This window comes from Citrus clementina, unplaced genomic scaffold (assembly GCF_000493195.1).
Source record: "Citrus clementina cultivar Clemenules unplaced genomic scaffold, Citrus_clementina_v1.0 scaffold_3, whole genome shotgun sequence".
In the NCBI taxonomy this organism is placed as follows: Eukaryota; Viridiplantae; Streptophyta; class Magnoliopsida; order Sapindales; family Rutaceae; genus Citrus; species Citrus x clementina.
In genome coordinates this window covers 23,175,874-23,247,962 of record NW_006262339.1, presented here as the reverse complement: position 1 = coordinate 23,247,962, position 72,089 = coordinate 23,175,874, and the positions used below count along the sequence as shown (strand labels likewise).

The window sequence follows — 72,089 nt, the reverse complement described above, 5'->3', positions numbered from 1 at the left end:
TCAATTAAATAAAAAGATTTAATAATTGCATGATGAATCTTCAGTCATAACTTTTCGTTTTCTAGCATCTTACTGATTAGTAGTATAAGACAATTATAAATTCTCTTGTTAAAATCTAGTCTTTTTACTAAAAAATGTTACTTAAAAATAGAAATTGTCAACTTCAATGCACAAGATATTTGAGCAATTCTGTGTATAATACATTGCTGCTATGAATTAATTTCAACAAATAGTGGACATTTAAACGAGAGAATAACTCTTGATATACTTAGTTCATGAAGTTTTGATCATTGTATCAAGTTTATTCTAGCTAGTTTTAGAATGGATCAATTTCAATGGAAGTCTAGGTTTGCATACGTCGATTATGCACTAATGTTTCTTTATGAGCTTCTTGGTTTGCAAGGCATGTGGCCTCATAGCGTGGATATAGTAAATGTTTGTTTTCCATTGTAGGTGCAAGTAATTAAGTTGATAAATTTTGTTGCTAAAATATAAAATTTATTTTTCCCGCTAAAATATGATATTTTGACATATCAAAGAGTTTTAGCTGCGAATAGAGTTCATCGTTAAAACTACTTTTTGCAATGAAATATATTTTCGTCATTAAAATATGCTCTTTTGGCATATCAAAGAGTTTTAGCAATGAAATTTATTTGTTGTTTTAGCGAGGAAGTTTATTTTCGTCATTAAAATATGCTCTTTTGGCATATCAAAGAGTTTTTATCTATGAAATTTATTTGTAGTTTTAGCGAGGAAGTTTATTTTCGTCACTAAAACATGCTCTTTTGGCATATCAAAGAGTTTTAACAATGTATATTTATTTTCATCTACAAAACTTACTTTTTTGCAGATTAAGAGTTTTCGCGATGAATAGATTTCGTTGCTAAAACGATTTTTAGTGAAAAAAATTTATTTTTATCACCAAAACATGCTCTTCTAACATATCAAAGAGTTTTCATGGAAAAAATTTATTTGTCGCTAAAACTATTTTTAGCGATGAAACATATTTATTCACTAAAATTATTTTTAGCGATGAAACTTAAAACCATTAATCACATATATCGAATTTTGATTGCAAAAAGTTTGGGCACTAACTTTTTTTGCCTTCTTTGTTAATTTCATCTCAGATGAAACGTATTCTCATATTTATGTGTTTTGTTCTCTTGTGGTACACCTGATTTTTATTCAAATCTGCTACCCTTTGGCTATGAAAAAACACACAAACATTGCTCAGATGACCACTAGCTCCCTAATCATTCCTTTGATCAAGTTTGACTCTTTAATTACTTCTGTTAAAATAACATACTCAAATTTGGTTGTAAATAAAGCGACCACATATTGCAAAGTAGACTTCTAACTTACTTACTAGGGTTCACCCTAAATAGACACACTATCATTAACCTTCTTCCATCTCAGTCATTTATGGTCTAAATCAACATATCCCTCAATATGTTGGTTATAAAATCCTCTTCTTTTCTGCATAGCACACCTCTGTTTGAGGTTTTCCTGAGGTTTACCGCAACTACCCCACTAGTATACCACGACTACCCATCACATTTGAATCCTTATAGAAACTGGAGTTTATAACCACAATCTTACAAATAGCCACATTCAAACTCATAATCTTTGAAAATCTTTGGATGAGTACATTTGGAGTGGCTTCTAATGGTAGGAGTGGAATTAAAAGAAGCATCGTCGCATAAATAATATTTTGTGTCAGCCATCGCATTTTTTACTTTTTTTTTTCTATTTTTTTGTTTTTGTTCGAATTAGAAAAAAAAAACACTTATGTGGCGTTTGTTTTTTAACTTAATGACTTAAAGTGACTTAACTTAATTAATTAAGTTAATTAGAGATGTTTGTTTTTATAACTTAATGAGACTTTTTAGATAATTTTGACTTAATAAAATAAGCCAATATTTTTTTGGCTTTTTACTTAATGGAGAAATTTGAATTAAGTCAATTACTTATTAATGTAAAAAATATCTCTGCTTTATAATTTATTTTTTATGTCTATCCCAAAACTCACCCATAGACATTTACCCCACATAAAAATATCTCTGTTTTTTCTTTCTTATATTTATGGTATTTTATATATTAAAATTCTAAAATAATTATGTATTCACTTGAATATAGTTTTACTTATAAATGTTAAAATATTGTGGTATTTAATATATTATTTATTTGATATTCAAATTTAATAAGGATACAAATGTAAAAGTACATATTTTCAGTTTTTTAAGTTGAAAAAAACAAACAGCTTAATACTTGTTTTTTGAGATTCAGACAAAAAAACAAACATATTATTTAGATTCAGACATTCAGATTTATTCATAATTCAAACTAATTCAGGTCTATTCAGATTTCAGACAAAAAAACAAACGCCTTAGATTCAAGATTAGGTAGTGATTGGTTTCTGAGAAAATTAAGGAAATATTAAAGGAAAACAATAAAGGGTAGAGAATATTTTAAACATAGTGAAGTAAGCAAGGGAGTTATCAAAATCTAGTTTCAACTTCTCTTTTATGCATAACTAGCAATTAAGCCTATTGGTGCAGGTCAGCTTAGTGTATAGTGTATAATGAATTAACCAGCATTGGCAGGAAAGTTTTGCTTAAAAAGAAATACTTGCCAAGTCATTGATCCACGTGAAATCAATCCTCACCATGCAATCTTAGCTTTGATCAACGGCAGAAAATATTAGGTAATTAAAGCTAATTTCTTGTCAATATATCATAAAAATGTAAGACATCTAAGCTACTGTGAAGTTGTGTATCAAGCAAGATGCACCCGGTTTTTTTAAATGAAATAAATATGGAAAAGGAAAATATTAAAATTAAAATAAAGCTAATTTTAATCTTTAGCTTCATAACAAGTTTTACGAGTTATTTTTGTGTGCTTTAATCAAGCGAATATTAGCAATTTTATAATTCGATTACATATTTTCAATCTTATGAATATCATCGGACAAACAGAAAATATTTGATTATATGATTCTCCTTCCAATAAGAAATCCCTTATTTTAGTGTATTACTGAGAACAAGCTAAAAAAAGAATTTTAAAGGTAAAAAAATAGAAAACATGTAAAGTATAAGGCAATACATATAAACTTGCATGCGTGGATCAAAGTTCATTTAAATACATACAGGAATCCGTCACTATCAATTTAGATAGTGATTTCTTTTGTAAGGGTTTTAGTAATTAAATTTGTATAAATATTCAGTTCTAATTAAAAATAATTATCAATCGCAAATCCATATAATCAATTTCATACCATGAAAATAAATATATAATTATTTAAAATCAGCACGACCCTCTATTTTTCATAGCCCCAAAAGTTCATCTCTCCACGCAATGAAAGCTGATTAATTTGGTGTTGAGCATTTGGATCCTCAAACGTCACCCCTTTTGATGAATCCTCTGTCACAAGCCGATCAAGCATCGTCCAATCATTCAGCCCTTGACCGTCTCTTCCTCCGGTGGTTGCAGCAACCATTTGGTGAGTTGCCGTTGGTTCACATGTTCCAACCTCTAACCCCGGCTCACAAGCTTGTTGGTGATGATACCTAAGGTTTTCACTTCCACTCTCGCAATCCCTGCTAGTGTTTGACATGAGTTGCTTCACCATCGCCGCTGGTGAGTCCGCGGTGGACGGGATAGTTGAATAGTTTGGAACAAGGGCTTGTGGTTGGAAGAGACAATATTGAGGTGTTGGTAGCATTTGAGATGTTGAATAATGTAGGGCCAGCTCAGGGTGTTGGCCGCGAAGAAGATATTGGTTTTCTCTTTGCATGAAAGCACTTGTGTGAGACTGGTGATTGTTGCTTGAAGTGTTGTTGAATTGTTGATGATGATGGTGACCGGATGATGATGAGTTGATGTTTGAGCTTTGTTCATTTCCAATCTTGAATAGATTCTTCTTCTTGAAAACCCTACATATCACCCACCCATCTTCCTACAAAAGATAAAATGTGAAAATTAAAACAACATCTTCTGAATTAATTTTTAAAGTAATTCCATCGAAGGAAAATGTACAGAGAGATATGCTGAAAATCGTAAATGAATGTTATCTTCTGAGGTGAATGGAAGATATAGGTTGAAAATAGAATTAATAAGGATTCAATAAAAATGATTATTTTTCTCATTCAAATTAAGATTTTCTCTTAATATGAAAAGTTTTTTTCAATATGTGTGTGCTCAGTGCTTTTAGTCCTGTGAATTAACAATGAACTTAAAATAGTGGTGAAAAGCTTTATATAAGCAACCATGAAGATGAGGCTATACGATATCCTTGATAATCGGTCAACAATAAATATCAAATTATTATCAATTGCAATACAGATTTTATACCCTAATTAATTATAAGCCTAATGTTACTCATTCATGAATACGGGCAATTAAGAAGTTCATATCAGAGAATTATTCTTCAAAGAGAGATATGAAGAGTATAGGTCAAATGGAACACAGGGATGCACGAAATCAAAGCATTAATTCGTTTTGACTTTTGATCTACACACAAACAGAATAGTTAAAATCCTCTGACTTGAAGTTGTCATAACAATCACAACATCATCAAAATTAATGGAGACACAAAATGATGAAAAGAAAAGTGGGAACTCACGTTTGATTGGGCATCATCACCATCTTCAAGCCGATACTCGTGCATAATCCAGTCAGACTTTTGGCCGTGGGGTGCTCTTCCTCTGTAGAACACTAGGGTTTTTCTCATACCAATTTTCTTGTAGCTGTTCCGAATGCACTTGTCTCTCCCTGTTGCCTTCCAAAACCCTGCATTTGTTGCCCTGTTCGTTCTCGACCCCGTTGGGTACTTCCTGTCCTTGTGACTGAAAAAGTACCACTCGTTTTGCGGCGTTGACCCAATCCTGCATCTCTCTGCATGCACGTATTGAATATCGTGTCACGTCAATACTGAGATAAAAACTTTATATTAATTATTGTGACACTTAAACTCTTCCCTCAAATAAGGGATGGAAATTAAATTTTGATCGTTGCATTAAGTTAATTGCTGGTTGACTGAGCCGATTCTGATCCCATGATGGAGACGGATCTGTGAAAAGTGGTCAATGATCTCTAGAGTTTATACCTTTTTATTTATTTATTTCGAATAGAAATAATTTACGAATCTTCATCAGTTTAGCGTGCCCTATATATTTCGCTCGTTAAAAAGTTTTATAAATCTGAATTGTCAGGAATATTGAACGACTGGTCAATTCAACTATCATTTGGCACTGCAAATTGCGTTTTATTATTTAGAAATTATAAGCAAATTTCATGTGATGAAGGCTGAGAAATATGAGTAATATTATAATCTAATAATCTGTATATTTTAATCTTAATGTCCATGATGCTTTCAGCTATACTCATAGATGAAATTCAATTTGGCAAAGAGTTTTTCAATATAAATGAGACTCTTAAACAGACAATTGGATAATAAATTACTATAAAAAGACAATTGGATTCTAGATTAAGCATAAAATCACATCGAATCAAAACTAAGAAACTAATAATGGTAAAAAAATGTTGAAGAAATTGGAATTGTGATTGGTTAATTATTATTATGCCATGGCCAAAAGAAAAATTTTCATGATCATTTTAAAGTAGCATTAAAAGTTATATAGTACCTGTTGAGTTGTGTCCCACATTGGCTAGTAAAGGGGAGATGCTTGAGTTTATAAAGTGGTAGGTCACTCCACCTAAAAGGCTAGTCTTTTGGATTGGATACCTAGAAATCTTATGCTAAGTCCCCTAACAAGTGGTATCAGAGCTAGACTCTAGTAGCCGGAATGTGGTGGTGGAACAACTCAAGTGTGTCAGATGAAAGGACCGGAGTCCGGCGGTGGCTTTATCCGAGGGGAGGATTGTTGAGTTGTGTCCCACATTGGCTAGTAAAGGGGAGATGCTTGGGTTTATAAGGTGGTAGGTCACTCCATCTAAAAGGCTAGTCTTTTAGGTTGGATACCTAGAAATCTTATACTAAGTCCCCCAATAGTACCAAATTCTCAAAAACTATGAATTTACGTAGGGTTATTAAAATACAGAGAGAGAGAGTTGGATTTACATGGGCATTCAAAAGAATTTTTTGTCTTAATCTTTTTAGTTAAAAACAAATCTTATTATTTAAGTTTGGCTTTACTAAAAGAAACATGTATACAGTAGTCCATGTTAATTGATATCAAGCACAATAATTAGCATTAAAAAGCGTTGGAAATTTTCCAATGGAATTCAAATGAAAATTAAACAACTAAATAAAACTGATATCAGGCAAACTTAATTAAAATTTATGTACCTTGCAACTCCCAAGGTTCCATCTTGTTCAAATCCACCTCTCTAATGACTTCCATATCAAACTTTTGAAACGAAACCTTCTTCCTCAAGTAGTAATGAAGCAGCTCCTCGTCTGTTGGATGAAACCGGAACCCCGGAGGTACACCGCCGCCAGAAGAAGCCATAGCCGCCGTGCCAACCAGTACTATACTAAATGTTCAACACTTAGTAGTAATAATAATAACAATACTAATAATTCGAAGAATTGAGCGATGGACAGTAAGAAAAATGATGCAAAGCTAGTGATGATAAAATTTTGGACGTGGGAAATTAAGTTATAAATATGAAGAGGGAAAGATGGTGGTGAGTGGATGTCAACGGTGTATATGGTGATGTGAGAAAGTTGAGAGCCGGTGACTACGGCGGAGGGAATGCTTAAAGCTAGCTATCGTAAAATGCAAGTTTAAGCTTGCATCATATTCTTTTTCTCTACATGCTGCTTTGGAGCGTGAGAATTAAAACTCTCCATTCAAAGAAGGTTCCAGAGTAGTACTAACAATATTATTATGGTACAAATTAATATAACATTCTCTAGTGATGTTTCCCGAGCTGAGAAGCTAGCTATGTGGATTATGTATATTACATGCATAAGATGAATAAAATCGTTTTTGTAAAGTGACACATGTTACATAATTATAAAAGACGACTTAGGATGTATAGTTTCTTAAGTCTCCGAATTTGAATTTGAACTTATCTAATAATTGGAAAATTTTTAATACGTGTGGATAATAGTTCACTTGATGTAAAATTTCTTGGGGTAGTACAAAAAGTTTAATGTTTGAACATTGCTCACATGAGTGGCGAGTGAATCGAGTGACCATCAAGAAAATATATCATTTTGTCTGTCTCTGTCATGTGTGTTATGATCAGACTATAATTGGAAAAAAAAAAAGAAATATGTGAGTATTTTTATTTGATCAAGATTTACTTATTTATATGTTCTGATATAATGAATAGCAGCAGTGTTAGTTATCTCAAATTTATCAAAAAATATATCTCTAATGAATTACCTTGTAAAGTGACTTTCACAAAGTGAATGGTGATTTTGTAGAATCATTCATTTATTTTAATTTAACTATTTCTAATCATTTAGCATAATTTTTTTTAGATCACTAACATTACTCAATTAATAATATCTTTTTTATTTTATTTGTTATTTAACATACACACACTAAGAAAGATCGTGCTCATGACATAAGTTCTAAGAAAACTGCTCTTCATCACTTGAGCTAAGCCTTAGCCTCACTCAATCATTAATATCTAACCGATCACAAATGAGTTTTTTTTTTCCTTTTCCGTTTACATGCAAATAATTTGTATACAGCGTGCACGCGCTTCACGCACTTGGGCTAGCACCTTGACACTATTGTTAATTATAGTTCAACGTAAGTATTTAAAGAGATAAATGATCCCGATAAAATAAGAAATAATATTAATTATGGTGGATATTTGATTGTTCCCAAAGCAAGAGCTTGGAAAAACAGCTACAACTTCTTGGGATTTTCACTTTTTATTGGGCGGCCTTAATTTTATAACCTTGTATAATCTTAATTATTCTATTAAATTCATATTATTTTCATTAATTTATGATGTTATTGAGTTGGAAATTAATATAATAAACAACAATAGTTGGAGACGCAGTCGCAATTGCTAGGGTTTGCACATGCGGCTACGACTTTGAGAGCTTGCAGATTAATTTTCTTGATTCAATTGCACGCTTTCTTCCTGTTCAAAATTCTTAAGTTGTTGTTAATATTAATTAAATTATCCCTTAACTACATTTAAAATACGAGTGAGTTTGATTTGATTGATGAATTAAGCTCTTTCTTTTGGTATTGATGATGATGAGGATTGAATAATAAAGATCGAGCCTTAATTAGAATCTAGAATTAATTGTACACATAGGAACCACATGGCATGATTTGTACGATGGAGATTTCATGGAAAATTCATCTTTATTCTAGTTCATGAACTAGTCGTACTCACTGACTTTGGTATCATTTCCCTATTATTGTTTTTGAAAAAAAAAAAAAGGGTTTTGTGACAGTTAATCATAGGAGTTTGGGGGAGCTAAAACTAATTAATTCAAAGTTTAGCTAGAAAATAAGTAGTTACATTAAATTTATTAGTGTTTTCTTTTTTTATTATTAAAAAAGTTGGAGCCAGCAAAGTTCAAATTAATTTTCTCCAATCTTACTCAAGATTTAAATTCAATTGACTAACTAAATAAAAGTTACTTAAAAAACATCCTTCAAATTCCTTGTAGTGTCTCAATCTTATATATTTAACTAATCCTATTCTCAATTGATTATTGTTGGATTATCTTCTTATAACATGATTGATCGAGGCAAGCCTTTTTTTTCCCATCAATTTTCATATTTTACTTTATTTCTCTTATTTTAGAAAAAAGAAAATTCACTTTTAGTCACATATAGTGTAATATACACAAACTCATAAGTTGTTACACGTGACAATTCAATTATTTCACATACTACAACATTTTATTTTTGTGTGACGATTCAAGGTTTATTGTATATTACTGATAATGTAACATACAATGACCTTTGTGTTATACTTTTACATTGGCAATTATCCCACATATGTCAAATATAAATGGCGTGTTTTGATAATTAAGAGGATTATAAGTTAAGACTCATAACTTTGACTTCATTCAGTGGTCAAAATCGGTTTTATGGAAATTTACTTACGGATTTATTCATTTATTTCTGCAAGACAACTGTGATTTAACATTAATTGCCTGGATAACTTCCTGAAGTTATCTAATTATTTCGTCTAATTAATCAAAGAGTAATTGTTTAAAGACAATTAGTGCTAGCCGTTTGTTCAAGTGTGAACTCCGTGTGGTATCTGGTATGCGCGCACACCAACATGAGTAATTGTTATACAAATGATTAATAAAGCATGCATATTTCTGAAAACCTTTTATTTATTCAATCAATGAACGGAGCTCTTTTAAATTTGAAGACTTAACAAGGAATTTAAATTTTCATACTCATTTTCTCAATAAAACTATCACTTGATTGTTTATGGAAAATTATTTTTGGACAAATTGTACAATACATTTTTGGTCATGAAATTCGAAGCATTTAATTTAAATAAAAGGGGAATGATACGTAGGTTTATATTTTTTTCGGTTTTACCATTTATGTCCTTATTTAAAAATTTAAGTTGAAAAATCCCTTTCTTTTTCTATATTATCCATCAAAATATCATACACATATATATATATATATAAAGCTGAGACTACAAGAGGTGATGTGGCATCACTATTTCTCATCTTCTTATATTTTCTACTATCTAATATATTAGTTGAGATTAAAAAATAATTACATTACAAAATATTAAAAATAGAAAATAATTATTAGATTACAAAAGATTACATGTTTCTTCCTCTTTATATTTAAATTCAACAATATAACCATTAATAATTAATTATAGGTCTTGAGACATTCATTTATTTTATTATGCCAATAATTAAACTTTAGTAGCTTAAAATACATCAATTAATTAATATAGGAAAGAATGTTCCTTCATCTTCACTCAACAATGCCATTAGAGTCTAATTTTAGAGCAAAACTATGTTGCAACAGTGGTACGGTACCACTGTTGCAATCAGCCATTGGATATAAGTTGTACAGTTGTATTAATTAGATCCAATATCTGAAAGCAACAGTGGTACCGTACTACTGTTGCAACATAGTTGGACCCCTAATTTTAATGCCATAATCTCATATTTAATTATGTAACATTTTGTTTAATGTCTTTTGGCTTCTTCAAATTCTATAAACATTAAGTATTTAAGATTTGTGACTTAAACATAAGATTTGTGGCATCATTATTTCTCATCTTTTTATATTCTCTATTATCTAATATATTAGTTGAGATTAAAAAATAATTACATTAGAAAATATTAAAAATAGAAAATGATTATTAGATTACAAAGATTACATGTTTCTTCCTCTTTCTATTTAAATTCAACAATATGTAACCATTAATAATAATTAATTTTAAGTTTTGAAACATTCATTTATTTTATTAAGCCAACAACTAAACTTTAGTGGCTTAAAATACATCAACTAATTAATATAGGAAAGAAGATTCCTTCATCTTCCCTTACCAATACCACTTGGGCCTAATTTTAATGCCATAATCTCATATTTAATTATGCAACATTTTGTTTAGTGTCTTTTAGCTTCTTCAAACTCTATAAATATTAAGTAATTAAGATTTGTTATGTTTGGGTTTTTTTTATCATTTAACTAACTTTTTTTTTTACTTATTTGAATTTTCAGGATTGTGTGTTTCATAGAGTACTTTTCTCTTCATGAGTTGAACAATGATAAAGATATTGGATGATAAGGGTTAGACTTTGTAGAATGTAGGAGTCTGTTAATACCAAGAAGAATGGAGAATTAATTAGTGTGAAAATAATTTTTATTGATAAAAATGTTGTATAAAAAATTCATTCTCCCATTGTTTTCTCTGGTTTTTTTTATGTATGCTATATATTTCACTGTCCATTCATTACCTCCATCAAATGTATTCTTTTGATAAACATATGCTGAACTAATTGTTGGTAACAAGCATTCACATTCTTTTGTTGCATGTTTTTCTTGTTCTTTTTCTCCTCCTCCTTTCCTCTCTCTTCAATAGTTTGGAGTTTCTTTTAATGCAAAGGAAAAAAAATTGCACTTTTTTTACATTCTTTTCATAAATTTGGCATTCTTATGTAACTCTTGATACATTTGTGAAATTTCTAAAGCTCTGAAGCAATAAATTAATAATATTTATTAAAAAAACTAATGAGATAAGTTTTAAAACTTCGATTTTCATTGAATGTGATGAATCATAATAAAAAAATGATACAATGTTTAATTCACAAAAAAAGTTACATAATTTATGTTCTGAAAATAGAAACCATATGTCAAACAAGTTTCACATAAGTAAATTTATATGATCAAGTTTTAAACGACATGTCATATATAGTTTTGCTCTAGGAAAATTTATTTAGCACATGTCATCTTGATGCTTACAATAAAAACGACAAGTCACACAATATTTGCACGGGTCCTGGATGGAAGTGTCAGATTGCACCATATATAGTTATACAATTGTACGATATGTTATCTAGTCCGTAACTTATATGCGACGTAGCGTACAATTACTGAAAAGAGATACGCTATGTCGTACAAGTTCCAAAATATTTAAGAAATCCTACCGGTTTGGTACTTGATTGTTTCTCCTAAGTTATTGTAAAGATAAACTTAATTGGTCATTTATCCTATTGCAGTTATTCTTAAAATATGGTCAGAGTGCACGCTATGTTGGCATATTGGAGGAACATCTTAAGTTTCATCATGCATCTGATGCTGATTTGAGTGTGATTGATCTACTAGTTGCCATACTCATGGAAAATAATGCTTATGACAAAACTCTCTTAACATATTGGACGTGCACAAATTGTCCGTTTTTCAAGAAAGAACTACCTTTGAAATTAAAAGTAAAAGCAGGAATCTGCTACCTTTATAATGACCCGTCCCGAGCTCCACAGAGTGAATCTAACTACATCTCAAATATATATATACACTAAAAAATAAATAATCATTTACAAGCCACAAATTTTAGTCTCAATGTAATTTTATTACACAAACTGAAGTGGAAAAATTTAAAATTTATGTCAAACTATCGACCATCCTTAATTCAAGTCTTCCTTGTCTCTCATCATGAATTAATCATGATTTTTGAAAACTGAATTACAATAAACTATAATGAGTATGAAACTCAGTAAGTAAACTAGTTATATACCAATATACCATACATACATACATACATATATACATACATACATACAATGCAAATTGATGATGTGTCATGGTATTCGAAAATATTGTAAAACAAATAATCGAAATCTCATTATGTCATTTTCAAACTTTCACATTTTCTTTCAAATCACTTACTTGGGTTACCTTGATTCGATTCCCACTTAGTAGGACACTCCCTTAACTTTCATACACTTTGGGCTTCGCGACGATACGTCACTCGCCCACTTATCTCTTAACTATAATATAACACCCAGAGTGTCCTCCACTAAGCGAGTAACGAATTCAAGCATCCAAGCTAAAATTGTAAAACATATTTTCTTTCTTCAAATTCTCTTTGTTAAAATCCACTTTCTCATTTTATAGAAAACATAATGCATTTTCGAGCTCATACCAATGAAACAAAACATTCACACATATATATGCCAATGTCCATAAACAGTTAAACACACATAACAACACATCACATAAATATATGGGCAAAACATACAAATCTATATCCGTATATATCAAAATAAACTTTTTAAACATGACAAACATATATATTGTTTATTATGATTTGTTTAAAAATATAGTTTACTTACCTTTAACACCCTCGAGAAATAAATGCGTATCGATATCATCAACCTAAAATCAATAAAAATACTCTCATAAGAATAAAATTAAATCATAACCATAAACTCTAATATTTTCAAATTTCTCAATATACACATATTCTAAATTTAACCTCAAATAATCTCAATTTAAATCATAAATTGCCCAAATACCCTCGAAATCATAATATATCAAATTATCCTCAAAATTATAAATTACTAAATTATCCTTGAAATCATCATTTACCAAATTATCCTTGAAATCATAAATTACATAATTAACCTCGAAATTCCAAAATTATAAATTACTAAATATCCTCAATTACCAAAATATCTACAAATTCTCAAATTATAAAATTACCTTCAAATTTTAAAAAATTACCAAAATGCCTTTGAATTCAAAATTACCAAAATACCCCTAAAATCGTAATTTACCACTTTAACCTCAAAAGCATAAATTACCAACTTATCCTCAATTTCAGCAATTACTAAAATATCCACAATGTCTGAAATTACAAAATTGCCCTTAAGTGCGAAATTACCGAAATGCCCATGCCGGTAAACGGTGACCGAAAGTCAACCGACGACGACGGGAAGCTCGAGTTACACACGTCTGGCCGACCTGACGCCAACGGTATCGGTGGTGACCTCCGACGTGCGGCGACGACACCGGAATCTAGCTGGGAAACCACGAATGCTCAAGTGGTCGATCGGCGGCAAAATGACGTCCCCGACGGTATTGGATAGTCGGAAATGACAGAGGGAAATGTGAGAAACAAAACCCAAGCTGTGGTACGGCCTAATTTTGGCGAAATCAACGGCGACGGAGGTGGTTGAGGCGTGGGTTTTCAAGCTTCGATTGCTGGCGTTTCGACAATTTTCAGGCTTCTAGGACGGCGGGAATGTGATGGGCGGCCTCTAAGATTCACATCGGCACCTTGTTTGGTCCGAACGGTGGCCGGAATAGCGAGTTCCAACCGGGTCACGTTCGCAGGTCGGTTCGGGTCGCGGTCAAACCGGGTCAGCTTGTTCTCTCTGTCTCTCTCTCTTTTTATAAGGGTGTGGGTACAACCTTCGTCTTGGAAATATGGAGAAGGCTAAGGTTTGTTATGTCTGTATGCTAAATTGCTAATTGTTCAATATGGAGCAGGCTGTAATTGGCATGAATTTGGTTTCAAAATATAATGTTAAAGAATATCTTAAATTGCTATATATAGTATGGTTAGGATCAATCTATGGGTTGCACATGGCTTGCTGCAGAGCTTATAGGAATATGATGGCTTCCTGAGGGAGAAGAGAAACCTTGGATTTCATAATTGATTTGATTGGAAATTCTATTTCTTTTTGATGAGTACACCTCATATTCCATTTTATAAAATGTTGTTACAATAAAACGGGAAAATGGCTGTTAATCCTTTTGAGTTTCTGGCTGTTTCCTGGATACTCTTTTAATGCGCAATATCACTAAGATCACACTTATTTTGATTTGTCTTTGCTTCAAGGTCAGGTTTTGTTTGCTTACATTTTCTTCATTACGTAACAATTCTGCATAATGTATCAGTTGGACTATCTTTACTCCATAGTATATCTCTGGCAATTAAACTAAGATCATGCATCTTTTGATTTTTCCTTGCTGCAGGGTCAGATTTCGTTTGGTTACAGTTTCTTCGTTACGGAACAATTCTGCAGATGTGGAAATGCTGATTTCAGTTCTGCAATTGAATGTATTTTAAAGTTTACGTATTTATCGTGAAATATCATCAACTACTTGTCCAGTTGAAGTTTCCAATACTGGTTTTTGACATGGTTTTACCATTCAATTTCAAATAACAAAAATTTCTCTTCTAGGTGGGTTTCCTTCTGCCAGCACCCATGCCGCGTTAATCCCTAAGCATCGAGCAGCTGCAGATGTATCCAAGCGTCAGTCTGCATCAAGACCTGCCTGGCTTTTGGGTCTTGAAATAGTGACTGGTGGCATGTTTGGTTTTCTCTTTCTTATTGCTGCTGTCACCGCACTTCAGAGAAGCAGATGCAAACATTCTACTATAATCCCTTGGAAGGAATTGGCCAGTGTGAAGGATCATGTATTCATTACTTGGCGATTAATATGTCTGCCTCAGTTCCAGTTCAGTTTATTACCCAACAAAATATTTATTAAAACGGTGGGATTGTCGTACAGATTCTGAGATTTGGAAAGTAGCCTATGAAGACTTCAGCAACATCATTGGCTCTTCACCAGACAGTTTGATCTGCAAGGGCACCATGAAGGTTGGTGGGCCTGAGATTGCTTTGATATCCATCTGCATTAATGAAGAACATTGGGCTGTCTATCTTGAGCTCTATTTAACTACAGGAAGTTTAAATGTAAAGCCTGACACCGAGTCAAAGTTATAAACTTGGAAAAATGAAATGTAAAGTTTTCAGCTGTATGGACTTTCGGGTGGCAGACTTGGCAAGAATAAATCGCAAGAATACATGAAAGTTATTTTGCTATTGTGGAGAGAGCTCCCCATTTACAGGAATGTTGGCTTTCAATTATGCACCAAATGGAACACCATATGAGCATCTACATTGTAAGTCAAGTTTATTTTTTACAGAATTAGTTTATCTACAATGTTTCATTATTTTAAACCTGAGCATCCAATGTGGCTGCAGATGGAGGACGATGCCAACTCGCTTGGGCACGGAATTTGAAAATTGTTATAGGCATTGCTCGTGGACTCAGTTATCTCCATACAGAACTTGACCCACCATTTACGACTATATCAGAGTTGAATTCGAATTCTAGTGCTGTATATGTTACTGAAGACTCTCTCCCAAGGTATCCTTATCCCAAGTGCCTTTGTCTGTTCTCTTATTTTCAAGTATAATAATGCCAGCAATTTAAATCTACGTGATTGAACGAGTGTTTAAGATGCCACTTTTGGCTTATTCATGCCAAAACGAATCTATCAAATGTTATTTATTTATTTATTTTTTGGACAGTGGAATCGTGATAAGGTTTAGTTCTGCTTCTTAAACAGCATTTCTTTCATAGCATCTACGTTTTTAGGAACATCTTTTGGCTTCTACTGCAGCCGTTGGCTTTTGAAAGTTGGAAGACAATTCTTGCAAGAGCAGCGAACTCCGGCACACACTTGACATCCAAGATGCTACATTCGTACTTCCAAATTTACATACCAGAAGCAATGTGAATTGGAACTCAGTTGATTGGGTATGACTATGAATCTTCTGAACTTTGAATATATTTTCCATTCGTTTTTCAATTATGATTTTGAGTAGAAGCTAACACAAAAACGTTCTAATATGTGGCAGGCTAAGGATTTTTCAATTGCCATAAGTAATGTCGTATCTGGTGGATCCTGAGTTGTCACATTTTAGTTGATGTGGGTGACGTGAACTAAAAGTTATCTACCAGTTGGTGAACTTGTACGTCCGTCCAGACAGGCAGACACAAGCAAAGCAAAGCCAGTCAGTAATTGTTCACAATGTTGGGGAGCAAAATTGACAATTTAATACACAATAGTATTTAAGTGTAATATAAAAACAAAGCAAATGCCTGCTTTGAAAAAAACACAAACCATTCATTCATTAACAATCGTTGCTTACAAAATATTATTAGTAAATCGTTCTTTCTTACTTCTTATTGGAACTCGGAAGTGTGAAGGACTCTAATCAATGAGTGCACGTTTCCTGATCAACTTAAGATACGTGTTTCTAATTAACATAAGGTTTCCTGATCAACTTAAGATACGTGTTTTTTTTTTTTAACTATAATAAATAAGTATGGTCTACTATCTATATATAATAAGGATTTAGTGGGCGATTTTGTTAATTTACTGCTTTAGCGAGAGTCGTGGAATTTTGCATAGATAGCTCCCCTTCTCTTAAAATTGGCTTATTTTAGGGTTTCTCTATCACTTCTCCGTCTCTAAGGTTATCAGTTTTCTAATGACGAATTGGTCAGAACTTAATCAAGACCTTGTAGTCGAAATCGCTGAGCGGATAAAATTCTACCAAGACTTTGTGGCCTTTCGTTGGGTTTGCACTTCTTGGCGATCAGCGACAAATATCAAGAATTTTAGATACAAGTCTGATCAGATGCCTCTCCTTTTACTTCCACCAGATGACGACGGCGACGGCAATCGGCACCGTTTCTTCAATCCGGCAAATGCAATGACTTGTCAATTTTGCTTACCAGAAGCAGCGGCAGCAGATGACAATAACAGATGCCTGTCTTCAAAAGGTTGGCTTCTAAGCATGGCTCGAGATTTGAGCTTAACTCTTGTGCATCCTTTTTCACGTGCTGAAATTGAACTTCCGAATGTAAAGGCATTTGAAGATTGGTACGTTAATCTTTCAAATATTACAGGCAAGGGAAATTTCATCGAAAAATTTGTTTTAACCACGAGTAATTTGTTGGAATCGGATTTTACCGTAATGGTTATTTATGGGAGTCCAAGAAAATTGGCGTATTTTAAACGTGGCCAAAAAAATTGGATCACTGCGGACAAGTCTTCATGGGTTTTCGATGTTGTCTATTACAAAGAAAAGTTTTATGCCGTAGATGCTGTTGGGGAGATAATGGCTTGGGATTTAAGTGGTGATGATCCTAGTGTTAGAGAACTAGTGGCTAAGATGCCATCTGAGATTGTTGATGGTATGCTTTTCGAGAAATTATATTTGGTAGAATCAGACGGTACATTATTGGTCGTCTGGCGACGAAGAGCGTACCCCAGTGAGAATTACAATTCTTGCCGCGGAACTTATGCATTTCAGGTTTTTAAAGTAGACCTGTTCGCAAATACATGGATGGAGATCAAGGATATAGGAAATAGAGCTCTGTTCTTGGGTCACAATTCTTCTTTATCTGTTCAAGTATTAGACTCTTCCATTTGCATACCTAATTCTATTTACTTCACCGATGACTGTTGGCGTTCGTATATGGCTAGACGACGGAGAGGAGGAGGCAAAGACATGGGAATCTACAATATTCAAGATGGTAGTATGGTCCCATATTTTAAGGGTAAGTTTCGCCATCGCAGCCGTATTGCACCACCTACGTGGGTTGAACGTAGTTTCAATTAGACACAATACCCAAAATTGACTTGTGAAACTCTCCTATTTTTTAGATTGTTTATTTTGTTTTGTAGATGGCTCGTGATTTTGTTTTGTTGATGGGTCGTGAGCAGTTACTATGTCCTTTTCGGGTTATTTTGGGGTGGGATGTATTTTAATTAGGGATGACAATGGGTCAGATATGAGTTGGATCTACTATATTCTAGATTCATATCCATAATAAAAATTCCGTATCTACTCCAGATCTGTTATGAATTCATATTTTTCGCTCTATATCTAGATAAAAAAAAAAGAAATAAATATTTATATGTGCTCCAAATCTGAAAAAATTAAAATCCAAATATACTCTAAATCTGTCATGAATTTTAAAAATTCAGCAATAAAAAAGTAATAATTTTTTAGAATGAAAATTGAAGGCTAAAATGTATTGATAACAATTAAATTATATAATTTTTCTCAAAAATATAATAAATATTGTATCTTATACTTTTATATCAAAATAACAAATAAGAAAGATAATAAAATATTCTTCAAAAGTAATTGTAGACGTAAGATCAATCTAATATTCTACTATCTCCTTCATTATTATAATATCCACGACACATCCACCCTCACTCCTACAACATTAGATAATGACATATAAATTAAATATGATTTTATATTCAGTGCTTTATTATTTTGATTATGACCATATTTGACTAAATATATGAATCTTTATATTCCTTAAAAATTATTTGGCCAATATAATTAAATAAATTGCTAGGTTATATTACTTGGCTTGCAATTTGAATATTGCATATACATGTTTTGGGGCTGGCTGACATCTAAATTTACAAAACCAACCTTTAAGATTTAAGAGTTTAAATGCATGGTAAATACCACTAATATACTATGAATAAAATGTATTATCATTATAATTTCACAATTGATAGGAAACTTTTAAAAATAAAAAAAAATAAAAAAAGGGTGAATATGGATTTAGATGTTAAGATAGATTCAGACTTGCTCCAGATCCGCATATCAATGTCCAAATCCAATTCAAATTCATTTTAAATCGACCCAAATTCGATCCGATTGGATTTGGATCACGTGGATCTTGGGTCAGATCCAATCCATTGCGATCCCTAAATTTAATGGATCTTTTAGTCGTTTTTCCTTGAAAAGAAGATTTTTTTTTTTTGGCTACACTGGAGTTGATGTTGTGAAAGGAGCTTTAAGATGCACAATTTTGCGACACGAAAAATAGTTCATTTGATAATAGTTCTGTGTAATTTATGAAAACTGGATAACTATATGTAGACAACTATGACATTTTTTAGACTTATGTTTGTTGTAGATGGGTTTGAGATAATGAGTTTCCTCTTTCCAGATTGAAATATAGGTCAATAATCATGGAATATCGTTTATAGTTTTTGTTTCATATAGGTTATAGCCTCAACTCATGAGTCGTGCATGGTTCGTAGCCAGTGTTTTTGTCTCCTTCAATTGAAATTTTGCAGCTATTATCAATCTGTCATCACCCTAGCCATAAACTGTTATTGCTTTATACTGCATTGATATTGGATGAATTTGAAGTTTCATTACTGATGAAGTCTTGGTTAGTTTGGTTATAAACTGTCGGAACTTTTTTTATTCTAATTGTGTTGTTTTGCTTTTGGAAACTCATTGTGGACAATTTTGTATTATGAAATCTGATGCAAAGAGGAACAATCATTGCATGTAAGTTACAGTTAGGGATGGCAATGGGGAGGGGAGGGGAGGGGACCAATCTCCTCGTACCCATCCCCGATATTTTGCGTATGTCCCCGTCCCCTCTCCGTCCCCATCATAATTACTTGAGAGAATCCTCATCCCCTCCCCGAATAATAACAGGGGATCCCTGAGGGTCCCCGATCCCCGAATAACTAATACATTTTTTTGTTTTCGATTTTGAGTTAATCATATTAAAATAAAAATTCAAATAAAAGTAAAGTTCGAAATATATCTTACATTAATATCCATTACAAATTTCACATACATTAAATTAGTAAGTAACGCAGCATGCAAGGGATACAAACTTCTTTTACAAACTATCATGAACAAATTAATAGTCTAATACAAAATTGTTACAAATAAAATCGAATTTAGATTCAAAATTAACTTTTTCAATGGTGGCGTGGGCACTTTATAAATGTGGACTATTCCCTTTACAACACAATAGTTAAATCGGAGCAAATCAAGAGCAAATATTATATTAGATTAGATTAGATATTAAAATTGTGATTCGCTGTGAGCAATTATAACATCTAAAAATAAATAAAAAATAGATTTAAGTTTAAAATATTTAAAGAATATTAAAATTAAAAAAAAATTAGGCTAATAGAATCTACTCGGTCTTTTTAATGTCCTAAATAAAAATTTAGGACTTTAATTAGTTAATTAGGTCTAAAAGTTTAATAATATAAATATTTTGATATTTTGATATTTTTTATTTTTACCAATATTTATAATTTTATTATTTATTTACTAGTAATTTTAAAAATTAAAATGGGGAAATGGGTAGGGGATGGGGATTCTACCTCATCCCCGTCCCCTTCCCGAATAAAAAATTGGGTAAAAAAATTTCTCCGTCCCTTCCCCAAATAAGAAATTGGGTATAAAATTATCTCCATACCCTCCTCGAATGGAGAAAATCCCTGAGGGTACCCGTCCCCGTAGGGATTTTTGCCATCCTTAGTTATAGTCATTAAGCTTCAAGCCGAGAACCAAAATTCCGGATAAATTTATAATATTGTAAACTCATCTCGAACTTTAATCTCGCATTTTAATTTTGAATTAAAAAATTTCCAAAGTTAAAATATTATATGTGTGTGTAGTATGGCGCCCTTATTATTATTATTATTATTTTTATACGAACACACTTTTAAGTTGTTTGGTTTAAGTTCGGCTTAATAATTTGTTTTAAAAATAAACCTATGAAACTCACAGTTTAAAAGCGTGTTCGCATGAAAAACAATAAGGGCGCCCCTAAGAGTTGGGCTTGTTGAAACATACGCCTGAGGGTCTTGAATTTGGGAATGAATCAAATAACAGGTCCAATTCCTTTGGAGATTGGGAATTTTTTTGTTTGGTGAAACTGTAATGTAAAAGAAATTTAATATTTTTCCCCGTGAAAGTCTTGCTTTTGAAGTAATTAGATTTTCTTTTGATGGACTGACCAATGCATAGCAAGAGCGCTCTTGGATTTCTTGAACTTTTGGGACATGAGTTTTTTTGGTGCAGAATCATGCCATATTAATCAATCTTGAATTTAGGTAAAAAAATTGGGAAGGTTGCCAAGTATATAATTCCACTCTATAGAGACGATTTTATCTCTATTAATTCTGGCATGGTTGGATATTAATCATTTTTATTCATTAATGATAACTTTTTTTATTATTAAAATCCACCAAAATTGTGGAGAGTTAGGCCAGACCCCCTACCTGTAGAATAAATCAACCAATAAATGAACATAAAGAGGTGGAGGTAAACCAAAACCTCCAAAGAGAAGCAAATGTTTTAGTGATCAAGATACAAACAGTCCAAGTCAAAGTTATTAATATCAAATATATGGAGTCTTGAGGGTGTCCAAATGAAGAATGCTAGATAAGCCAGCTGGAAGTTCCCTAGGATTGAAAAATCATTGACAAGTTTGATGAGTACAAGCCTAGTTGGCAATAAAATCAGCAGTAGATGTAGCTTCTTGAAAAACATGTCTGATAATAATAGACGAGGTAGAAGCCAATGCCCGAACTCTTAATAAGAAGATAAGTAAAATTCCTCTATACAAATCTATTTGAAGTAGCCCAAAAAACCACAATGGTTGAATTAGATTCCACCTCAAGAGCAGAAGAACCAAGTTGAGTAGCAAGGTCTAATCCCTCTAACAAAGCCGTCAACTCAGCAAAAAAAATACGTTGGTGCTCCAAAGAGGAACCAAAAGTAGCTAACACCACTCCATGATGATCTCACAAAACACCAACAGTAGCAGCCATATCAGGGTTTCCCCTAGAACAACCATCTACACTCAACTTTAGTACCCTCGGCGACGATTTCATCCAAGAAATCAATTGAAGAGGCCTACGGGGAGGCATGATAATCCATAATCCCTCCTCAATTTGAGTATCCAAAACACCTCAACTGAGATGGCTTGAAACCAAAAGCATAATTGACCAACCTAATATCCATGAGCACTCTAGAATAACAACGTCCACATTAAAGGCAACAAAATCGAACTTGAAAGTGTTTCGAGCCTTCGAAATATGCCACATAATGAAGCATGGGAGAATGACTCGAATATGTTTCAAAGAACAGAAACACCATCGCCAGTGATTAAGCAAAGCGTTGGGAGATCAAAAAAGAAGATATAGAATACCAACCATCGCATAAAGCCATCGCCAAATCAGTCTAACCATCAGGCAATCCAAAAATAATAGTTTGATGGTCTCAGCATCTTGATTACAATGACACCAGGAAACCATGTTAAAACCCTTCAAGCACCAGGCATCATAAAGGATTGGTTCTGACTTCATGCAACCAATGTAAATCCTAGGTTTGGACTTGTGATTTGCAAGTGTATTCACTAGCATGCCTATCAATCAACAAAGTTAAAAACAAAATAAAATTTTGTTATCATTTGTAAATTTTATTTTTGAAACTCATTCGAGATTTTATCTATTAAAGTAAATAGTACCCATAAAAGATTCAGATAGTAAAATTTCATAACAAAGAGCAGACCTAGATTGACATGGACATCATCATCAACTTTGACATAGAATTCAGCATCCCATATTGAAAAAGCAGTTGAGAAATACATTCTGGTTTTTGTAGAGAGTTTATTATATCCCTCAATAAGATTGATACTAAAAAAGTCTTGATGCTCAGCATCTTCTGTATCAATTCCTTTATCAAGTACAACCTCCTGGTTTTGTACTGTGCCCTATTACAAATCTTATGACTATCCCTTTCTCTTTCTCCATTATCCTTAATTCTTCTCCTGCATTGCGAATTTTCATCCCATGTAAAAACCAAAAGTTATGATTGATTCCATGTATGATCGACATATTCTAATCCAAACAACTTGCTTAAATAAGAGTCCATCTTATGTGTCAATGCTTGCATATTTAAAATAATCATTTAGTCTATATAACGCTACTTCGTAAATATATTTAGTTTTCTAATACCAGTTGTGCATCATTGTTTAGAAATCATACTACCATATCAGTGCCATATTTGGATTAACAATTTAACTAGTAAATAATCATATCTAAAATAATTAAATTAGAATAGTCTAAATTAACAAATTGCATGCATATAATAGTGTTTTAGATCGAATTGCACTATACACATAGAAACTAAGATCCTTAAAATTTGAAAATTAGGTAAAGAGAAATAGATATGCATTGGAAAGAGCTTTCAAACTTGTAGGCATCCATGAGGCACTAACTTCATCTCTCCTTTTCTTGTTGCTAAAAGCTGTGTTGATTCCAACAACCATAAAAGCCTTTTGTAAACTTTGATTACTGGCCATGCCTAGTGAATTTTTCCTATCAATGTGGCTTGCTCTAGCTACTTCTAAGGGCAGTTTGGGAATAATTGATGTTAGCTGTGCTGTAAAAATAATCAGCTTTGAATATAATTAGTTAAGTGTTTGGTAAATTTTGTTTTCAAAAGTATTATGAGTTTGAAAGCAATTATGAACGTTTGATAAATTTTAATGTTAAATTGCCAAGAGAAAGCAAATGACTAAAATATACATAATGTAGGACAAAATTTACTTATGCATATATAAGCATGATAGATAATATTTTTAATTGTGTATTATAATAATTTTTAAAAAATAAAATTTAAAATATATTGATTTATTTTTTAGTTTTTATCTTAAAACAATTGATAATTAAATTTATAATATATTGAAACAAATTTAACAATAATTTGACCAAAAAATTGATATTAATAAATTTATATTGATGAATTATAATAAAAATTTAATAAAATATTAATTTTATTTCCAATTTGAATAAGGATAATTTTGAATTTAGGTAATAATTTTAAGGATATCTATGGAATTGTATTAAAGGATAAAATTGATTCTCAAAATCAGAATTTAAAAGTTATTATTTTATTGCATTCCAAAATCAGCTGTAAGAGGGGCTTATTTTGGCAAAAGTAATTTTGTTTTTTTTTACCACACACTAAAATTAACTTTAAAATTTTTAAAATCACTTTTAAATCTCCCAAAAGCAATCTCAAACGGGCTCTAATTCCTTTTCCAACGCTGAAATTGTTTTCTCAAGTGACATGTATTAGTACACAGAAATTTATCAAGAAAATTTATCAAATATGGAAGAAATTATATATATATTTATCTTCCTGAAGTGCTTGGTGAGTCCTTAGGACCTCTTCCATGACATCTACAGATTTTCCTCCAATCAATTTCTGCTTAAAATTAAAACAAAAATAATAATAATTAGTGTGATTTCGATGCACATGCAGACCATTTTGATATATATACATATTTCAAATTGATATAAAAAGAACGAAGTTAACAAATCACAATTGATGAGTTTATTAATTAGGATTAGTACAAATGATCAAAATTATTATTCTATAATCACAATCCCTATAGCTACGATATTGATCTAGTTGAAACAAATACATATGCAATGTCCAAAAACATCGCGATAATGATGAACTACCAAAGGCTTATTTTTTTCATGATCACAATCACTTGCGACTTCATCAGCTAGCTTGGTGACATGATTCGAATAATTTATTGAAATTTGTTGATTATTGTTCAGGAAAGTGAGAGGCCATGTCCTGAAGAATGTTCCTGCAAGAAAGCAAGCGATGCAAAGAGCCCAAAGTGCTTTTCCAGAAGCTGCTGCCTTTCCCCTCATTTTCATAGAATCGCTTTTTAAGAAGCTGATACCACAGCCATCCTTTCTTGTCAAACCTTCCAAAAACGGATAGCAGCAGCTTATTGTTGGTGCCCTGCCGTTTGAAAATTTTTCCTTGTGAAAAAAAAAAAAGAAAAGAATTCAAATTTCTTCAATAAGAGCAAATGGGGAAAGAACACTACTACAAAAATTACATTTACTGACACTTTGTAAAAAGTGTCAGTAATTACTTACATTTGTACTATTTACCTTATTTAACAAAAAGTATCATAAATTAATGATATTAGAGCATCCCCAAAAGATTTTTCAAATAAAATTCTACTTCTTATTTGAAAAGTCATATCAATATTAAACACTCCAAAAGACATGTTAATTTAGATTCTTTAAATAAAATTTGTTTCTCACCCTTCAATATTGCCGAGTGAGTTTCTCTCTCTTTTATTAATATTTTATTATTATTTATTGAAAAGATAAGACTGCAATAAATATTATTTGTGTTTACTTTTAAAAACATAACAACAATTCAATTTGATAGTGGGAAAGATTTAATTAAAATAATATTAACTTATTCTTATTTGATGAGTCTTTTGGAGGGGATTGTATTTTTTTATACACTTATTTGCCACATCAGTAAACAAATTAAAATTTAAAGAGTAAAATCTAAATAGTCTTTTGGAGATGCTCTTAGTGTGTCAGTAAATTGAATATCAGAAATCACTGACACTAAAGTATCAGAGATTAAAAAAAAATTATTAGAAGTTGTAAATCTTCCAACTCGAACCTATGACTTCTAAAATTGAAAATGCTTAAGTTTGGTTCGCAAGCCACTAAGACATAAATATTATGTTAACAATTAAAAAACAAAAGACATAAATACCATCTCACATCTCTTTCCCTTCATTCATAATATTGTGAATTAAAACATAGCAAACATAACTTACAAAATCCCTAGATCCACCACACTGCCAACACTCCCAAAACCTCTCCCACCGCTGTCACTACTTTCAACTAGCCACTGTCATCATCTCCCTTCACCAAGATCTGGACTCTTTTGTTGTCATCTCCACTATCACCAATAGCTTATCTGCTCTTCTTCACGGTAATGGCCCCTCCTATCCTTTAATTGTCTTCCATAATCTATTTCTTGTGTTGAATTTTTTATTCTTTCGTTGCAAAATCATAATGTTTTCATGAAACAAACTCTATGCTACTAAAATCAAAAATAGAAAGAATAATTGTTGTGTTTTATTTGAGTTTCATATGTCAGACAAGTTCCATATAAGTAATTTATGCGATCAAATTATCAATGGCATGTCATATATACAGTTTGCTCTTGAAAAATTTATGTAAGACATGTCATCTTTCTGTTTATCATAAAAACGACGTATCATACAATATTTGCCCAATATGTGTCACACATGTATAAGTTTTCTATCGTTGATCGACGTTTACATCACACGGCGTAGATTTATTTCATGCGGATCAAGGGAGCATTTTCCCACCAACACTGAGTGAACCAATGAACGTTGATTGCAGTTATGCAGAGCGAATATCAAAACAGATTTCGTTAAACACCGGCTACTTCATAATATTCTCTGCTCTTCCTCTTTTTCTCTCAAATATTTTCTCGAGTTTTCTCGGTATCCAAACATACCTCTAAACTCCTTTTTTCTAGTTTTCTATTCCAAAAAAGGCAAAAAAAAAAAAAGACCATGGGCGACACGCTATGCTACCTGTGTAAGTGCGCCTTTGAATCCCCTTCCGCAATTAGACACCATTTTAAAATTGTTCATCCCATATGAATGCGGCACTTGCCACAGTTTGTTCAGGTATGTCGGTCAGTACTCAGAACACAAGGAAATGTGCCATCCACAAGCTCTAAGATGCGAAAATTGGTGATCTTGATCACGATCGAGGCAAGGTCTCCTTGGTAATTTGCCATTCTGCCTATCATCACTTCCTTATTTTGAGTTATGGTTCTCCATTGTTTATATCTAGTCTGAAATATTGAAGTTTGCACTCATGATAAAGTTTTTCTTGAGATGTTTCTTTTTTTTTTTTTTTTAGATCTTTCTTTGGTGAATATGTTGTTTGTTTTCAGCGACTTCATTTCTTACCTTAAAGAATATTAAATTGAAATCATATTTCCACATTCACATATTAACATTCAAATTCAACATTTTGGTTAAATTAGTGGCTTGCTACGACCTTTGAAATGCTATGAAAATATTAGAGGTCATTTTGTTCAACCTTGTAAGAAAGAAGCAAGTTAAAAGAATTGTCGACATGATGCATAGTCATACGATAGAATAATGTATTCTTCAATCTGCACTGATAGACTCTTACATTTTCATGTTTTCAAACTGATTATCTTATTGAAATCTGTATTAACCATATGTTGAAGTTTTCATCTGGAGTTTGTTGGTTGCTGATAAACAATTAAATTCATGAAACATTGTTGGTTGGGGAGTCTATTTCGAGCATGTTGTTTCCATGTCTCTGTAGGCTTACTAAGTTCCCTTTTTTTGTCTTTATTTAGATATATGGTGGCTTATACTTCCTATTAGCAGTTGAAAATTTGAATTCTTGAGGAACATGAGCTAAAGGGAAGTACTAACTTTTCATCTGCATTAGTTTGTTTCGAGAGTATCTCTTTAGATAACTCTAATGAGAAAGTCGGTTCTAGAACATTCACCATTTGGTCATCTTCTCTTGGTAATTGAATTTCAATTGATTAATTGATGACACGTCATTTTCAAAGTTCTTTTGATGAAAATTTATTTAGAAAGCCAACTTCTTCTAGTATATTAGATTGAAACTTGGATAAAGAAAATTATTTCCCCATAATTGTTTATTTGATGGAAGCATGACCAAGAGCAAGTGATTATTTTGAGTTAGAACTCTATAATATTTTAAATATTATATTGAAAGATATTAAGTTATCATTAAGAAGTTTGGAATGTTATAAATAGCTTATTCAGTGATCAATTGTTTAAGCTTATTTAGTGATCATTCCAAGAGTAGCGATCATCTTCTCAATGATTACTAAATAAGCTCAAACAATTGTTGGAGTGATCATCTTCTTAATGATCATTTAATATCTTTTAATATAATATTTAAGATATTATAGAGTTCTAACTTAAAATGATCACTTGCTCTTGGTCATGCTTCCCTCATGGGCGACCTTAAAGTGATAGAACCATATATATATTTCCAACATCTCCCACTCATACATGATGGGATGTTTATGGTACAATGCGAACTATCTGTTCAAGTCTCAAAACTCAATTATCATACTAGCAAATGCAACGTGTGATCAATGAACAATAAACAGGAGCTATATTGCTTTGAATTTCTATTGTATTCTATACAAAAAGAGTTGTTCATCATATATCCTAGATTCCATATTATTACATCAAATTCAAGCACACTAAGTCCCGTATCAAAAGTTATGGTTGACAATATACACTATATGTAATCACAATTGTATCAATCCTAGATTGTACAATTGGTACCAGTGAAAAACATAAGGTAAATGGAAGTAATGAATCTTCTCACCACTCTCATATTTCTTAGTTTCATATTAACTACTTTCCTAGACTTGTTTCATAAACCGAATAATATCATAGCTTTAGAAAACAAATTTAAAGTAGCAAACATTAATCTATCACCTCAAAATATAGCTGATAGTATGTAAGGATACCTATTGGGGTTTATAATATCTTAAAGAAACTTTACACAATAAGGAATAAAGGAAAATTTCTCATTTTCTTTATTTGTTTTTAAAGCACACGTTGTATAAAATACGTTCTACAATAAATTCTCTTCTTTGAGAGCTTATGTCTAAATTATTTCACTGTACAAATTTTAATTCAGTCACTAGTCAAACGCCTAATTTAAGTTTTTAATAAGCTCACTTATCTAAAGCGCCAAATTAAAAGACTCACATCTGACTTTAATTAGGTTTCCATGATTATTTAGTATATCATGGTCGGTTTTATATTTATTATATATAAACCTCATCTTGACCCAGTCAGGTTACACATTTATAAATGCTGCATGAGAATGTACATAGTATCTAATTCTCTCTATTGTCTCATCTCAACTTTCTTTTCTAACAACTGAGGCGATCGCTTGTGTAAAAATGCCGATCAAAACCTGATGACATAACTTTGCTCTAAAAATGTATAATCACAAAAAAATTTTATATGGACAAACGATAACAAGAATTTAATCACATGAAAAATTTATCATATGTCCATTACTCAAAATAATATCTCATAAGGTACAATTTTACAATCTACGTAAGCCCAATGATCGAGTATGTTTCAATTAAACATCTCGTGTTATGGCTTTGGTAAACAAGTCTGCTATCATAAAATGTGTAGATGTGTATTGTATTAGCACTTCTTTTTGTACTAAATTTTCTCTTACAAAATTGTATTTGGTCTCTATGTGTTTTGATTTACTATGGTATTTAGCATCTTTTGCAAAAGATATAGCTGCTTGACTATCACAGTATATAATTATTGGTCTAGAAGAATCAATAATTATTTTGAGAACTTTAATAAATCTTTTAAGCCATACAACTTATTGTACTGTTATTGAACATGCCTCATATTCAGCTTCTATTGTGGATAGAGCAATGCATGTTTGTTTCTTGCTACTCCAAGAAATCGCGCCACGACTAAGTAAAAATGCATATCCGGAGGTTGATTTTCGCTCACCTAGATTGCCACCCCAATCGACATCTGTATAACCAATTAGGCGCAATTCACCTCCTTGATAGCATAAAGAGTAGCAGGTAGTGCCTTTTAGATACGCAATAATCCTCTTGATTGTATTTCAATAATTTCGTCCTAAATTTGATTGGTATTTGCTCACTCCCCACAGCATAACAAATATACGGTCTAGTACACATCATAGCATACATAAGACTGCCAATAACACTCGAGTACGGAACTCGTGCCATTGCTTTTAGTTCTTCAGGAGTCTTAAGGTACATTTCAAGGCTTAGAGTTTGTCCTTTTGAAATAGGAGTATCCATAGGTTTACAATCTGACATATTGAATCGTTTAAGAATTCTTTTACTGTATGTCTCTTATGAAAGAGATAAAAATCTTTTTGAACGATCTTTATTAATTTTAACTTCTAGAATATAAGCTGCTTCGCCTATATCTTTCATTTCAAAATTTGACAATAACCGTTCTTTAATGATTTTGACAAACTCTAGATTTTTTCAAACCAATAAAATATCGTCCACATATAGAGATAAGATAACAAAGTTATCTTTTGATCTTTTAACATATACACAATGGTCTTCCTCGGTCATTAATAATACATGAAAATTTATGGTTTCATGAAACCTAAGATACTATTGTCTGAAGAATTGTTTCAACCTATATATTGATCTTTTAAGCTTGCAAACTTTGCGCTTTTGGTTTTGCAATATATCACCCTCAGGCTGATCCATGTGTATTTCTTCCTTTAATTCTTCATTGAGAAATGTTGTTTTAACATCCATTTGATGTAATTCAAGATCCATTTATGCAACGATTGCTAGAATCAATCGTATTGAGCCAAACCTTACCACAAGAGAAAATGTTTCCTCATAGTTTATACCTTCTTGTTGGATATATCCTTTCGCTACCAAGCATGCCTTATATTTCTCAATTGTGCCATCCACCTTACGTTTTATACATAGACCTATTTATTTCCAATGGTTCTTCGTTTAGGCGGTAAATCAACCAAGTCCGAGACTTGATTTGATTTCATGGACTCTATCTTTTCATTCATTGCTTTTATCCTTAATTCCTTAACAGATGATGCAATAGCTTCACTAAAAGCTCTTAGCTCATCCCTATCGTGTAAAGCAATCATAAATGCTTCATCTTCAATCTCAAAATGACGACGTGGGATGGAAATACGATTACTCCTTTGAATTGAAGCATCCTGTGAAGTTATTCCATAAAATGGTCAACTCCCACTAAGATCAGAAATCCAAATAAATATGGGGTTTCCTTAATTCGATTGACAATACTCAATGGATCATTCATTTCATATAAACAAATATCTTTGTCAACATCTGTAACACTAGGAAATTCATTCTCTAAGAATGTGACATCTTGTTATTCTAGTTCAGTTATAGTTCCATCATCACGTTCACCAATCAATACATACTATTTTGAGTGCTCAGGATATCTTATAAGAACACATTGTTTTTTCCTCTGGCACCCAATTTTCCATGTGTATGTGAAAGATTGTGAACATATGTTGCAGACCACTAGGGTCGCAAATGAGTTAAAACAAGTTTCTACTTATCCATAGCTCATATGGAGTGGAGCTAATTGACTTACTTGGGACTCGATTAAGTATATAGGTAACAATCAATAATGCATCTCGCCAGTAGGATATTGAGAGATTTAGTTGCGCCATCACAGACCTAACCATTCCAAGTAATGTCCTATTCCTCTTTTACGTAACACCATTTTGTTATGTAGCCCCAAGAATAATTAACTGTCTCTCAATACCTTTCTCTTGACATAATTTCTTGAACCATTCAGAAAGACATTCACGTCCACGGTCTGTTCTTAGGATTTTGATAGTTTTGTCTAATTAATTTTCAACTAATTTTAAATTTTTTTAAAAACAATCTAATGCTTCATATTTATGAAAAATCAAATAGACATGACCAAAATGTGAGTAATCATTAATGAATATAATAAAATATAAGACACCATGTCTGGCCCTTACACTCACTAGACCACATATGTTCAAATAGATGATTTGTAAAGAACTTTCAACTCTAGTTCTTTTACTAAATGATTTTCTAGTTATTTTTCTAGCTAGACAACTCTCACATATAGGCAATTCTATTTTATCAGGTGAGCCTAAATAACTCTACCTAAATAATCGATGCATTATGTCTTACCTCATATGTCATAGTTTGGCATGCCATACAATAACATCCACAGACTCAGAAGATGTGATTAATGAAAAGCAATCTTGATTATAATTCTGATTAATTACATTCAAAATCATAAAACCATTAAGTAAATAACTAGTTTCGACTAGAGTTTCATTAAGAACTAATTGCATACAAACATCATGAAATATCACATGATATCCCATGTTCAGAAGTACAGTGACAGACACTAAGTTTCGTCGGATCTCTGGTGCATATAACACATTGTGGAGATCAAGCTTTGGCCACCATGCAACTGTAATTTGCAAGTGCCAATCTCTTTAGCTTCGACCCTTGAGTTGGTCCCCACGTATATCCACTTAGTTCCTTTACTAATCCAATGATATTCCATATAGGCTCCACGTTCATTGGCCACATGTTCTATTGCTCCTGAATCTACAATCCATAAAGGATGAGTTTCAGTCATATAAATGAAACCTATTACATACATATTATGTAAATTTATGGATTTAGTGTGCACCTTTCTTGGCTCAATGCAATCACGAGTAAAATGGCCAAGTTTGCTACAATTGTAACATGTCACTTTGCTTATATCCTTCTTCTGACCGGCGCATTTACCTCTTTTGTGCTTACCCAAACTGGATTGCCCTTGATTAGATTTCTTCTTATTATGAGAGGAGATTTTACCTCATCTTTTGTGTTTAAAGCCCGAAACTTTTCACGAGTTGGTATCAGCCATATAAAGTTAAGCAGGAGATTTAGCTGCCACTAGACGCTCATCTTCTAACTCCAAGTGACATTGAATGTCTTCAAACATCTTGACACTCTTATTGTGTGTCATGTTAACTTTTATATGCTCCAAACCATCTGGAAGAGATCGAATAACTGCTAGAACTTATTGCTCATAAGTTATAATGCTATCAACATTTTTTAACTCTTTTATTAAATGTGACATTTCTCTCAAATGCTGCTCCATCGAAGTATTTGGGCACAATTTGTAAGTGTCAAAATTTAATTGTGAGTCTTCTAAGTTTGGTAGTAGAAGTACTACCATACTTATCTTTCAAGGCATTCCATATTTGGTGAGCCATTTGGTATTCCTCATATTCACACATAAAATCATCTTCTCTAATGCTCAGCAACAAAATGCTCGCACTATGATTTTTTATTTTCCAGGCTTCATAAGCTTCAAAATCTCTTTTATGTTGAGTAGAGTTACCATTTTGTGGGTCAATCATAATATTTGTAATTACCTGTAGTGAGTCTTATAATTCAAGGAGGTTTTGAACTTTACGGTACCAAATATCATAATTGTTACATTCAGTTTAATTCCTTTGTTTAATTCAGCCACGAGATTGTTTGTTGTCATTTTTTCTAAGAAAAAACACAAAACACGGAGATAAGAAAAAACTTTCTTGATTTTATTTACACACATTTAATTATTTTGCTGCAAAGAAATAGCCCAAAATATGATAAATTTAATGTAAGAATTGGATTCGAAAAGTTGTCGAGGCTTCTAATCATCATCATTTCCAAACATTAAGTTAACATAATTTTAGTATATTGCGCAAAATATTAATTCATTTATTGTTTATTCCCTCGAAATTTTAACAATAATAGAACTCTCATTCATAATATATGCCATAAGAATGCATCCATCATGCATTTGTTCACGTGGATAGTGCACTAAGAAAATTCCCAGAAAGATGGCAGAAATTAAAAAATCTCTCTCAGTGCCAAAATTCCTTAGTCTCATGCCTTTTTTGTCAGAATTTTTTTAGACATGCAATTTATCCATATTACTACGCCAGGACTATTCTCATTTTATATTTGAAGTAATTTTGTTATGCTCCCACTAAAGCACAACTCTCTTAAGGATGTATCATCACATGCAAAAAAATATTTTTTTCATATTTTTAATACTTACATAAAGTATTATTCTCCAATTTTAAATTATTTATTTGACTAAAATTGAAATTAAATATATAAACATGTTATAAATTAATTTTTAAATTTCATTAAAATAGAGAATAAAAATTTAAAATGGTTGTTGCAAATGACGCCTCAAAATTCAGTCAAGAAGGTGGCGCGTGGATTACACTCTCTACTGCCTCGAGTGGGCTTTACTTAAAAAACCAAAAACTGGTTCTACTCCAAACCGGTTCGGTTTAGCGGTTTGGTTTGGCCTGCTAAAGTGTTCACTACAGTAACCACTCTCCTTAGCACACTCTCTGATTTTCGCAAAATTTTCAGCGCCAATATGCATCCCGACTATTTTTGATGTGTTGATTCAGAATCTGATTTCGGATTTTAAATCGGATGAACAATGTTGATAAACACACCTTCCGAGAGTGGGTTTGCGCATGGAACCACTGTTCATTTTCTTCAACCTCAACAATTTTCTAGATTTCGAACCAAAAATTTAAAAGCCCTCTCAATACACATCGGAATTTTTCATATAATATACCATTGGAAAGATCTTTTCATGCTCTTTCCAATGATACCAATTTTATATTTATATGTTATGTATCATAAAAGATATGAGTAAAATAAACCTACGGGTTCATATCTTAGGTTTTCATTTTACTCGTTACATGGATCATATTAATCCTCATGGCAACTAGGAATTAATCTATACACCTTTATATGTTTATTAATCCAGTTGCATGGCATCAAAAATAAGTAAATTATAACATGCCATTAATATGTGTTCTTTATGGAAACATTAGCTTTCTTAAAGAACATGCTTGGGTCTCATGCTTTATATGCTTAAATCAGAACGCAACCTATTCAACTCAGATACTAATGTTGATTTTCGAGCAAGAATTATCATAAAAACTTGTAAATTTGAATTTAAACACATATTCAGATTATATGCGAAAAATTGATAAATCAAGGTTGCGCTACTGATTTATAGTCAAAGGATGATCACAAAGTCGGAAAATCCTCTCAATTCATGTTGCAAGAACCCTCTAAACTTCTATTGACTTGAAATTTCTCTAAATTGCACTTTGCTTATTCTTTGCTTAACTTCTTTTCTCTATAATTTGCACTCTATTTATAGCATTTCAAGAGTAATAACAATCTTCTCAATGATAACTAAATAAGTTTAAACAATTATTGGAGTGATCATTTTCTTAATGATCATTTAATATCTTTCAATATAATATTTAAGATATAATAGAGTTCTAACTCAAAATGGTCACTTGCCTTTGGTCATGCTTCCCTCATGGGTGACCTCAAAATTCCTATATATATATATTTCCAACATGATGTTAGTAGGATCTTTCTTAGATTAATTGCTTTGAATTAATCACTTATAAGTATTTGTTCATGTTTCTTGGTGTTATCAGCTTCCAGATCAGCTTTGATCATGTTTGTAGGTGTTATCTACTTATGTTCATGTCGGGTTATTGATTATTTATTTCCCCTGAGTCCTGTCGGAAGTAATGATTGATCTTAATATAAAGTGCTGATAATTTATATTGTCGTTGTCAGGCTAGTCCTCCCCAGCTGCATTCAAACACCAAATTCATTCAGTTGTATCGGAGGCAGACAATGCTTGTTTCAGAAGCAGCTTATTATTTCAAAAATCTTGTCTCAGCCAAGACCTTTATTCTTGACTTAAATTCTAAATCACTTTCTATGAAGGAAACTGAGTTTGAGAAAAGTATGCAAGCTGCAAGATCAACCAACTAAGTTACTCTCATTGAAGAATCAACCACTTCAAATGACATAAAAACCTTAGGGGAGCAGAGACACTCTAGTAAGAATACATGGTGAAACAGAATAGCTTATATTGTCTAGTGAACTTTTATTTCTTGCTCTCTTTATTGTCTTGACGTATTAAAAAGATTATGTTTTGTACCAACGAGATTAACAAATAGAGTTAATTTGAAAAGTATGTGGCGGATAATGTGTCTGGTCAAAATTGTTCGACTTTAAAACTTCTTGATATGACTTCTATTTTAATGTCAAATCCACATATTTTGGCAGCATTTGGATAATTGTTTTCTTTAGATTAATACTATGCTAGATTTTATTACACTATTGACTTGTTAATGATCAAATCAGAGAGTCATGAAGTCACACGAACAGAAGCTAGCCTCAGCCATGTCAAATGACAGAACATCCTTTGAAGAGCAGAGAGGTCTAGGTCCATCTCACAGAATATATGGCAACAATACAATTACAAGTGGTGAGCTTCAAACCCCAAAAATCGTTGGTCTTAGACTTTTTAATCTATCTTTCTAAATAGTAAATTACTACATCAGGAATTAAGGTTGTAGGTATATCTTATTTTTCTATTGAGGAATGGTAAAGATCTATGAATCCATTTATCTAAGACATATATTAGATATTAGAAATTGTCCAATCCAGGATCCTGGACTATGTTAAGCTTCAGAAAAGCTATTATGGTGTAATAGTGTAATGTTATTCTATTATATTATAAAATATGTTGTAATTAACTTTAATAAATTCCAGGAGCTCAGACTAAATTCGTACTCATTAGATACACAATAAGTATTTAAACTCTCCTTAAAAATTCTCTCTTTTTTTTAAAAGTTATTATTTAAATATATGCATAACCTAATAGCAATCCAATCTCTTCCCACCCTTGCGAGTGGGGTTGAAACCCAGACTGCTTGTATATATAAACTCAAGAGGCTTCACCACCAATAAATTCTTATGTTTCTTAGATGAGTACTATATTCCTCACGAGAAACATCATTACTAACAGTAGGAATATTTTGTTCTAGATCCCTAATCCCCTTTTGACAAGTCAGTGAGATATTTCTGTTTCTTACAAGGAACAGTGTGCAAGATTTTATCACATATGTTGACTTGTCTATGATGGAATCAAGTGGGTACAGATACAACTGGTGATGTGGAGAAATTGTTAAGTGTGTGCAAGGATGTGGTAAGAAAATATACAAATCTCTGCAGGGCTACTAGGCATGTCTCGATGGCATAGACAGTCGCCCTAATTCTGCATTTTGAAGGAAACAATATCTCATTCAAACAGCCTGCTATCAGAACGAGTGCAAGTACTGATAGTAAAAGAGAGGAATGAAGAGGTAAAAATTTGTTCTTGTTCAAATTTTTCTGTTCAGACCCGTTTACATTTATTGTTTGTTCTCATAATATCACAAAAATGAGCAAAATTTGATCACTTAAAAACTCAAAAATTTCAGTAGACAATATGTCAAAAATTTCTCTTTTCCTTTTTCATTTGTCATGTTGCATTTTCTCATGGTAGTTTGTAAGAGCTGAATAGAAAGCATGGTTTATGAAGTGTTAATTTTCAATGTTGTAGCATCCAATGCTATTTTTGTTGTGCGCGGAATGTAGAATCAGCGCACCAAATAATCACAGAAAAATAAAGGACACAAAATTTACGTGATTCGGCAATATGCCTACGTCCACGGGAGCAAGAGATAAATAATTGTATTATTAACAATTATTTGAATACAAATTTGAGTAAAGAAATCTTACTTTTCCAGAACCCAAATACATCCAGTACTCTCACACACACTCTCCAATTGCTCACACTCTCAGAACTCTCAAAAGCTTAGAACCTTATAAGCTTAACAATTTTGGGATGATCTCAAATGAATGAAATCCTTAGCTATTTATAGGAGAAATGAATTACTATGCAAAGAATAAAATAATTAAAAATATTATTATGTTTCAAATCTCCTTTGTCAATTCTTTCTTTTCGGCTACAAGATCAATTTTGATTTTGCTTCTCTACAATTGTTGGCTGCAACCAACAATTTGTTGATTTCAACAACATGCTTCATCCAAATTTCCAAGGTCGGTGCTAACTTTGGCCAATTTGTCACCAAGTTTTGTCAACTTTTCATCAATTCTTCACCTTGGCGAAGATTTGTTCAAATGTGAGCCGACTTACCAACGGATTATCATTCCCAAAGTGGCTGCATCTCTATGACTGCCTACGTACCCAAAATTTAGGATCAAGCTAACCATAATTCAAAATTCCCGAAGGACATAACTTAACACAATCGAAGGATTTGAATTAGTTTCAAGCAATATTGAAACTTAACTCTAGAAACTATCTTTGTCAACATATCTGATGGATTATCTTTTGTATCGATCTTCTTCAACAACACTTCACCACCTTCGATAATCTCCCTTACATAATGATATTTCACATCTATATGCTTCGTCCGAACGTAATATGTTTGATTCTTCGGAAGGAATATCGCACTTTGATTATCACAAAAGACCGCAATGTTCTCCTGGATTACTCCTAAATCACCTAACAAGCCTTTCAACCAGATAGCTTCTTTTACAGCTTTAATTGCTGCAATATACTCTGCTTCCATAGTGGACAAAGCAATTGTCGATTGTAGAATCAACCTTCAGTTAACCGGACCTCCACCCAATGTAAATACGTAGCCTGTTGTTGATCTTCACTTGTCAAGGTCTCTAGCGAAATCAGAATCACAATACCCAACACATTATTGACCACAATCTTTCTTGAACAATAACCCAACATCAACTTTCCCATACAGATATCGGAGAATCCACTTTACCGCAAGCCATTGATTTTTACCTGGATTGTGCATGTATCTACTAACCATGCTCACTGCTTGAGATATATCGGGCCTTGTGCATATCATAGCATACATAAGACTACCCACAACACTAGCATATGGAACACGAGCCATGTAATCGCGCTCCTCTTGAGATCTAGGACATGAAGAAGAGCTTAATTTGAAATGAGGAGCTAGAGGTGTACATATTGGTTTAGTTTTGTCATCCATACCGAATCTTTCTAGCACTTTCTTCGAATAAGACTTTTAAGTCAACCATATGCTCTCATTTTTCTTGTCTCTACGAATCTCCATCCCAAGTATTCTCTGTGCATTACCCAAGTCTTTCATCTCGAACTCAAAAGCCAGCTGTTTCTTTAATCTTTCGATCTCATCTCTATTCTTCGAAGCTATAAGTATATCGTCGACATAGAGTAACAAATAGATGAAAGCTCCATCTGGTAGTCTTCTAAAGTAAACACAATGATCGTGTTCACTTCTGGTGAATTTCTGCCATTGTATAAATTGATCAAATCTTTTGTACCACTGCCTTGGCGATTGCTTTAGTCCGTACAAATATTTAATCAACCTACACACATGATTCTCCTTTCCAGCTACTCTGAAACCACAAGGCTGAATCATATAGATTTCCTCCTCCAAATTTCCATGTAAGAACGTCCTCTTAACATCCAATTGAGCCAAGTCTAACTCATAATCTACAACTAAGGCAAGTAGGATACGAATGGAAGTATGTTTTACAACTGGAGAGAAAACTTCACTATAGTCAATACCTTCCTTTTGAGCAAAACCTTTTACCACGAGCCTTGCCTTGTATCGAGGAGTTGATTGATTCGGAGATCCTTACTTTTTGGTGTAGACCCATTTATTACCAATAGCCCTTTTCCTTTTTAGTAACTTTATAAGTTCCCAAGTCTGGTTTTGATGGAGAGATTTCATCTCTTCCTCCATGGCTAACTCCACTAATCAATTTCACTGTTGCGTAATGCTTCACTGAAAGTGTTGGGGATGTCATCATCAATAACTGGAATGCATAGGCTACCACCATATCTTTAGTAAGCCATCTGGGTTTCTTTATCTCTCTTCTTGGCCTCTTTGTTGCTATAAAATCATCATTATCTACATCATCAATTGTTTCTTCATTTGTGGGATATTGGAAGAAACAACATCTTCTTCAACTCTATGTGTCATTCCATAGTTGAACCCTTCTTTGATGTAGAACTAACTGGTACATATGGAGTTGCATCAAACTCCACCTGCTGCAATACCTCTTTGGTATTGTTCTCCACCTGCTGAGAACTTGAAGCTTTTATCATTGAAGCTTCATCAAATGTGACATCTCTGCTACACACAAACTTTTTGTCTTTGAGATCCCAAAGTTTGAAGCCCTTTACTCCACCTTTGAATCCTACAAAAATAGATTTTCTAGCACGAGGATCCAGTTTACCATCTTTGACATGATAATAAGCTGGACACCCAAATATACGAAGGGAATCATAGTCTTGTGCATGCTTTCCAAACCACATTTCCATAAGAGTCTTACCTCCAATTGCAGCAGAAGGCAACCGGTTTACCAAGTGACTTGCGTAGCTCACAGCTTCAGACCAAAACGTTTTATCAAACCAACATTAGATAACATACACCGTACCTTCTCTAGTAAAGTACAATTCATACGCTCAGCCACACCGTTCTGTTCTGGAGTATGTATCACCGTGAAATATCTTTTAATACCCTTGTTCTGGCATACTTGCAAGAATGGATCAGAAGTATATTCACCCCCATTATTAGATCGTAATATTGTGATCTTTCTGTCAGTTTGAGTCTCCACCAATTTTTTTCATTTCATGAAAATCTCTAGAACCTCATCCTTTGCTCGGATGGTGTACACCCACACACGTCTAGAGAAATCATCAACAAAAGTAATAAAATAATGGCTTCCACCAATTGATGCAGTCTTGGTTGGTCCCCATACATCTCTATGAACATATTCAAGGATCTCACGAAGTGATTAGTTGTACCAAACTTGACCCTTGTTTTCTTGCCTACTACACAATGCTCACAGAAATTTAATTTACAGGTTTTGGTACCCTTTAAGAGTCTGTGCCTCATCAGAGTTTGCAAAGACTTATCGTCAGCATGTCCCAGTCGTACCTGCCATAGCTTGATGGTGTCATTGTGCGCCTCAACAATATTTGCTTCATCAGTTGTACCTCCCTTTAAATAGTACAGATTGTGACGTCGAACCCCTTGCAGAATCACTATAGCCCCATGTGTAAATTTCATTGTGCCATCTTCAACGGTAACCTTGTAGCCTTTAGCTTCCAAAGTACCCACAGAAATTAGATTTTTCTTTAAAGCTGGTACAAATCTAACCTCTTTGAGTTATCTGACCATTCCATCAAATATTTTAAGCCGAATTGTTCCTAACCCCATTGTGCGATAAGGTTGATCATTCCCCATCACAATTGCACCGGATTTTAAATTATGAAAATCCGTAAACCATTCCTTAATAGGACACAAATGATAGGTTGCTCCAGTATCAAGTATCCACTCACTCGAACTAGCGACGTATGCTGCAGGAGTAATACTTAGTGAATAATCAGAGCCCTCATCTTTCCTTGCCATGTTTGCTGCTGCTGGTTTCTTCACATATCTCTTTTGAGCCTTTAGACAATCTTTCCTCCAATGGCCCTTTTCATGACAAAAGGCACACTCGTCTCGAGCTATATTTCTGCTTCTCGATTTGGATCGAGAATTCTTTCCACCACGCTTCTTATGTTTCTCCATCGCCCAATCTCTACTCACCAAAGCTTCAGACGATGCTCGTTCAGAATTTTTATCATTATTTCGAATCTCCAAGTTAGTCAATGTTGTGCAAACATCTTTGAAGACAATCACACTCTTCCCATATATCAAGGTAGTCACAAAATGGCTATATTCCTTTAGTAGTGAGTGTAACAAAATCATAGCCTTAACTTCATCCTTAATATCTTCATCAAGATTCTTCAAATCAGCAAGTAACTTTTTAAATTTTGAGATATGATAGTGCATTGACACCCCGTGCTTCATTCGAAAGTCATATACTTGGCTCATTGTATGAAGATGATTTTCAGGACTTTTCAGCAGGTACTTCTCCTCCAATGTACGCCACAAAGTCACTGCACACTCCTCATCTTTCACCAATTATTTCACCTCCTTGGTTAAACAAGATCTGATCTAACCATAAGCTTTCTTGTTCATACGATCCCAAATTTCTTCATCATACAAGTGTCTTTTATTTTTTAGAACAACATCGAAATCGATTTGAATAAGGGCATCTATAACTTCGCTCCTCCACATGCCAAAGTTGATTTTCCCATCAAACTTTTCAACATTGATCTTTTAGCCTCCTATAACAGGTGTTGAATAACGATTTGACAAATCTCGCCTCCCACCTGAAGTGTCTCCTGAAATAGTCTCGGTAGATCTCTCCCAAATTCTGGAAGTTTCACCTTCTACTATTTTCTTAACGAACTATTTACACTTGAAAAACAGCCTCTATGATGTTAATTTCGCGTGAATAAATGCTCCAGGAAAGTTCCCAGGAGACTGGATGGGAACTCGGTCCCAATTAAAAACCAAAATTCTTAGACTCTTATCGTCTTTGTTGACAAAACTTTCCTAGATATGCAAAAATACGCACTACTTACAATAGACTGTCTCTCAAATACAAATGGTCGTCTCCACCGTATTCGTGAACAGTACCGTATGTGAACAGTATCGTACCACTTGTTGTGCGCAGAATGCGGAATCAAGCGCACCAAATAATCATAGAAAAATAAAGGACACAAAATTTATGTGGTTCGGCAATATGCCTACGTCCACGGGAGCAAGAGAAAAATAATTGTATTATTAACGATTATTTGAATACAAATTTGAGTAAATAAATCTCACTTTCTCAGAACCCAAATACACTCAGTACTCTCACACACACTCTCCAATTGCTCACACTATCATAACTCTCAAAAGCTTAGAAATTTATAAATTTAACAATTTTGGGATGATCTCAAATGAATGAAATACTTAGCTATTTATAGGAGAAATGAATTACTATGCAAAGAATAAAATAATTAAAAATATTATTAGTTTTCAAATCCCCTTTGTCAATTCTTTATTTTCGGCTACAAAATCAATTTTGATTTTGCTTCTCTACAATTGTTGGCTGCAACCAACAATTTGTTGATTTCAACAACATGATTCATCCAAATTTTCAAGGTCGGTGTCAACTTTGGCCAATTTGTCACCAAATTTTGTCAACTTTTCAACAATGACCTTTAATATCACAACTTTTTCTATCAAAATGAATGCTTTCTTCAAGTCATCAGCTCTTGAACTGGAAAACACCTTATTTTTTTTGTCCCTCAAGTTTTAAAAAAATATTCCATGCATGTAAATAATATTAGTGCTCCTTTAATTCCCTATTATTGGAAATATAAAACCTCAATTTGTCGTTAAACTGTGTAAACAAAACATGATGAGTTGAAGAAACAAGAAAAGTGTAAAACTCAGAGCTCAAAAATCAATATTCCGAGCCGCACCATCTCCCTCCCCACAAGAATTGTGAACAATCTTCATTCTCTCTACTGAGTTGCGTATCCCACTGCAAGACCAATCGAATGATGCCACGCATGCATTCCCTGCTTTTGCCTTCCACTCACGGTCTAGAAATTTAGTAAGTAAAGGTGACAAATCCTCATTTGCATATCTATGCAATATTGGCCGACATAGATTATTTAAAAAATAAAAATGAAAAGCATATATTATGCCAAATATTCTAAAATGTTAACTTAATATTCTATTTTTTAGAAAACAAAGTATGAATGTCCGCATCAGAGAACTGACAAGTTAATAGAGATGTAAGCAGCAAGATCCTTGGAGATGGCATAGATTTGGCCAGTTGCATGCCTGAGTGTAATGTTATTATATTATATTATACCATATGTTGTAATAACTTTCTCGGACTTTAACAAAATTCAGGACCTTGGACCACATCAGTACTCATTAGATATACTATATGTATTTATTAGCGGTATATTAAACTCCCCTTAAAAATTCTATCTTTTTCTGTAAGTTATTTATTTAAATATATGTATAGCCTAATGGAAATCCAATCTCTTCCCGCCCGTGCAAGTGGGGTTCGAAAACCCAGGCTGCACTTGTATCAACTCAAGAGGCTTCACCACCAGTAAATTCTTATGTTTCCTAGATGAATATTATTTTAGTCCTTATGAGAAACATTATTACTAATCTATCAGCAGTAGGAATATTTTGTTCTAGATCCCTAATCCCCTTTTGACAAGTCAGTGAAATATTTCTGTTTCTTACGAGGAACAGTATGCAAGATTTTGTCACAGATATTGACTTATCTATGATGGAATCAGGTGGGTACGGATACCCTTTTATGGAAGCTGAGGCCAGTCAATTAACAACTGGTGATGTGGAGAAATTGTTGAGTGTGTACAAGGATGTGGTAAGAAAATATACAAATCTCTGCGGGGCTGTTAGACATGTCTCGGTGCCCATGACAGTCGCTCCTATTCTGCATTTTGAAGGAAACAATAGCTCATTCAAACAGCCTGCTACTAAAACAAGTGCAAGTACCGATAGTAAAAGAGAGGAATGAAGAGGTAAAAATTTGTTCTTGTTCAAATTTCTCTGTTTACACTCGCTTATTTTTGCTGTTTCTTCTCATAAAATCACAAAAATGAGCAAAATTTGATCACTTGAAAACTTAAAAATTTCAGTAGACAATGTTTGTCATAGTCAATCTAGTTACAGGCTTACAGCTGTTTCATGACTTTAAAACATGCTGGACAGAGAAACGTTGTAGCTTGTAGCTTTCTCGCCTTATGAGTTTACAGTTTTCATTTTTGACTAACTTTATAGGGTTTAATCTGAATTTTTCGTTTGCACTTGCAGGTTTTGATCAAGATCGACATGGGAATTCACAATTAAATGGCGAAACTGTAAATGTTAACTTAATATTCTATATTTTAAGAAAATAAAGTATGAATGTCCGCATCAGAGAACTGACAAGTTAATAGAGATGTAAGCAGCAAGATCCTGGGAGATGGCATAGATTTGGCCAGTTGCATGCCTGAAATATTTGTTTCCTTCTTCCCCAAATTTCCAATACTCTGGTTCATGATATTTCACCCCTCTGCCTCCCCAAAAATAAATAAATAAATAAATGAAAATCATAAACTTAAATAAATCATTTCACAGACAACAAAATGTCTACGGATAGAAGCAGAAAAGTATGATCTCACTTTTGAGAAAGGACCGGTCCTGACTTCATGCATCCAATGTAAATCCTAGGTTTGGATTTGTGATTTGCAAGTGTATTCACTAGCATGCCTGTAAACAAAGTAAATAAAAAATAAAATCATTTTTTTTAAGTGTATATTAAACTCGTTCGGGATTTTATAAGTTGAAACAACCAGGATGTACCCATTTATATATTTGAAATCATAAAGTACTGACCTAGATTGACATGGACATCATCGTCAACCTTGACATAGAAGTCAGCATCCCAAATTGAAATAGCAGTTGAGAAGTACAGTCTGGTCTTCGTAGAGAGTTGATGGTATCCCTCCACATGGTTGAGCCTGAGAAAGTCTTGATGCTCAGCATCTTCTGCATCAATTGCTTTATCAAGTACTCCTCCTGGTGTTGCACTGTGCCCTATTACAAACCTTATCACTATCCCTTTCTCTTTCTCCATTCTTCTTAATTCTTCTCCTGCAATAACCAAAAGTTATAACTCATTCTATGTATGGTCATTATATTGATCAAACTCTAAGGTAGTGTTTGGTTTGAAGAAAATTAAGGAAAAGAGAGGAGAGGAAAGTGGAAGAAAGGAGCGGAGAGTATATTGAAATTCTTTCCTAATGTTTGATTTGTTATAAAATTATATAAAGAAAGGAAATGTCTTAGCTTGAATTTGGACAATTTCACCCTTTAGTGTTAAACTTTTGATATTTATCATAAATATAATTTAAAAATTAAACAATCAATTTATTTAATATACTATATAAATAACTAATAAAAATTATTTTAAGTAATATAATTATATTTATAATTAAACTCTATTCAAAAAGTTTTTTAACCTAATTTTATTTTAAAATTAGTTTTATTTTAAATAAATTATGACATAATAAAAATAATTTCTTAATTAATGTATTATAATATTAAAAATTTATTTGAACAACTAAAAAAAAGAGTTGCCATAGCCGGAGTCGCCGCGTCTTGCCGCCGGCCACCACTATAGCATGTCATTTCAACTTGAGAATTAAATAAAAATTATCAGAATTTGACGATCTATAGATTGAAACAACTTATTTGGTCTAAATATTTGATGTTTGTCCGGATCTAAGATAGTTAGAAAGTTTTCAAATTCTGCTAACTGGGTTTGAGGAAGATAGATTCATTTTTTTTCGCTTGTGTGACATTAAAACTGTGTTTATTGTCGACCGGTGACTCCAACGGTACAGACAATGACGTCTCATGCGCAGTTTTTAGCGACAGCAGTTCGGCGACTACTAAATTTGTATTTCTATTTTTTAAAATTAATTAAATAAATGAAATGATTTTATTAAATTATTTAAATCATTGCTTTAACTTTTACTAATACAAAAATAATTATTTAAATTATTAAATTGATAAAATAAAATTTTAAATAATAATAATTTGATAATATTAAACAAGTTAATAAAATTTTGAAGGGTTATTTTGGATATTTTAGCTTCTAATAGAGGAAGAATTCAAATTCATTACTTTTTGGTGTGGAGTCTACATTATACATTGTGATGTATATTAAATTCTAATAGAAATTAAATTCTTATAAATTATGGTAAATCAAACAAAGAAAATAAGAAAACAATTTAAATTACTTTCCTTTTTCCTTTTCTCTCCTTCCAACCAAATACCACTACAACTTATTACTAAACTAACAAGAGCCTTTTTTAATATAGACACCCACATATTTTAAAATGTATATTTAATTTGCATACATACATACCATTTTTTAGCCCAACTCGTTAGTACATATACTACTACATAAGTCAAAACCACTTAGTAGCGCGCACGTTTACATTTTTTTTTTTATAACAATAACAAGTTAAGCGTCAGATAATTAAAAAGATTTTAATTAAATTGATAGGAAGGAAGCAAATAATAAGTATTTAAGCTCAAATTGTAATACACCCGAAGAACTTTTATAAGTTACTCCCGCCGAAGTCTCTCTGCTGCTGGGCAGAAACGAAACGACAATGGAAGAAGAAATGAATGATTACGAAGAAGGAGTAGAGCTAGAAAACGACGAAGTCGCAAACGATAATGAAATCGAAGTTGAAGACGAAGAAGAAGAGGAAGCAGGAGCAGGAGGCAGAGTCGATGGTGACGGTGAAGAAGAAGAAGAGTACGTGTTTCGATTCAAAAGCGGCGTGAATCCTTTAGAATGGACGGAAAACGAGACATCAGGGCTCGAAGCTTACCAGCAATTCGAACGCCTCGAGTACGAAGCCCTCGCCGATCGCAAACGGAAGGCAATCGCCGCCACTAACACGTAACTGTGCCTCTCCTCTAAATAATTTACTTATTAATAATTTTGTTTTCTTTTTTAAAAATATTGAATAATTGTTTTGTCAACTCTTAAATTAATGATAGTGAAGAAGATGTAGCGGGAACGAGCGTGGATGCAATTATGGAATTGATCAATTACGGCGGTTATCGTAGAAAAACAAGAAAGGTTTTATTTTATTTTTATTGTACATAAATTTTGAACAAATTGGTTAATTAATAAATATGTTTGTTGTAATTTATATGTTGATACTGCAATTTTCTCAGCTGAATAAGAAAAGAGGTAGACGAAAGGGGTCGAAGAACAAACTTAGTCCCGGAGTTACGAAATTGCTTGGTGAAGCTAGTCTTCAGTATGCTTATGGTAATTTTGAACAGGTAATTTCTTCATTTATGTATTATTTTTTTGTTCATTTATAAATGGAATTAATAAAGTGCTTGATTTTCTTAGATGTACTTTTGGATTTGTAGGCTATATCTTTGCTGAAAGAAGTTGTTCGGTTATCACCTAATTTGCCTGAAACGTACAACACGCTTGGACTTGCACACAGTGCACTTGGAAATCATAAATCAGCATTTGCTTTCTATGTAATTGCTGCGCATCTTTCTCCCAAAGATTCAGCTTTGTGGAAGCAGCTTTTAACTTTTGCGGTGTAAGTTTTTTGTCATACATGGCATAATTGTTTCTTTGCATGCATACATTGAAAAAACTTTCACTACAGTCATGGAATTCTTCACGTTAATTGAAATGCAGACAAAAGGGGGACACAGCTCAAGCCATGTATTACCTTCGTCAAGCAATTAGAGCAGAGCCTAAAGATATTAGTCTAAGAATTCATCTCGCATCATTCTATGTTGAGATTGGAGATTATGAGAAAGCTGCGGAGTCCTATGAACAGATACAAAAATCATTTCCAGACAATGTTGATGCTACCAAAACAGGGGCACAGGTTTTGCTCTCATCTTTGCCTTCTTTGATGTAACAGTTATTTTTTTCATTTTCTTTGTGATTCTAGTAGTGACTTAAATTTGTTTGTGATGCTGTACTGTAATAGAAATTCTAGTCTAACAGGTTTTCTTGCAAGGAAACATGGTTATTTTCTAAGGATATTGTGCTTAGAAAGTTGTTTTCAAATTGGCCTAAGCTGGCCAGTTTAATATGTTATTGCTTCTCCATGGTATTAGCAAAATGATAGCGCATACCATGAATACTACATTGAGCTATGTGAGCTTGGTTTGAGTTTTTCTTGTCAAAAGCTTGTTCAACTCATTTTCAAGATTTGTCCTCAAATCTAGTGTTTGTGTATAATTAACTCAGCTGGCTTAGGCCTAGGTAGGGATGGCAATGGGCACCGCCCGCAGCGGGTTTGCCATTACCAAACCCAAACCCGCACAAAATTTAAATTACCAAACCCACCCGCAACGGGTTTTAACAATTACCAAACCCGCAATGGTATCCGGCGGATTTTTTGCGGGTTTTCGTATTTAAAATCACAAATGTTTAATATATAAATTTATAATAATAACCTCAAATTCCATATAACATACTCAATTTTATATTTAAATAATGTAAATGAAAAATTAAAATTTCCACATCAATTCAACACAAATTCTCAAATTTAAGTATAAATTACACAAATCCATTTAAAAAACACAAACTAGTATCTAAAAATAATAATTACATTTCATATTATCATTTAAAACAAGCTCCAAGAGAAGATATTCATTTCATTCACCACCATAAGCACCCATCCAACACAATGCCTATAATAATAATTAAGATTAATATTTTCAAATACTAATTCGAAGGAAAATGCCTTTAGTTTTCTTTAGATTATGACTTTAGAATAGGATATAGGCCACATACACACATACACAACTTTGAGCCTTTGGCTATTTGGTAATTTAATTAATGACATTATTTTCTTTATACATATTTAGATTAAAATTAAATTAAAAATATTTGAAAAAAATATTGCGGGTTTGGTGGATATCCATGCGGGTATCCACCGGATATAAGGTTAATACCAAACCCACCCGCATCCATGTGCGGGTTTTAATTTATAATACTAAACCCGCCCGCAACGGGTAAAATTACCCGCAACGGGCGGGTTTTGGCGGGTGGGTTTGGGCGGGTTTGCGGGTTTGCGGGTACAATTGCCATCCCTAGGCCTAGGTCAGGCCTGTTAGGCGACCAAAGTACTCTTGAAGTTACTAGTTATACAGTTATTGTTAAACATGTAGTATTTAGTTCAGGTCGTTCATCGGAGTTTACTGGGTATTAGCTGCCTTTTCTTCTTTTTGTCAAGAGGAACTTAATTGGTCATTTATCCTATTGCAGTTATTCTTAAAATGTGGTCAGACTGCACGCTCCATCGGCATATTGGAGGAATATCTTAAGGTTCATCCATCTGATGCTGATTTGAGTGTGATTGATCTGCTGGTTGCCATACTCATGGAAAATAATGCATATGAGAAAACTCTGCAACATATTGAGCATGCGCAAATTGTCCGTTTCTCAGGAAAAGAACTGCCTTTGAAATTGAAAGTTAAAGCAGGAATCTGCTACCTTCGTCTTGGAAATATGGAGAAGGCTGAGGTTTGTCATGCCTATATACTGAATTGCTAATTGTTCAATATGGAGAAGGCTGTAACTGGCGTGAATTTAGTTTCAAGAATAGTGTTAAAGAATATTTAAATTCCTATACTATGATTATTATCAATCTATGGATTGCGCATGGCTTGCTGCTGAGCTTATAGGAATATGATGGCTTCCTGAAGGAGAAACCCTGGATTTTGTAATTGATTTGGCTGGAAATTCTAATTCTTTTTCGTATACCTTGCTGTTTCTATGTAAAATATATTTGCAACCTAGCTTGTTGGTCTGATTCAGTAGGTGTCGGATGAGTCCATCTCACATTCTATTCGATATGTTGTAACAATATAACTGGAAAATGCCTGCTAATCCTTTTGAGTTTCTGGCTGTTTCCTGGACACTCTTTTGATGCCCAATATAATTAAGATCACACTTAATTTTGATTTGTCTTTGCTGCAAGATCAGATTTTGTTTGCTTACATTTTCTTCATTACGTAACAATTCTGCATAATGTATCAGTTTGACTATCTTTACTCCATAATGCATCTCTGGCTATTAAAATTGTTTTGCTAACGCCCTAGAGGCATTAGCTGCCTGCTCGTATGATCTCTAGTTTTAAATGATCTTAGATATATTGCCCTCATAAACAATTGTAAATTCCGTTGCAAATCATTGGTGGATGGTGTATAGTTATACTAAATTATTCAGTTTTTCCTTTAAGGTTATTACTTGCGAATGGGTAATTTGGTGCTGCTGTGTATTTATTTTCTATTTTATTTTTGGTAATATGTCTATAAATGCATGTCCTTTGAAAAGGGATGCTGGTGGTCTCCTCTGTGATCTCAATTTGTGAACTTTTTCCCCTTAAATAATTAGTGTTCTCTCAGTTATTATGTCGATTCTTTCTTGTCCTCAATTTACATTAACCATTCTTGTTATTAAATATTCTCTCTGATGATATCTAGATTCTCTTTGCTGATTTGCAATGGAAGAATGCAATTGATCATGCTGATCTGATTACCGAAGTTGCCAACACATTGATGAGTCTTGGGCATTCTAACTCTGCATTGAAGTACTATCATTTCTTGGAAACGAATGCTGGAACTGACAATGTAAGGCAAATTGTAATGTTTCTATTGATTTTTTCTACTTAACTGCAGAAATAAAATATCCTCTTTATCTAGTAATGTCTCTTCATGTTTATGTTAGTTGAAAGTGATGTTAGGTATTTATGGTAGACTATGTTATCCAATGATTAAACCCTGTGTTCCACACAATGAACACCACTTGTCAGCCTAGTTTGTTCCATTATAAGTGTATACATTCTGGATTTTGTTTTCTGTATTGTCAGGTTCCACATGTTATATCTTGCATACAAAGGCCTTGCAGTACAGTTTCATTTCTGTATCTTGGAAAACTCTCACTTTTTTTGGATAAAAAGTCCTCTTAGACTCAATATAGAAGTATGATGCTGTTCTGACTTTATTAACAGTGTTTGTTCTCAAAACAAGGTTTTGAATGGACGTGCTCAGAGCTATTCAGTTTTGATATGAAGGGTTGGACCTTTGTTACTCGTAAAGCTCCATTTAACTTTAGCAGTATGAAATGTGTCCCCATTGGATTATAACAATTCTGTAGAATGTTTCTCCTTCTCTCATTTTGGGTTTCTTCCCACCTTTTTTAAAACTAATGTATTTGCTTGCTGTACATAAAACATAACCACTGGTGTAAAATTAGTTGCTGACAAATGGTGCATTTTCTCTCATAACAGGGTTATTTATATCTAAAACTTGCTGAGTGTTACTTATCCTTGAAAGAAACAGCACATGCGATTATGTTCTTCTACAAAGGTGATGCGCACCCCTGAGATAGAGTTCTTACTAAATTAGTTGATGCACAATTTAAAACTGACACAATTAGTAGATATTATCATCTTTAGCATCATATTAATGTAGGCAGAACTATTGGAAATGAAGAATGTCAGGTCTCTATGAGCTGCCCAATGTAATATGTTCTTTGAATTCCAGAAAAAGGAGTTCTAATTGACATAAATATGAATGGCTCTCTTTGATTGGCAAATCAATCAAATTTTTAAAATTGTATGGTAGAAGAGTGATTTTTATTGATACATTAGAGTAGTGGCGGGGTTCATTCAATAATTGACAAACTCATGATGATTTCCTTTCATCTCATAACCTTGTTTTATTTAGTTCAAACACAATCATGTCTCCCGTTAGAGGTCTTAGAATTGGTTATGTACTTGATCTTTAATAAGTTGAGGTCCTAAATATCCAGTCTGCTACAAAATAATATATGGCAGGTATTGTTTTTTCCCCTTCTCCATGTATCTTATTATGTCTTCAACCATTACGGCGGTTTCCCTTGACTTTGTTATTTTTTACAGCAGCTTATGCCTGAGCATTAATCTCTGGTATTAGTTTTGAATTTGTTCTGGTTCTACTAAGATATTCTGCTTGTTCAGAATTTGATATGTTGGACTTCCATTTGATTGCTTTTTACACACGAGTCATTGATCGCTACGAAGTAGTATTCCTCTGATGTCACCTGTGCAGACAAAAATTTTTGGGTTCTCTTTGGGTATGAGCTTCTAATGAGTTTACGGGAAGGTTGTTGCTGGGAAATTTAGAGATAGGGAACTGTGTTCTTGCTTGTATTATGAAGTTTACCGGACTGCTAGTACCCTTGTTTGTGATTTTAATGATGTTCTCTTGTTTCTCATTCCACACACACCCAAAAGTAAATAAGAAAAGAAAATTTGATGATTGGTGCTTGTAGGAGGCTCCTTTTGATGTGTTTTTACATGAATTTTTTGTTTATCAAAGGAAAACATACTCACTGAGTTTCGTTTATTTTATACCTATGCATAGCGAATCAGGGCAGCTATCTTCACTTTCTCGTGAAAATGTTCTACAGAAATTATATTTTGATATGCAGCAACTTGCATAGAAAGTTTATTTGATAAATTTCTTGTATACTGAATTGTATCTTGTCTTGCTACTATCATGAACTGTATTTGAATTGACTTGTAGTTAAGATAATCCAGCAAACACTTGGATTTGGGTGCTCATTGATCTGTAGGTTAACTTAGTAAGTTATGTATGCATCTTCTAATTATCAGCCTGTATTTGCGGTCTTTAATTGGACATTTAATTCAGCTTTGGATAGGTTTGAGGATAACATTGATGCTAGATTAACTTTGGCATCTCTCCTGCTTGAAGAGGCTAAAGAAGAAGAAGCAATAACTTTGCTATCACCTCCAAAAGGTTCAGGCATCCTTGTATATTTCACTCCTTTATGCTGAATTATATTTGTGTATATTTAACTTTTTTCCTTTTTGTTCTTGTGTGGCCTCCAGATCTAGATTCTCTTGATATGAATTCTGATAAATCTAATCCTTGGTGGCTTAATGAAAAAATAATAATGAAGCTTTGCCACATTTATAGAGCTAAAGGGATGCCTGAGGACTTTGTTGATGCAATCTTTCCCTTGGTTTGTGAATCACTTTGTGTTGAAGCTCTTCGGCAAAAGGTAAGAAAGGCTCCTAAGGAACCATGTTAGTTTTAAGTCTTGTGTGTTTTTCTGAGCTCAATCTATGTGGTTTTTGCTGCACTTGATTTAGGTTAAAGTGAAAAGAAGGCTAACAAAAGGTATCCTGCAACAACGAACCAAAATATATAATAATCTGCCAATTGATAGCATACTGTGTGGAATTAGACCAGCGGCTCCGAAATCAGAATTGTGAGTTTTACTAATTTTTATTATGTTGACTCTTAAATGTAAAAGCTCTCAGCATTCAATTGTTTTGAAGGTTTTGACTTCAAAAGCATTATTTCAGTCACTAATATTGGGATCAACCTTGGGAAAATATGGTTGATGATTTTGTGTAAAGAAAATGGTTCTGTTCCCCTACCTTCTTCAGAATCATCTATGTTGTTTACATGAAGAGGGTAGCAAAGAATTACCCACCACACCCATAAGGGATGTGTAGTTCTGAATTTAGATCTTAGTTATTGGAATAGTCTACTTGAGACTACCACCTCTTTTGAGTCTTTCTAGTGCTTCTTCCTCTGAACCATCTGATTAATACAACCTCGTGTTAGACAAACTGCCCAAATGCTTAAGTAAAGGGTAATGGCCCAACAATAGTATTAAATATAGACTCTCTCATGTGAAATTTGGATTGAGACCTCACATGGAATGTGGAATGAGACAAGCTCGTAGATTGGCTGTGAGATGACTCCAGTAGTGAAGAAATTGAAATACTTCAAATAGCGCTTGCTCGTAGGGGAAATTGAGCATGAGACCTTGGCTCTGATACCATGTTTGATAAACCTTTGACCCAAAACTTAAGCTAATTGGTAAAGGTCAAACAACAGTATTAAAGACAAGTCTTAACACCTTTTTCTTGTATGTGTTTAAATGTTTTCCGACATTTGGTTGTCATGATGTAGTGAAAGATGAAAGTCATATAATGATAAGGTGACAGAAAAGGCAGAACTAATCATCTAACTGCTTTCATATGTTCATTTGTTTCTTAGTCTCGTTGGAAAACATTTATTTCATCTCTTTTTGTTTTTGTATCGTGCTGTGGACTGTCAACTAGTTGATGGTTACTTTTCTGAAAAGGTTGGTAGCTGCTAGAGCAAGAAAGAAGATTCAAAAGAAGGAAGCATTAAAGGAAGAAAAGAAAGCTTTGGCAAAGGCTGCAGGAGTTGAGTGGCATAGTGATGATACAGATGATGAATCTCAGGTAAATTGTGATCAATCGTAAGCATTCTGTTTTTCAAATATTTTCTAACATGACAAAATTTCAAATGTCTTCAGCAAGAAGCATTCAGAGAACCTCCCCTGCCTAATCTCTTGAAAAATGAAGAGAATCAATGTCTCATCATAGATGTCAGTACCATTTCCTTTCTCTCGACTATTTCTTTGTATCTTGGTAATGCGATGATAGTATTTCCCCTCATTATTTGAGTGTGTTGATGGTTTTTTTTTTTGGCTTCTTTCAACAATTTTTTTTAATGTTTTTCATATGCTTTTTTGTGCTTCTGAAATTTTAATTCTATGTTTAATAGCTGTGCAAGGCGTTGGCATCTTTGCAAAGATATGAGGAAGCATCAGAGATCATTAATCTTTCTATGAGATTGGCCTACAACATACTGCCTCTTGAAAAAAAGGAGGAGCTTCGGTCACTTGGCGCCAGTAATCCATGGATCTTCTTATTGATTCTTTTGCATTACTTTTACCTTCCCATCTTCCATCTTAAAAGACAGTTCTATTTTTGCTTCGTCATTATCTTCATTAAGTTGAGAAACTTTGAGGTCTTGTTTGTGTTTAATGTTTTTTCTGCGATTTGACAGAAATGGCATATGACAGCACTGATCCGAACCATGGATTTGACTGTGCAAAATACATTCTTCAGCTGCATCCATACAGTCTTTCTGCCTGGAATTGCTATTATAAAGTGCTCTCCAGGTATACGTATAGGAATACATTGTTCTGAGCTAGCTTGGTACTTTCCTGAGGGGTCTCATAATTTTAACACTATTTATTTACTTCATGACCAGTTTCATTCACTTGGATTTTTTGAGAGTATTTTTGTAGCAATTGCTTCAAATAGAGATTTCATGGAAAAACATAGCATCTAGACTAAGTTATTATAAATGGTCTTTGCTGAGGAGCATCGTCAAAAATTGAGCAGAATCATGTTGATTTTTTAAACTTCTGTTCTTACACTTAATATATGGGCTGCTTCTAATGCTGTAGGGTGGGAAAAATCAATTCCAAGCATTCCAAGCATTCTAAGTTTATTCGTTATCTGCGAGCCAAATACAAAGATTGTGTACCCCCCATTATCATTTCTGGGCACCAGTTTACTATGGCTAGCCATCATCAGGATGCTGCAAGATGTTATTTAGAAGCTTATAAATTGTTGCCTGAGAATCCATTAATTAACCTGTGTGTGGGTACGTTCCTTCTTCCTCTAGTTTCATTGAATGCATCTTTGTATAATTCACTGAATCAATTTGATAGCTTATCTGTAATATTCCCTGCAGGAAGCGCCTTAATTAACTTAGCCCTTGGATTTAGACTTCAAAACAAGCATCAATGCCTTGCACAAGGCTTCGCTTTTCTCTACAATAATTTGCGGCTTTGTGAACACAGCCAGGTATGCTTTTCTTCTCATAGTTTCCTTCTCTGTTTTTATTTTTATTATATTTATTGTATTTGATCATGCACTAACACATACTTCACTGCTTTTAATGATTCTCAAATAAGGAACTTTGTGCATTTGCTCTGTTCCCCCTTTGGCATCAGCAGCATAAATTTTCATCTGTTTTTAATCTAACATATTTTCTTATAAGTTGGGTTTAGATAGTTCTTGGCACATTAGAGGTATAACTGCAGAATTATGCCATCTTTTGTAATCGATTATCCTGTGTCTGCTCAGGGCTCATCTATATTTTTATTTTGTATAGTCTTTCTCTAATTTTGCTAAGCATAGGCGAGGATTGATTGCTGCACTTTATTTCAGCTGTTTTCAATCTTAACTGATTCTCCTCAATAAACTTTGTTCAGGAGGCTCTGTATAATATTGCTCGGGCATGTCATCATGTTGGACTTGTCTCTTTGGCAGCTTCATATTATGAAAAGGTTCTTGCAATTAAAGAGAAAGATTACCCGATCCCAAAACATAATGATAAAAGACCTGACCTCATGGAAAGTGGGGAATCTGGTTACTGTGATCTTCAAAGAGAGGCTGCTTACAATTTGCACCTGATCTACAAAAATAGTGGAGCGGTTGATCTAGCTAGGCAGCTCTTGAAAGATTATTGCACTTTCTGAAAGAGTTGACTATGTTAGCTTTTGACCATGTTTAGCTTGCGTATCTTGCCTTCCTGCTTGGATATATTCTTTTTGTTGATTATGCAATTTGCATTCGAAGTTAGCTTCTAAACCCAGTTTGCCAAACCACCATTTGAAACCCTCGACGAAGTATAGCTATCAGAAAAACCTCGTATGGAAGAACCCCAAGTGCACAAGCAGACAGCAAACCCAGTTAATAATTTCCTATGCTCCAGCACTCAGCCCAGTGTTAGCCTATTGTGATATGGATCAGTTTTATTTATTTTATGACTTTATCCCATTTTGCTGGTGTTTGCATTGATGGCCCCTATAGACCTAAAGTTTGAACATCAGCCGTCCATCTTTAATTGTTTTTTATATTTCATCCTTAGTAGTAACAATTGTATCAGGACTTGTCTTGTGGCCATCAATTTCTTTGTACAAATAATTTGTAAAGACAAAAATTCACGAATCGTGCAAAGAAGCTTGTCTGCATCGTCATTATGGTGGGAGCAAATGCACTAGAGAAGAACTCCCTAGTGTTCGTGAAGTAAGGTGCTCCTAGTGATTTGAGTAATACTTGTAATTTTTTTTCTTTTTTATTGTATTACTATGGTAATATACTTAAAAGGTTTATGGTTTCATGTAACAAGTTTAATGTAAGCGTGTCGACCAACAGCTGCATCTTACAAAACACGAGCGTTCCATTGATTCATCACACCCACAGTCTAAAGAGATCTCGTTTTTTCTACATTATTCTTGATGTTATTTTAATCAATGATTTGTTGCGACTTGCGAGACCGATCCAATGCGCGTCGTTGCACGCTATAACAACGACTATAACGTGGTCCGCTCTCATTGGTAGTCGATAGGCTTCACCAGCTGGCATCTCCAATGAGAGCGCCCCATTGCACACGGGATCACACGCTGATTTGTCGTGTAATAAGGATATATATTGCCAACTTTATATGAAAAAATTCTACTTTTATGTTATTATTGTTTTTCCAACTTGTCTCAGCCAGCTTTGAGTATTTTAAATATTTTGACAAGTAAAAAAAAAATTCAAAAAAGAAATTATACAGAAATGTGTAACGTGACATAATCAAACCAATCAAAACTTTCCATGTAAGCCAAATTAATTAAATCAAGTTTCTGGCCGATTCACGAGTCAAGTAGGTTTTTTGACCAACCATCCGAGTTTGAATAATAAAAAAAAAAATAGAAACTTAAATACAATCGAGTTATGCTGACATCCCACCCCTATCTTTTCATTTATTATTTTTCGATTTAAAATTGTTTGTGACCCATGCCTTTTCACAAAAAAAAAAGAAAAAGACAAAATCTCAGGTTGGAAGACGATACATTGTCATCAAACAAATTTGTATTGAAGTGGAGAGGAAGATAGGGACGTCGTTACTTGGTGCTTACGATATTGAAAGCGTAAGAAGTGTCGAGGAAACACACACATACCTAGCCTCAATACAATAATATATCATCGTCATATAAATATAGGCTAGCTGCCTTAAAATCTCATGCAAATTAAAAACAAGTGAAATTGAAAAACTAGCAGGAGTAGTGTGCAATCAGCTGAGAAATGAACGTTTCTGAAGAATTAGAACATTTCTGAAGTACTATACTATTTACTCGTAATTTGATCAATGATATTTACACAGAAAAAAATTCGATACAAGTTGACAAAAATAAGGTCAAATTAATGACATTTTATTCACTTAACTAAGATAAATCGGATAGTATCGTTTTTACCTTGTTTCTAGGAATACTCTGTCAACGCCCTTTGTCTCTTTAATATTTTTTTCATAATTGGACATTGTGTGGCCGTACTATCCATGATTTATTTTTGTAATCATGTGACAGATACTGATCGGATGTGATGGAGCCAGCTCAGTAGTTCCTGATTTTCTGAAGCTGAAGCCAAAGAAGGCTTTTGCATCATGTGCCGTGAGAGCATTTACAGATTACCCAAATGGCCATGGACTTCCCCAAGAAATTGTCCGAATGAGAAACGACCACATCTTGTGTGGAACTATCCCAATTAATGATAAGCTGGTATTTTGGATTGTAGTTCATCGATGGGATCCTAAAGATTGCTCAATTGCTTTGAAATATCCAGAGTTAATCAGATGCTTGACTTGGGAAACAATCAAGAATTTCCCAGCTGAAAAATTGGAAATGGTAAAGAGCTGTGACCTTTATTCATTGTCATTCACACATTTTAGGTACCGCGCACGATGGGACATATTATTCGGCCGGCTCCGAAAAGGTACCGTGACGCGGTCGGAGACTCCATGCATGTGATGGCTCCGTTTCTCGGCCAGAGTGCCTCCGCCGGAAATGAAGACGGAGTTGTTTTAGCTAGATGCTTGGCACGAAATACTATGCCGCAATATGAGAAAATTGGAGAAGCATTGGATGAATATGTAAAGGAGAGGAGAATGAGGCTGGTTGGGTTGGCTACTCAAGCTTATCTCATTGGTTCACTTCAGGAAACTTCATCAATGTTAATGAAACTCATTATTATTGGCCATATGGCTGTTCTCTATAGGGACCCTTTCGGTCATACTCACTACAATTGTGGCTGCCTCTAACTCCTAAGAGCTTGTTGCTTGGAACTAAAGTTAACTTTCGTCGGTTATGGTTATGTAATAGTAATGTGAAGTGAGGAAGTGAGAGTAGTATTAATGTTCCCTCTCTTTTTTTTTTTTTTTTATTAGATTGGTTTGAGATTACGAGCCTTGATGTGATTGAAATCGAAAAAAAAAATAGTAACTGTTAAGAAAAGAAGATATCAACACTTATCTAACAACCAAGATTCACAAAGACAAACCAAGAACAGAGAAAGAACCAGAAACAAAATAGAAAACAATGAAGAAGAATTTACGTGGTTCGGTACCAGAGTACCTACATTCACGGCTGAAGAAAACCCAAGCTGGGCGTGAAACTTTATTGTGTATAGTTGATTTCTGGACTACAGATTACAGAGAACAAATCCCCTTCTACCAAGAACTCAAAATCTTAGTAATAGCCTCTTAACTCAACTAGAAAAGAATACTCAATGATCAGCCTCAAGTGTGTGTTTTATACAGCTCCTGGTCATAACTAATTTACCACATGCTGGCCCACACTATGCCACCTCATCAGCAACTAACTTAACAGAATGCAACTAACTCTCGGCTTCACACATCTCCACCTTAGTTCATTCTGTAAATTAAAACTTTTACTTAAATCTTCAGCAACTACTAGCTTGATTCACAAACTATCAACACCAATCAAGTTCAGAGAGTTTCTAAACTTGACTGCAGGAACTGCTTTAGTTAAAACATCAGCTGGATTTGTTAGAGTAGGAACCTTGACAACATTAATTCCACCATTAGCAATCTCATCCCTGATAAAATGCAGCCTAACATCAATGTGTTTTGTCCTTTCATGATACTTGGGATTCTTGCTGAGCTGAATTGCACTAGAGCTGTCACAGCCAATACAAACTGAATCCTGTTTCAATCCAAACTCAGACACTAGTCCACTCAGCCACTTTGCTTCTTTTACGGCTTCTGTTAATGCAATGTACTCAGCTTCAGTTGTGGACAAAGCAACAACTGACTGAAGAGATGCTTTCCAACTCACTGCCCCTCCATTCAAAATGAAAACATACCCTGTAATAGACCTTCTCTTATCTATGTCAGCAGCAAAATCTGAGTCTACAAACCCTGATACTTGGCATACTTTAGCTTCAGAACCTCCAAACAAAATTCCATGACTAGATGTACCACTTAGATACCTTAATAACCACTTGACAGCATTCCAGTGTTCTCTACCTGGATTCCCCATGAACCTGCTAACAACTCCTACTCCATGAGCTATATCAGGCCGTGTACAAACCATGGAGTACATAATGCTACCAACTGCACTAGAATAAGGCACTGTCTTCATATATTCAATATCTCTATCCTCTTCTGGTTCCTGGAACTTTGACAGTCTGAAGTGTGCTGACAATGGCACTGATGCAGATTTTGCACCACTCATTTCAAATCTGTTAAGAACCCTTTTAACATATAAAGCTTGAGTAAGGAACAAAGTTCTTGAATTTCTGTCCCTCACAATCTGCATTTCAAGAATTCTTGCAGCAGCCCCCAGGTCTTTCATCTCAAAAACTGAACTTAACTCTATCTTTAGTTTTTCTATCTCCTCTCTTCTTTTACATGCAATAAGCATGTCATCAACATAGAGGAGGAGGTAAAGGCCATCTCCAGAAGGTAAGGTTTTAAAATACACACAGCTATCATATTGGCTTCTGCAGAATTCATGGCTGATCATGAACTCATCAAACCTCAAATACCATTGCCTGGGAGACTGTTTCAGTCCATACAAGCTCTTCTTCAGCAAGCATACCATATCTTCAGTCCCCTCTTCAACAAATCCCTCAGGTTGTTCCATAAGAATTTCTTCTTCTAGACTCCCATGCAAGAAGGCAGTTTTCACATCCATTTGATCCAATTCCAGGTCATTAAATGCTGTTATTGCCAATAGAACTCTTATGGAGCTATATTTAACAACAGGGGAGAATACCTCATTGAAGTCCACTCCATGCTTCTGTGTGAACCCCTTAGCCACAAGTCTTGCCTTATGCCTAGGAAGCTCTCCATCAGTCCCTTCTTTAATTTTATAGATCCATTTGCATCCTACCAGCTTCTTGTCTTGAGGTTTCTTGACCAAAATCCATGTGTTATTTTTCTTGAGTGAGATGATCTCTTCATTCATAGCACCCAACCATTTTTTCCTATCTTTACTGCTCATGGCTTGTTTGTAGTTTGTAGGCTCTTCACCAATAACTTCTTCAGCTACTGCTAGGGCATAAGAGACCATATCAGCTATGCCATACCTTTTTGGTAGCTTAATGACTCTCCTCTGTCTGTCCCTTGTCAGTTGATAATCATCCAATTTCAAGTTGTTGTGTACTCTCTGATCAGTTCTGGAATCCTTCTCTATGACCTCAGATTCCTCACTGGTCTCCACCTTTTGGTTGTCTTCCTCATTTCTATCCAGGTCAGTTGCTGTAAGCTCAGTTTCTACCCTTTGATGCAGCATTGATTCTTCATCAAACACAACATCTCGGCTTATAAGGGTTCTAGATGGTTTTCCATTAATGCACCAAATTTTAAACCCCTTAACACCCTCTGGATACCCAATGAAGTAACCCTTTATGGCCTTTGGTTCCAACTTTCCTTGGTTTATGTGAGCATAAGCAAGGCACCCAAAGATTCTGAGGTTGCTGAGGTCTGGTGGCTTTCCTGACCAAACTTCCTGAGGAGTCTTGAACTGCAGGGCAGATGAAGGGCTCCTATTTACCAAGTAAGCTGCTGTAGTGACAGCTTCTGCCCAGAAATGTTTGGACATATTTGCATTGAACAACATGCACCTCACCTTTTCAACTAGGGTCCTGTTCATCCTTTCTGCCAACCCATTTTGCTGAGGTGTATGCCTTACAGTTTTGTGCCTTGCTATCCCTTTCTTGATGCAGAACTGGTTGAACTCATTTGAGCAATATTCTAACCCATTGTCTGTTCTTAACCTTTTCACTCTCCTCTCTGTCTGGTTTTCCATTAGAGTTAGCCAGTCCTTAAACTTCTCTAGTGCTTCATTCTTTTGCTTCAGTACATAAACCCAGACTTTTCTAGAAAAGTCATCTATAAATGTAATGAAGTATCTGGCACCACCATGAGATGAAACCTGAGAGGGTCCCCATAGATCTGAATGGATATAATCCATGGTGTTTTTGGTTTCTTGCTTTCCTGGATTAAATCTTTGCCTAGTTGCTTTGCCAAACACACACTTTTCACAGAATGGTAGTGGTGAGATAGGATCAGTTCCTAGCAGTCCTTGTTTACTGAGCTCTCGCAAACCTTTTTCACTCATGTGAGCTAACCTCATGTGCCATAGCCTGGTTTTATCACTACTTACACTATTAGCCCCAGGTGAAACTACAGAGCCATTAAGAACATACAATCCATTTCTTCTACAGCCTTTCATTATGACTGTACCCTTTCTAATGATCTGTAGTTCTCCATTTTCAGCCTTTATGCTACAGCCCAATTGGTCTATCATCCCTAAGGATATGAGGTTTCTTTTAAGCTCTGGAACATATCTAACTTGTTCTAAGCTTATGACTCTACCATCATGCATTTTAATGCTAACTGATCCTATACCACCAACCTTACAAGCAAGATTATTCCCAAGTAAAACTCTTCCACCATCAACCTTTTCAAAGGTTATAAAGAAATCCTTTTGGGGACACATATGGAAAGAACACCCTGAGTCAAGTATCCACTCACCAGAAAATTTCTTATCTGCAGCAATGAGAACATCTGCATCTTCTGACTCTCCTTCATCTACAGATGCAATGTCAGCCTTCCCACTTGATTCTTTCTGTAACTTTTCAAGCTTCTTTTTTTCAAAGCAGTCTTTTATATAATGTCCTTCCTTCTGACAGAAGTAACATTTTCTTTTCTTCTTCATCTTATCAGTCTTCTCTTTCTGATTTTTGTTCTTCTTATCTTTGTACATCTTCTTTTCTGTCTTTGCTTTGGCAACTAATCCATCCCCAGTGATCTGATCTTTGCTATCTGCTCTTTTCTTCAAGTCTTTAGATTCTAGAGCATTCTTGACATCTTTTAGAGTGAGGGTTTGCCTACCATAGAGCAGAGTATCCACGAAGTGTTCATAAGAATCTGGTAATGAGCTTAACAAGATGAGAGCCCTATCTTCATCTTCAAGCATTACATTAACATTTTCAAGATCGAGTATGAGCTTGTTGAACTCATCAACATGGTCTCTCATAGCTGTCCCCTCTTTCATTGAGAATGTGTAAAGCTTCCTTTTCATGTACAACCTCTTAGCCAGAGATTTCTTCAAGAAAAGCTCTTCCAATTTTGCCCATAACCCAGATGCTGACTTCTCTTTTGCTACTTCTCTCAGTACCTCATCAGACAGGTGAAGGATGATCGTACTGTGGGCTTTATTGTTTAAGGTCCTCAAGTCTCCACCTGAACTTGAAGAGCCTTCTTCCCTCTCTTTCTTGGACTTCTGTTCTTCCTCACCATCCAGGGCACTGTCTAAGCCCTGTTGAATCAAGATGGCCCTCATTTTCAGACTCCATAGGTAGAAGTCATTTTCTCCATTGAATTTCTCAAGGTCAAATCTAGTGGTTCCCATCCTTGAAGATCAAGAACAGAGTGCTTCGTAGCTCTGATACCAATTTGTTAAGAAAAGAAGATATCAACACTTATCTAACAACCAAGATTCACAAAGACAAACCAAGAACAGAGAAAGAACCAGAAACAAAATAGAAAACAATGAAGAAGAATTTACGTGGTTCGGTACCAGAGTACCTACATCCACGGCTGAAGAAAACCCAAGCTGGGCGTGAAACTTTATTGTGTATAGTTGATTTCTGGACTACAGATTACAGAGAACAAATCCCCTTCTACCAAGAACTCAAAATCTTAGTAATAGCCTCTTAACTCAACTAGAAAAGAATACTCAATGATCAGCCTCAAGTGTGTGTTTTATACAGCTCCTGGTCATAACTAATTTACCACATGCTGGCCCACACTATGCCACCTCATCAGCAACTAACTTAACAGAATGCAACTAACTCTCGGCTTCACAGTAACAATATTTTTACTATGGTTAGTATACCATCAGAATAAAATAATTTTACTGTAGGACAAGAAAATTTCACTGTAAGAATTTTTTTTCCTCTTACTATTGATTGTACTAATTACTGTACGTACGTCATTATTTGAAAAAAAAAAAAAAGGATCTGTAGCTAACTAAAAGTTAATTTTGACATAAGTGAAGCTCTAGAACTTAGTTGGCCCAAAGATGTGTATGTTTCTGTACGGATCAGAGCTTTTTGGGCCTTATTTGTGGGTATTGATGTGGAAGTACGAGTGAGCATCGCAATAGGTGAAAGTTTGAAAAATAATTAAATAGGCTTAAATGAAAATAAAAGGACTAACAGAGTAACATGTTATGCTTAAGATTTTGACTGAATAATTTTCAGGCAACTTTATTTTTTAGGTGATTATTTCCGATTTAAATTTTAAAAAATCGTAAGGACTAAAAAAAATAATTTGCACTTTACCCATTCTTCCCCATAAAATAAATAAACAAAACAAATAAAACTAAATAACTATCTCAAATTCAGTAACTAAGAGCATTTTCCTTTCAGTTAAATTTACATTATTATTATCTAAAAATTTTGCAATCACGCTCTTAAAAAAAGATAGCGCAAAAATTAAGATGCCGCTACTTTCATGGAAGTCAAGATTGCTACACAATGAAATATGCATTTTTATTGTAAGTTGCTTGCTGATATATCCTTTCCTTTTTTTAATATAAGATTATAATATTTCATTACTTGGACAGACTACTTTTTGCTTTCTCTGTCAAAATTGTACAAGAAATAAAAATAATATATTTCATTTCCATTAAGAGCAAATGGAGTGCATGAACCTCCTATATATAATAATTTCAAACATGGTGATCATAAGTAATGGGCCCTTTGAAATAATTCGTATATATATAATTTAAATTGTAGCTTCTAAACGTGAGTGTTGCTGAAGCACACAAATAGATCATTAATTTGCAGTATTAATGGATCAGAAAAGCAATTTCAAGGTTTGTGTTACTGGAGGTGAAGGTTTTGTTGGCTCTTGGCTTATCAAAAAGCTTTTAGAAAAAGGCTATATTGTCCATACAACACTGAGGCCAAACTTGGGTATCTCTCTTTTTTTTATTTTTCTTTCTTAATTTTGTCATCAATTACATTAATTCCTTGTTAAATTAAACTTAATTTCAATATTAATTTGCAGAAGATAAATCTAAAGTTGATCTACTTAAGAGCCTCCCTGGTGCCGAGACAAGATTAATTTGTTTTGAAGCTGAGATATATGATCCTGATACTTTTGAAAATGCAATCCAAGGCTGTGATTTTGTTTTCCATGTGGCCACTCCCTTGCAACACATTGACGGCTACCTGGTAATTAGCTTGCCTCCTGCAACACACACAAGTAATAATATTCTCAATATTGCCACTGTAAAATAATTATATAAAACTTTAGGAATCTAACTGTTACAATTAGTCAAATTTGATCACGATTTTTCATACAGTACAAAAACGTTGTTGAAGCCTGCGTGGGTGCTGCCAAGAAGATTGCAAGCTTTTGTGTAAAATCAGGAACTGTGAAGCGACTAATATACACTGCCAGCGTATTGTGCGCATCGCCACTCAAGGAAGATGGCTCTGCTGGCTACAAGGACTCCATCGATGAAACATGCTATACTCCTCTTGATCATCCACTTACTTGTCATAATGAGTATTTGAGGGTTCGTAAGTTTGCTACAGATCTTAATTTTCCTGAGTTCTTAAAGATTTTGTGCTTATATTTTACTTAAGGGGCCATGATGACCTCGGCCTAACGGTTGTTGTACGCACCAACGTGAGTCCCCTCACGGAGATTAAAAAATAAATTAATCTTCCTCCCATAGATGTGGTATGGATAGATATGACGCCCTCGTATTTGTATTTTCATGTGAATATGTTAATAAGTCATATGATTTAATAGAGTCAACATAGATATACTATTAAACTATATGATTTAATAGCTTGTCTATTTGAAGAAAATGAGGACAGCAACACTTGAGATTATATATAGGTAGAGTGCTGTTTCTAATTGTTGCAGATTTTTGAACTAGGCTCAGTAGATCTTTGGGTTGAAATGATGAATAAATGAATTTTGACTTTCTAAATCCTATGTTATTCTTATTATTATTATTATTTAAAAGAAAATTTTGGTGTGGGAAAGCACAATTTAATTTTTTTAACCCCTTATATATTTTTAAATTTGAACTTAGGTGGCCAGTTAAAAAAAGCTAATTGAAAATCACTCGGCCAAGCCCAGACTACTAAATTCTAGATTATAATATTTATGATTTTGTTTTTATTAAAAACACAAAATTTTGCTTCTGTACTTTTGAACTTCAAAAAGAGAGAGCAATTTAGATTTAACTTTTGGACAATATTGTTATCATCATAGGTATACATAGAGTCAAAGATGAAATCAGAAAAAGAACTACTGAGTTATGGAAGCAGTGGATTGGAGGTGGTAGCCCTAGCACTGGGGGTTGTTGCAGGGGACACAAATCTACTCTACAGTAGCACCCCAGTAAGTGTAATTGGAGGTCTGTGTCAGCTTACAAACAATGAATACGTTTATCAAACCCTCAGGGATACAGAAGAGATACTTGGAAAGCTTCCACTTGTACACATTGATGATGTTTGTGAAGCCCACATCTTCTGCATGGAGAAACCTTCAATGACTGGTAGATTCTTTTGTACAAACGTCTTTGTTTCATCAGCAGAAATGGCCTCTTGCCTCCAACAGAATTATCCTGAGTTTCACATCAAACAAGAGTAAGTAGCTAATTAATTTTTATCACATATATCTACAAATTAAAATCGATTTTCCCTTCAGCTCTCAATATCCAATTTCCTGCTTGGATATATAAAGCCAATAAAAAATTATTTGATTCTCCTCATACAATGTTAAATGACTTTGGTGGGTGGGTGGGTGTATGGCAATTATATAAAATCTATAAGTATATATTACCAATAAAGCTCTTAGCAGTATATAGCATTGAATTTTAGCAATTTAGCGGCCAACTGGAATCAACTATGCAAAAGTCTCTATTTTGTAAAGTATAGACCTCTGTGTTACATCACCATTTTTATTTAGTCCACAAAGAATGACATTTAGGTCTCACTTTACTTAAGTGCAGTATTTAATTGACAAAATTAATTTTGTTTCAGGTATTTGGATGTGCCAAAAAGGGAAATTAAATGGGGTGGAACGAAGCTTGAAGAGAAGGAATTTGAATACAAATATGATTTGAAAATGATATTAGATGATTCAATCAAGTGTGGTAGGAAGTCGGGTTATCTCCCTCAATAATCAAGTCTCCTATTTGTTTCTATGTAATGTGAAGGATTACAATGAATAATCGATGGAGTGCGCAAAATTGTTGCCCATAAAGAGGACCTTGTGCTAAATAATTATTATTTTTTTCCCCTTACGGTGTTTCTTCGTTCCGTTGAAGTTATATTTTTGTTGGCTAAATTAGAATTTAGAATCTTCCAATTATTAGTGATATATATGAATTCTAGAGGATCACCAAAAAAAAAAAAAAAAATTGGATTTTGGACTAGGTTGAGATATTTTCACCCACTGTTTCTATAAACCCACCCACCACTTAAAAATATTTACAATAAGTTCATATTATTTTTAATAAAAATATTTATACAATTAATCAAGTAAATATTTTTAATTATTTTTTAAATTAGTTTTTTACCATCATTAACCATTTAAATTGATTTAATATAAATATTATTTTACTATATTACCCTCGACATTTTGTAACCTGTGATCTATCGATAGATCCTGTGCCTGGCAATCGTAGCCACCAAAATTAAAAATATAGTAACATTCTACAGCTGCAGGATAATTAAGGTGAAGGGACAAAATTTTTTAATAAAGGCTATGGCTATGTTGTGGCAATGTTAGAGTTTACCTACGGTGGAGCACGAATCTCAATCACACATGTAAAGTGATAAATAATAAAAAACTCATTATAATTCATTATTTATTATTTATCATTTTACGTGTGTGGTTGAAATTCATACTCCACTGTAGGTGAACTCCAACATAACCGAACCATTTAATAATTGTATATCCTAAAACATGTTTAAAAGCAGCTCAAGTTGGCGAATTTGCGTTTACGTTGCACAAGTTTTTCTATTGGCTGGAATGGACCACCTCCTGATGTTATCAACAACTTTGTATGTTTGCACTTCTAAAATGCAGATTCAGTATCTTATCCGTTCATCCTTTTAATATTTTAATCAATACAATATTTTTACTCTTCCTATATTTATTATTCCTAATAATAATTAAATTCACTCGTATGTGTTTAATATTTGGAACTGCATAACTAATCTTTGGTGCTTCAACTATATTATTACTCATCCATTCAATGGTTACTACATGTATGATGAATATTATAATGATACCAGCGAGTTCATAGCTTAACTAGTATGAAACTGTTCTAACTTAACCAAAATCTTTAGATTAGTTAGAGTACAATGTGATTTTCAGATACTAATATTTAATGTACCTGAAAAAAATATTATGATGATTGGTTAAAATATATATATATATATATATATATATATATATATATATATATATATATATATTAAGGATTGCATAACAAACAGTTTGACTCGTGTTTAATTAATATTTATTAAATTCATTTATTGTTACAACCTAGGTTGTTTCATTCAAAATATACAAGGGAAAAAACAACAAAATAAAATAAAAATGTATGAACCTCTACAACCTAGATTATTTTATCCGTTCAAAACTTTCATAAGCTTTAAATGCACACATATTTCTTGATAAAAGAACACTTTGATGTTTAACACTAGGATCACGCACATGGGAGCAAGAAGATGTGAGCTATTTAGGGAATGAGGGCGAAAGGAAATGCTTTCAAATATCAAGGAATGATTTACTTTTTTCTCTTGGCACTAATGAACTGAAATTAAAGTCCTGTATATAGTACTTCAGCTAATACTGTAACTCTTCATTTTAGTTTAACTCATGGAGAATCAATTACAAATTAATTGATTCCTTAAATTAAAATTCATTGCATGATTCGCTTCGAAAGTTTTGAATTCAAATTCACGACACCATTTGATCAACCATAGTTTACTTTATTACAAAATCTAATTTTCTGTATCATCAATAATATTACAATCTATATAACATAAGCGCCATTAAATATTTTATTGAAAGATCTGAAAATTAGTATTGGGTTTTTCCGAGTGCATAAGCTTCAAGAAAGTCAAACACCTAAAAAAAAAAAGGATAATTATAGTTAGAACGACTGTAAATACCACATCTGTGGTAGAGAAAATTCTGTCCAGTTCATCTTCACCACTCAATGAAGATGGCTTTGCTGGTTACAAGGACGTCAATGATGAAACATTTTATACTCTTCTTAATCATCCCCTTTCCTTGTCATAATGACTATTTGAAGGTGAATAAGTTTGAAACTCCTGATCTTAGCTCACTTGAGTTTTTCGGCCTAATAGTTGTTGAAGGTAAATTAATACCCCTCCCACAAATGTGGATGGCATAGATATATTTCCGTACATGTGGGGTAGAGGACAAGAGGTCTCAGCCCTAGTTGGTGCAAATTTTTTGAGCTAAACTCAATGATCTCTGGATTGTAGTTTAATCTTAAGAATTCTAAATCCCTAGGACCCTAAATCTCGTATTATTTTTTAATTTTTTCAAAACAAAAAGGTAGTAGTGTGAGGTGTGCGAAAGGCCACATAATGATTTTTTTAGCTCCATACCTTCTCTAGAATATTAAACACTAGTGGTCAACTAAAGAAAGTTGTTTGAAAACTATTCAGCCAAATCCCTTGCGCTAATAATCTAAAATTATAATATTTATAGATTCTAACAACTCATAAAAGAGAGAGAAAATAAAAAAGAAGATATTGCTTAAGAAAAATTTAAAAGGGTACTTTTAAATATAGTTATTTTATCTCATATTACATTAGAATTTGTATTTTTCATTTTTTTAGCATTGTCATTAGTATATTTAAATAGGCGATTCTTTATTAAAAAGTATTGTATTATGTGTGGATGTATACACTTTTTAAAACGTAAAGTATTGTATTATGTGTGGACGCATACACTTTTTAAAATGTTAATTCTGCTGTCTTTAATGTTTTGATCAACAAAATATTTTATTATGTGTTTAGTATTTGGATTTGAATATTAAGAGAGTCTTTAATGCTCCAATATTATTTCTCATTCCTTCATTGTTTGTCATGTGCATGATAAATTGCCAATAGTTATGCCAAATATTTGAGAAAAATAACAACAAAACTAATCAAAAAAATTATAAAATTCTCACTTGATGGGATTGTCCAATTATTATTTAGATAAACAACTCAGCCCGAGGTTTCATCTGGCACCGATTCTCTTAATAGTCTTGGGGAAACTTCATGAAATGCAATCAATTTTGCAAGTAAATTATTATGAATTTGGATTTGGTATTAAGTTGAATGTCGTAGAAAATATGTTATAATATATTCTAAATTCACTGAATAAAATAAAAATTCATGCGTGATAAATTACTATTAAAAAATTCAGCGCAACTCAGCTCATTAATAGTAATATAATGCTTAGAGTTTGCTCTATCACATTAACTGAATTATATAATTCACCAAGACCGCTTTTTACTGTCAGGATTAGGATGGGCTTGAAAAAGGACTTCCACATGCACATTATACATATACATTAATTTAGTTGCATGGTTGCCTAGCTAAATTCTTGTGCTAAATAATACAAAATTATTATTTTCCCTAAATAGCAATCCCATTTACATAAATATTACAACATTAAATAACAAAAAGATATATTAACTTTTTTTGTTTGGGGCCATTCTAGACAAAATAATTCTATAAACATTCAGCTTCCTTAATACTGCACTAATTGTAGAAACCAATCTTTCATTTTTAACAATAAAAATTACGACATTAAAGAAGATAATGACTTTTCCTAAACAAAATCTAAATGCAATGTTTAAAATCTATCCTAGTTCTATAAGGAGGACTCATCCCGCTACTATATATTATAAATAAAATAATCAACACTGTACTGACTGAAGAACGCACATAATAATACAAACAATATATATTTTTTTCTTTTCTTTCAAAATGAACAAAGAAAAGGGAAACAGAAAATTAAAATTAATTGCAGAGAAGATCACACAAATATTCAAGCCAGAGACATTTGAATCGTTGGAGAGAAGCAAGATGAAACGAGAGGAGCAGAAGGCTCAGATGACGGCAGAGGCTATCAAACATTCAGATGAAAGAAATAGAAAAGCTTCGAGAGAATGCTTCAAACAAGCGGACGGATTGCAGGCGAAAATTGATGAGATTTCCGAGAGGCAGTGCCGAATAGTACTAAAACCACAGCAACCATTCTAATAAGTGCATGCCAACAATTTTTTTTATCTAATTAGACATCGTTTTATTTATTGTTTATTTATTTATTTTTTTTTTCTAATTGAGGCTTCTATGGCTCTTTCTTTTTAATTAATTAATTAATGAAAAAAAAAAAGTGCTGTTATATTATTGTTCATGAGATATCAGAAAGAGTTAAGAACAAATTCAAGTTTTCAGGTTTCTTGGCGGGAACCCGGAAAGAACTAAGAGAAAATTAATAATTTTTTTTTAAAAAAATTAATTTTATGAGAGAAACCATAAGAACCAATACATTGATTCTTTTGAAATAAACAAATCTTAATATGTGGCTTTTTTTTTGGGGTGGTTTTTCAAAGAGAGTTTTTCTTCACATAATTTTCTAATCTTCTTTATGCAAGATATGTGAAGGTTAAAGATGAGAGTTATGCTTGATGTCGATTTCTATGATGTTGATTTCTATATAACGACGTACAAATTCGTACGGTAAAACTTTTTTTTTTTTTTTTTATTACATGAGACTATTGCTCAGATTACAACTCATATACATGAGACTATTACTGATATTTACAAATCAGACTATTACTG

General features: G+C 33.4%; 5 protein-coding genes across 5 annotated transcripts; 3 read left to right on the top strand and 2 right to left on the bottom strand.

Moving 5' to 3' along the window:
• Window positions 1-3,316: 3,316 nt before the first annotated feature.
• On the bottom strand, window positions 3,317-6,470 carry LOC18047413 (protein BEARSKIN2). Its single transcript, XM_006441738.1, has 3 exons — window positions 6,308-6,470; window positions 4,622-4,893; window positions 3,317-3,955 (listed from the first exon to the last, which is right to left on the bottom strand). The coding sequence occupies exons 1-3, from the start codon at window positions 6,468-6,470 to the stop codon at window positions 3,317-3,319; spliced, it is 1,074 nt and encodes a 357-aa protein (XP_006441801.1).
• Window positions 6,471-42,828: 36,358 nt separating this feature from the next.
• LOC18047410 (probable beta-1,3-galactosyltransferase 8) lies at window positions 42,829-45,159 on the bottom strand. The gene is made up of 4 exons (XM_024188888.1): window positions 44,800-45,159; window positions 44,586-44,673; window positions 44,354-44,476; window positions 42,829-43,039 (listed from the first exon to the last, which is right to left on the bottom strand). The coding sequence occupies exons 1-4, from the start codon at window positions 45,038-45,040 to the stop codon at window positions 42,829-42,831; spliced, it is 663 nt and encodes a 220-aa protein (XP_024044656.1). The 5' UTR covers window positions 45,041-45,159.
• A 1,315-nt stretch (window positions 45,160-46,474) lies between these two features.
• On the top strand, window positions 46,475-56,660 carry LOC18047967 (general transcription factor 3C polypeptide 3). Its single transcript, XM_006441733.2, has 18 exons — window positions 46,475-46,882; window positions 46,984-47,065; window positions 47,164-47,274; window positions 47,368-47,549; window positions 47,651-47,846; window positions 49,238-49,495; window positions 50,458-50,604; window positions 51,264-51,342; window positions 52,669-52,776; window positions 52,869-53,041; window positions 53,133-53,251; window positions 54,140-54,263; window positions 54,338-54,409; window positions 54,589-54,715; window positions 54,874-54,988; window positions 55,280-55,479; window positions 55,570-55,682; window positions 56,093-56,660. The coding sequence occupies exons 1-18, from the start codon at window positions 46,587-46,589 to the stop codon at window positions 56,357-56,359; spliced, it is 2,769 nt and encodes a 922-aa protein (XP_006441796.2). The 5' UTR covers window positions 46,475-46,586; the 3' UTR covers window positions 56,360-56,660.
• Window positions 56,661-57,167: 507 nt separating this feature from the next.
• On the top strand, window positions 57,168-58,965 carry LOC112099715 (monooxygenase 1-like). Its single transcript, XM_024187160.1, is given in 3 exon segments — window positions 57,168-57,206; window positions 58,235-58,649; window positions 58,652-58,965. Coding segments are annotated over 3 exon segments (768 nt in total).
• A 6,022-nt stretch (window positions 58,966-64,987) lies between these two features.
• LOC18047966 (putative anthocyanidin reductase) lies at window positions 64,988-67,499 on the top strand. The gene is made up of 5 exons (XM_006441732.2): window positions 64,988-65,156; window positions 65,251-65,417; window positions 65,549-65,764; window positions 66,475-66,851; window positions 67,248-67,499. The coding sequence occupies exons 1-5, from the start codon at window positions 65,033-65,035 to the stop codon at window positions 67,387-67,389; spliced, it is 1,026 nt and encodes a 341-aa protein (XP_006441795.1). The 5' UTR covers window positions 64,988-65,032; the 3' UTR covers window positions 67,390-67,499.
• The last annotated feature ends 4,590 nt before the right edge of the window (window positions 67,500-72,089 follow it).

Excerpts from the sequence above, each read along its gene's own strand:
- LOC18047413 (XM_006441738.1), bottom strand. The coding sequence starts at position 6,470 with ATGGCTTCTTCTGGCGGCGGTGTACCTCCGGGGTTCCGGTTTCATCCA. Across the intron at positions 4,894-6,307 it reads GGAACCTTGGGAGTTGCAAG|AGAGATGCAGGATTGGGTCA; the intron begins GTACATAAATTT and ends ACGTGCATGCAG. Across the intron at positions 3,956-4,621 it reads GTGATGATGCCCAATCAAAC|GAAGATGGGTGGGTGATATG; the intron begins GTGAGTTCCCAC and ends TATCTTTTGTAG.
- LOC18047966 (XM_006441732.2), top strand. The coding sequence starts at position 65,033 with ATGGATCAGAAAAGCAATTTCAAGGTTTGTGTTACTGGAGGTGAAGGT. Across the intron at positions 65,765-66,474 it reads GTCATAATGAGTATTTGAGG|GTATACATAGAGTCAAAGAT; the intron begins GTTCGTAAGTTT and ends TTATCATCATAG. Across the intron at positions 66,852-67,247 it reads GAGTTTCACATCAAACAAGA|GTATTTGGATGTGCCAAAAA; the intron begins GTAAGTAGCTAA and ends ATTTTGTTTCAG.
- LOC18047410 (XM_024188888.1), bottom strand. The coding sequence starts at position 45,040 with ATGGAGAAAGAGAAAGGGATAGTGATAAGGTTTGTAATAGGGCACAGT. Across the intron at positions 44,477-44,585 it reads GGACCGGTCCTTTCTCAAAA|AGGGGTGAAATATCATGAAC; the intron begins GTGAGATCATAC and ends TTGGGGAGGCAG. Across the intron at positions 43,040-44,353 it reads GCTGCTTACATCTCTATTAA|TCGGCCAATATTGCATAGAT; the intron begins CTTGTCAGTTCT and ends AAATAATCTATG.
- LOC18047967 (XM_006441733.2), top strand. The coding sequence starts at position 46,587 with ATGGAAGAAGAAATGAATGATTACGAAGAAGGAGTAGAGCTAGAAAAC. Across the intron at positions 49,496-50,457 it reads GAAATATGGAGAAGGCTGAG|ATTCTCTTTGCTGATTTGCA; the intron begins GTTTGTCATGCC and ends GATGATATCTAG. Across the intron at positions 52,777-52,868 it reads TTTGCTATCACCTCCAAAAG|ATCTAGATTCTCTTGATATG; the intron begins GTTCAGGCATCC and ends TGTGGCCTCCAG.